General features: G+C 52.8%; 1 protein-coding gene across 1 annotated transcript; it reads right to left on the bottom strand.

Annotated features, from left to right (window-relative positions):
- Positions 1-41,494: 41,494 nt before the first annotated feature.
- On the bottom strand, positions 41,495-42,424 carry LOC135305570 (olfactory receptor 14J1-like). Its single transcript, XM_064429305.1, has one exon. It carries the CDS (start codon positions 42,257-42,259, stop codon positions 41,495-41,497), a length of 765 nt encoding a protein of 254 aa, XP_064285375.1. The 5' UTR covers positions 42,260-42,424.
- Positions 42,425-60,948: the final 18,524 nt, after the last annotated feature.

Below are 60,948 nucleotides of genomic sequence, written 5' to 3' on the forward strand. Positions count from 1 at the left end.
AGAAAACACAGGCTCAGATCTACAGACTCATTTGCAGTGTTGAATTACAGCTTGGGCAGAGATTAGGACTCTGGCAAATAACGTCATTAGTGTCTTGATTTTGCCATTTGCACATTGTATTGTAATGGCACCTCACTCACAGACAAGTGTCAGATATTCGACCTACCAGTAAATACAGCTACATGTGCACACAGATCCTACAGATAGCTGACAGACATGGGAAATAGAAGGTCTCAAACCAGAAAAGGAGCCACACCCTGAGCACACATGGAGATGAACAAGCACATACCTACTCTGCACATCCTGTATGAAGTATGGGGAGCAATTCAAAACAATGTTCTCACCTCGCTGGTAACTGCCAAGCAAATGTCATGAAGTCTGGACAGCAGGACTTCTGAATGGGACTCAGCCAGGTGCTTGATGTTGAAGAGTCCCTTCTCCTTCAGCTCCCTGAAAGGCATGTAACAAAAAGATTGATTTTTCTCTCTGCTCAAGAAGTAGGCAGCACCCTCCGAAATGACCAGGCTGGCAGCTCAAGTCATGGGAGGTGCTTTTCAAGGAGTATTTAATGAAATTGTGGAATGTGTTGCCACAGGATGCTGTAGCTGTCAAAAGCATGCACAAATCCAAGAGGCAAAGAGAGGGCTTTCAGAGACTTCATTCGTGGCTGTTTAAGAAGACAGCCTTCCTGAAATCTCTGGCACATGAAGTCCCTCTGTCACTGTTTCCTAGAAGCTGTGAGGCTGGGCCATGCTGCTGTTTCTTCTCAGTTCCCTGTACCTGTCCCTGAGACACAGTCCCATTGGGCTGTTACTGGGGCATTTTCCTTCTTTGTCTGCCCCAGCAGGCAGTTCAGCACTGAGAGTCTGCACTGGCACTCTGGAGCTGAGTTTCCACTCTTCAGTCTAGGCCTGTGTGTCTCACCCACTCCACCCCACCTCACAAATTCCCAAAAAAATCAGCAGGATGCCCCAGAAGATTCCAGCCCTGGGCAAGAACTGTTGAAACTCTGGCTTACTCAAAACCCCCCTACCTAAAACAACTTGCACAACAGCCACATGTTATTTCAAAGCTGAAAACAACTCCATCTCTCAGCACTTGCTTTGTGCAGGCCCTCAGCTCCAGGAAGGAGTGTGAGGCATCAGGGCTGCAGCACAGGGCTGGCGACTGATCCCACGGGCACCCCTGAGCGTCATCAGGACACTCACAGCTGCAGAAGCTCTCTGCACCTCACAGGGCACCAAAGAGAAATGGGGAAGAGAAAGCAGAAGAGAAAGGGCAAAGCAAAGGCCACTGCAGAAGGAGATGAACTGTTGGAGGTTTCTTATGGTTCTCCCAATATGAATGGAGGCCTTACCCCTGTGTGAATGAAGCATCCAACAGGGAGTGATCAAAAAGCCATCAGAAAGACAACCAATATTACCTCACATTTGTAGGCTTGTAACTTCTGGGCCTATTTGTACCTGTGTATAATTTTGGGACACACTGGGAGTACTGACAAAATATCTCAGGCCCATAGGAAGCAGTGAGAAGGAAAAAGTTAACTTCCAAAAGTGCAAGATTCCTAGAGGATTTTATTTCTTTTTCCTTCTCTTCTGCCATGAGCCCCTCAGGAGTAATGACAGGCTGAGGGACTTGAAAGCACAACTCAGTCCATTGCTCAGAAAGAGGAACTCCCTGGAGCTGCTTCTGGGACTCACATGCAGGAGATGACAGGGAGAGCCTGTCACCTGCCCTTGCTGTCAGCAGTGGGAGCAGAGAGAAATCTTACTCAGTCCCACTGGGCCAGTGGCCCAAGGCACCCAAATCTGTACACTCAAAACTGCTGCCATCCTGCTTCTGCCTTCAGCCAGCAAATCATCTCTTTGCACAGCTTTCTCTCTTCCCTCAGCATTTCCTTTGCAGCTCCATGGAGCAGCTGCCAAAGCCAGGAAACAGCATGGACCTGCTGCAGCTGGAGCGGTGCTGCAGAGCAAGGCCAAGAAAAGGCTGCTCTCCAGTCTTTATCCTCTCACTGCTCTGCAGAGGTTTCAGCAGTGCCCTTTGGCCCTCTGGGCTCTCGGGGCTCAGAGGCACCAACGAGACACGCTTCTGACCGACCCGAATGCTGTGAGGGACACAGAGTGATGGGGCCTTTCTTACCAGTCATCGCTGCCCAGCAAGGAGAGTGCCTCCTGCAAGGCCTGCTGTGGGTCTGGAGAGGCTCTGTCCTTCTGCCCATGCCCACGGAGTGGCTCCTCTCGGCGCTGGGCACCAGTGGCTGTCTGCGAGGTCACTGCAAGGAGAGGGTCGGCCATGGGCGCTGCAGGCCCGGGCAAGGCACCCGCCATGGAGCGGCCTGCAGCCCCATCTCCCAGCCAGGGTTCCCTGTGGCACACACTGCCACTGGGGCAGAGACTTCCCTGCTCTCTGCCTCCTGGGGCTCCTTGCTTGCTCCCAGCCTTCCCCAGCTGGGCACAGCTCCAGGCTAAACCTGACAATTGCCCCCGCAGCCCCAGCTCCCCAGGGCCACAGGTGCCACGGCCAGCGGCAGGTTCCTGCAGCCGCAGAGCTCCCGCTCCCTGCCAGACAGCGCTGACCAGCAGCACTCGCTACCCAGGAGGGAACCCCTCAGTGCCCCTCTTGTCTCAGCACCCTGATTTTCCCAGCCCTGAGGACAGGGGCACTCTGCAGCTACCTCAGGAAAGACCTGCAGCTGCCTGGAGACAGCACCAAACCAAGCCTGAACAGGTCAGCCCTGCTGGGCCCGGCTCAATCCCCACGGAGCAACGACCAGGGAACAGCCATACCTGACCCTTCACACCTGACAGTGCCTCTGTTTCCATTAACTTCACATATTCTAGACAGAAGCAGCTGACTGCACATACATTTAGCCTATTGTTGGGAAGGCAGTGATTTATGGATTTTGTTCTTTCCAAGCATTGTGAAACTTTGCTCTTTCAGAGGTACACACTGGCTGTATTTCAAAGATGCTATGGGGAAATGTATTTGTCATCTAATGGCTGTATTTGCAAACTCAGACATTTCTAAACTTTCTCCTGTGGAAAAATGCAATTTCCAGACTCAACAGTTGATAAAAAAAGCCTTCCAAATGCATCCTGGGGATAAAAATAGGCAAATACAGATGCACATTGTTGGCACATGCACTCTGTTGTTAATCAATTGGCCTGGGTTTGCCTTAATTGAATTTCTTGGTAAAGAAAGGAATTAACAAGGTATGAAAAAATCAGATGGTAAATGCATTTCTTATGAAACCCATCTGTCATCAAAAGTACTGTCAATCAAAAATTTCACATCATGTACTCAAAAGCTCATTTCCTCTTGTGTAGATGAAAACATTTGAGCTGTCTAAAAGGATGGAGTATAAATATTACACAGAATCTAGACAAACTGCTCTAGACTTTGTAGGGCTTTTGTGCTACCTTGCATGTTCTCACAAAGTATGGAGGAACCCAAACATCAGAACTATTCAGGCAGGAGCTAATCTGGGTGTCACTGATATACCTCAGCCACTGACACCAGTGATGGCACTGCAGAAGTATGTAGACATACACACATCTAGATTCACTGTGAATGGAGAGCCACATCAGGCTAGTTCTGGTCAATTCTGAACATGGAAGTAGCAAAGAGCATTGAAGTATCATTCCTAGCTGCCTTCTTCTTATCTCGCCCTGCTTGGCATCACAGCACAGGCAGGCTGCCCACAAAGGAGAGACAAGAGCCACTGGGGACTGTCTGCTGTGCATTTCCTGCAGGCAGCAAACAGCCTGGGAGCAGCAGGCAGCCCCTCCTGGCTGTCACCTGCTGCACACAGCCACTGTCTTTGCTGGGTGACACAGGAGGCACTGCTTGTTCCCTCTTGGCAATGCAGGCCCTGGATGGCGGCAGCCAGGAGCCATCGGGCACTGCTGGGAGCAGAGGCACAACTGCACCAAGCTGCTGACTGCCCTGCAGAGACAGCCCTTGCTGGACAGCAGAAAAGCTGGCTGCAGAGCCGGACTGCAGACAGGCCGAGGGCCCAGATGGTGAGTGGAGAGCAGATCATGGTGGCACTTGTAGGTGCACGGTGAGCACACCCTGGCATGCTGCCCCATAGCTCATCCCTGCAGTCACAGCTGCCTCCTGGCACCAGTGCTGTAGTTTGGAGTATTAGGATGGGCAAAAGCCAGAGCTTAGGCCTTTAGCACAGACTTTATTCAGCCCCACTTTCCAATGGATCTCTAAGAACCAACTCTCTAGTGCTACCAAACTGGAGTAACTGAAAAGTAGATTTGCTGCTCATTCTCAGGACAGTCTATAGCCCCAAGATCCCAGCTGTGCTGGCTGAGGCAGGAGACACTTTGTGCTCCTTGTGCAGGGAAAAAGCCATGCAGGGAAAAGCTTCCATGGAGCAGGCTTACCTGAGGAGTTGCGTGGGAAGCTGCCATCTCCAAGGATGGTGGGCTTATTGGGCAGTAAGGGCACGTTGTCCTGCTTTCTCAAGACCTTCTTCTTCAAGGCAGTACCAGGGTCTTTTCTCTGCACCCTAGGAGCTGTGCCATCAACAGGTGGTAAGCTAAAGGCTGCAGGAAGCAAAGAAGAGCTTGTAAGTGGAGGGTGCTGGACAGGTTGACAACAAAAGTTGCTGGAGCTGGGCAACATCTCTTTGTTATCCCAAAGAACTTCAAGTATAACAATGGTATACCACTTTATACCAAGATAACACTAACAAGGGACAGTGATCACAGAATCCTAGAAGAGTTTGGGTTGGAAGGCACCTTTAACCACCGTCTAGTCCAAGCCCTGTGAGCAGGGATATCTTCGTCTAGATCAGGTTCCACAGAGCCCCATGTAAACTGGCCTTGAACACCTTCAAGGATGGAGCAACAACAGCTTCTCTGGGCAAACCTTCCAACTTTTCATCCCCTTCATTATAGAAAAAATTCTCCCTGATATCTAGTCAAAATCTACCCTCTTCTAGTATAAAACCAACCTGCAGTGATGCTTCCTCGAAGAAACAAGGAAAAGCCAGTATTGCCTTGCTTTTGTTCTCCTGTTCCAGACACTGGCAGGGGAAGTTACCCAAGAAAGTGCAGCTAATCTTGTGTGCTGCCCTGGGGCTGAGTGCTGCCTCCTGAGGGCCCCGCTGCCGCCCTCGGGCAGCGCTCACAGCACTGCAGGCAGAGCCCCTCAGCCGGGATTGAGTCGGGAACGCTGCTTGCTCCTGGGGCTGCAGCAGAAGCACTGCCTGGGGCTTCAGCACAGCTCTACAGCATCAGCTCCTCAGCAGGGAGCAGCAGGAGAAGGATCTCTGGTGTTTTCATGAGAAGGAATGGAGCTTTGTTTCGTCCAGGTGGAATCCCAGTTGAAAAGCAGTCTTTTGGCCTTGCCTTCCCTGGAGGCTGCTCTCCAGGAGAGAGTCTGAAGCCCCAGTGTACTTTGCAAGACAGAATTTTTTACTCTGAAAGACTTTAGAGGTGAAGGTGGGAAGCTGATATTCTGTTACTGACTCAGGGAGGCCATGGGCAAGACTCTTCATGCCTCTGCATTTTATTTTGGGAAACAGAAACAAATAAGCAAGCTTCTACTCAGATGCAAGCAGACCAGCCCCCCAGTCTGACTGCAGCCATGTGCAGGGGGCAAGCAAGTGGTCAAAAAGGACCACAAGTGTAGCCACCACTTACTTGCTTCAGCTGCGTCCCTGGTCTCAACTGTCTCAGGAAGAAGCTGCAAGAATCTTTTCTTTTGTCTCCTTTTCTTCATCTCTTCCACAAAATGCTTTGTGTCCATTGGCTCCAAGTTCTCTTGAGCCAACTCCCACAGTGCAGCACGGATCTAGGTGCAATGGAAATACATCACAGACTGTAAGCAGAGACACACAAACCAGACACAACATCTCATCAGGAGCACAGAGTCCACAGGGTGCCATAGGCTTCAATGCAGCTCCATATCCCTTCCAATAGTTTCAGAGGAATCTCTCCTGTCCTCACCTTGGCAATTACACACAGTGAGGTGGAACAGTTCAGTGCCATGACCTTCCACTGCTGCAACTGCAACCTATGTCAGGAAGCCCTGCTTGAAGCATGAATTCATAGGAGTGCTCCAAGACAGACGAAGAGCTCACATGACAGTGAGCAGGCAGTTCAGTTCCTACAGGCCATGGCAGCAGAATAAAAACCATGTGCAATGCCCAGCAAGGAGTGGTAATGAGCTGTTGCTTAACACTCATGGCCAGGAGTTGCAGCTATTTCTCACTTCCAGGCTTCTGAAGGACTTAGCTCTGAAGGACTCTGAAGGACTTGGTCTGTGAGAACACGAGACCAAAAGGAGGACTCGTGTGAAAACAAGTTGCAGAAACGCTGAAGTTAATGAGCAGAAACCTTGAGAATGAGAGGGCTGTGAGATACAGCCACAAAGGTAACCAGGAAAAGTCAAACTCTCCCATTTTACTTTCCAGCCTTGCTTACACTCAACATTAGAGTCTTTGCTTCTCTGCTTCTGAGGGTGCACTTTGCCCACATTCACTGATGTGTAGCTTGCTCTGTCATTCAGAACTTCTCTAAAACAGCTTTTGCACATAAAGATTGCTTCTGGCGTGACCTTAGCACCATGTCCAAGCTAGTGACCTTGGCACCACTGGAAATAGCCAAGCAATTGCTCTGGAGCTGTCAAATATATTCCCAAGAGAATCCCCATCTCCCAGGGTGGGGGGAAGAACATGATTTTCAGTGACATTTTGTGCCAAGTACTAAACAGCCACTGGAAAGGAAGTCTGCTCATCCCTGTCCTTGTCCCTTACCTTTCCAAAGCCGTCCTTCAGCTCTCTGTCCCTCGTAAGACCAGGACTGCTGGGATGATCTGTCTCCTTGGCCTGGCTCAGGGGGAGGCCTGGGAATGGAAGCAAAGGTTCCTGTAAATCTCTGGCAGAGTTCAAGCCCCCAAAAATGCCGTGCTGGGCAACAGGCAAGACAGGTTCCAGGTTGCAGAGCTCTCATAAAACACAGAGATTGGGACTGAGAGCAGCAAGGTCCACATGCCTAGACCCTCTCCCAGGGGATGGGCTACTGGCAGCAGACATGACATTACTCTGCTGGCCAGCAGACTGAAACCTGCTGCATGGTGAAGGCCAGAGCCCTTGGATGCTGGAGAGCCTCTGTGCCTGATAGAGAAGGGCAGAGATGGAGATTGCTCTTGACAGAGATTCTTATCTGCCCTTATTCATGCTGATTTTAGTAAACATCTTCTTTCCAGCTCCTGGAAGAAGTCACAGGTACTAATGCATGTATGCACTTGGATTTACATTTTCTTCTCTTTGTTGGACTGTTTTGGAGGACATTCAAAAAAAAGCTCAGCATTGCAGGAGTGTTACCCAAACGTGAACTGTGTCCTTGAGACTAGATATTTCATTTTCCCCAAGGATGTTCATCCTAAACTGTATGAGATTGGGCTACTTTCAAGCTAGTCTGACCAAAGGCTGATTTTCTAATTTCAAGTAGAACAATGGAGCTCATTCTGAAATACTCTCCAACAGAGCTGTTAAAATTCAGAGAACTAATCATTCTATACAACAGCTTCATAGAGGACAAAATCAAGTGGCAGCACAGTAGGAAAAAAGGAATTCTTAAATCAGAAATTTTTGATCCTGCAGAATGGTCAGCTTAACAATAAAAAAGGAGAGTTAGAAATGGGCTTTGAGGAAGGTAGGGAATTCAGGGTGGAAGGCAATGCCTTGGAAGGTAAAAGCATTTGGGAAGTTGGCAGGGAAACTTCTGATCCCAGGGTAACCTCCTTGGAACCACTGCAGTCATTCAGGTCAGAAAAATGGACACACAAAAGGTAACAGAGGCCACAATGCAAACCTACAACATCTGAAGCTCCATATTTCATGGGACACATTTCCTGGAAACTTCTAAAGAGCTGGACAGGGAAGCATGGTCCTACGGGCAGACACTGGAGACAGCCCAGGGGAAAACCCTGCCCCATTTCCACAGAGGCACCCCAGGAACAGCCTGGCCTCTGGGCTGCCCTGGGACAGCAGGGAGCCCCGAGCCCTGTGCTCTCCAGCAATGGCTCAGCTGCACATGCACCCTCCTGCTCCTCTTCCTGCCCCACAGCTGAGCAGCCCTCCAGCTGCACGGGGCACTGGCAGCAGCACAGCTCATTGCAGGGCCACATGCAGGGCACAGCTGTTCCCTGGCAATGTGCACAGCCTGGCTGGGCTGCCACAAGACCCTTCCTCCCAGCAGAGAGTGGCCCAGCTCCCCCCTCACCTCTGTGTGAGCCTGAGCCATGCTCCTGGGGCTCCTGGGCCGAGGCCCCCTGAGCCGGCCGGGAGCCCAGACCTCCATTCCCAAGGTCGGGCTTCGGCACATAGGTCTCCAAGCCAAACAGGTCAGCCAGTTTCCTTGGGAACAGAGGCATCCCAGGTCCTATCTTGCAGCAAGAGCTCTTTCCCTTCTTCCTCTGGGTGTTTGCAGCAGGCTCAGAAGAAGCTGTAATTCAGGTACAAGAGAAGAAGTGAGTTAATTGAACTCATGCCTTTACAATCAACCCATCTAATGGGTGAGGCATTCAAAGCACATTTTAGTTACTGAAAAGATTGGTTGGTTTCTTATTTTACATGAAACCAGCATCAGTTTAATTTCTCTGAACAATATGGAGCTGGCAAGCCAGGAGAGAAGGGTTCTACTATTTATGTGTTGCCTGTTGCCTCCCCACTACTACAGGATCCCTTTCCTTCCAAACAGTTGGAAATTCACAGTGGTCTCTAGAAACGGACACTGTCAAGGAAATCATTGTTTTCAAAAGTAGTTTTCTAGGCCTTTGTTTCTGTAGGTCCCACTCAATTTGAGGTTGGGTTTTGCACATTTGGGATTTTTATATTACTCTTTACAACAAAGGAAGTGCTGGGACACAAACAATGGCACCACGTGTTACACATAAAAGAAGCTTTGCTTTCTCCATTAGATGCGCCCAGTATTCTGCGAGCCTGTATTTGTAGGGAACAAAGTGGTCATCCAAAAGTGCCAATTCTGCTCTACTTGCCTCTTCCTGGGGTTCATTCCCCGCTTTTTTTTCAGCAGAGTCACCCAAACCCAACATAAACATGGCCTGCCTCAAAACATTTCTGATCTTGGCTGATATGGTCAATTCAAAATTTTCCTAATGGAAATAGCAGAGGGCAGATCATTCTAAAATACTCTCCATCAGACCTGGAGGATCATTCTAAAATACTTTCCATCAACATGTAATTCTTTACATGGCTTCACGGAGGATAAAATCATATGGCATCCAAGCAGAATGAGTGTCTTAAAACTGGATTCTTTCACCCTGTAGAATGCTGGGGTCAGTAATAAAAGTAAAACAGGCAGGGTTTAATAAGATAGGTAATTTCTAGTCCAGAACTGATCCAGCAAAAATGTCACCTAACTTACTGAGCAGTACTACTCCTGAGCTGCATTTAGCACTCCAGCTGCATATCAGGAAATAAAGAGTCATTCCAAAGGGGCCACACCCAGGATTTGGCAGACCTAGCTCTGATCCCCAAATGGACCAGGGGATCTGATCCCTTTTTCTGCATCAGCAGAATTATTTCTCCAAGTCTCATCTCTCCTAGCATGACACGCCCAGAGATGGCAAAGGAACAACAACAGTGTCACTGGGGCTTTCAACTTGAAAGCATTGGCTGAGCCAGATGCACCAGAGACTGCATTTTGTCTGGCACATTCCACTTGTCAGGGATCAGGCAAGGCAGGGACAGGGACAAGGCAGAAGGCATCTCCTCCCCCAGCCTCAGCCTGCAGCACTGACACAGGCAGAGACAGCCAGGGAAGAGATTTGTCATTGTGAACCTGCCACGGGTGGCTTTGTTCTTGTGCTCTCAGAGGATGACAAACTCACACCCTGCCTAAGCTGCATCCACCTGGAAGCCTCCTTCTCCTTCACTGGAAAATTCAAAAGGACTTTCTGTCATAGGAGCTTTCCCTATTTCTGCCAGTGCAAAACCAGGCAGTGCCCATGAATCTCCTCCAGATCTCAAAGGGTTCAGCTCAGAAACTGCCCCAAGGAAAGGTATTCTCCTTCAAAAGCAGGAGAAAGGAGTGGTAACATTTCTCATTTCATGCTAAATGACTTCATTTTCCCTACTAAGTGTGATACTAGGAAGGCTTCAGGAAGATAAAAGGCATTTGCAGGAAAAAGAGGAATGTTTCCTTTTCCTGCACTGCATTTCCAGGGCCCCAAGCCACCACTCCAGCTCTTGCCACCCAACACTTCCCACTGGAGGAATTTTCACTGCACCACCAGAGCACACTCGCAGGGACTGGACTCTGGGAGACTCCACTGAACCCATCAAGGAATTGAAATTAATTTAATGAAATTTTCAAAAGAATGGGTTTTAACCAAGCTCTCCAAATGTCACCTCTGAGGCAAGACTACAATGGTCATTTTAGGACAGGCATGCCCTCTACCTACCTGCATCTTCAGAGCTGTTCTCTTTGCTTCTGCTGCTGGGTCTTGGCCTGGAGAAAATAGAGGACAAAAGAACATATGAGGAGGGAGAAAGAGAAGGGAGGGAAAGGGCGTACCATGAAAGGAGGCAAAGTTATTAGCATGGTCACTGTGATGAAGGGGGAAATGCAACACATAAACCCAACAAGATGCCAAGCTGATTAATTGTCCTTGGGCTTTCTGTTTCTGGAGTCACACAGAGCTGGCCAAGCTCTGGCTGAAACACAGCAGTCATTCTTCAACTTGCATCAAAACTCCCCAAGTCTGCTGCCTCTCCTTTTGGAGCCAAGTGGTTCCTAGAGCCTCTCTGAAGCAGCAAGAGCTGCTGAGCTGAGACACGAGTCTGTATGGAGGGCAGCTACTTTTGTACTGCTGCCAAAGCTTGACTTTGCCTGCTCCTGCATTACCCTGGTGACAGCCTTGTTCTATATGTGGTCAGAGCACCGCTGTCTCCTGAGAATGACATTACACCATCTGGCTCTTTCCAGAACAAAAAGGCTTTTTCCAATTCAGCTCTTGGGGAAGGATATTCAGATCACACTTTCAAAGCCCTACCGAAGATTTTCAATTGGAAAGATACTTCTGTGACTCCTTCTTTATTGTTATCACTTGGATCAGCTTGACAGCTTCATTTTCTCATACATATCCAAGCCAGTACCTTTCCATCAGGTACAGTCCTATGCCTCTTCTCAAGCAATTTGCCCTGTTTGATCTTAAGCTCAGATCAAAATACTAAACATCAATCAGATTATACATCTATATCCCAAAATTTCTCTGGGATCTCATTTCACAGTGGAGGCCCAGGCACCTTGAATTTACACTTGAAGATTACAGGAGCAGCACCTGAAGTTGCAGACACCTCTCCAGGAGCCAATATTTGCCCAAACATATTCTCCTGTTTGCAGAAGTTGACAGTCAAGGATCACAGCATTCAAGGATCTTCAGGATCCAGACCCATGCAGTACAACTACCAAATGACATCACAACTGTGGGAGCTCAGTACATCACTCCGGATGTCCAGAGCTACCGAGACAACCCTTGGGGGGCTCGGAGGCCCTGGAATGTTGCCAAAAGTACCTGGTGGCTTGACTTTGATCCTTTTAAAGAAATGACACCTGAAGGTGAGGAGATGAGAGAATTTCATGTCTAAATGGTGAGGGGATGTTATTCACTTGTTAGAACTTAAGTTAGAATGCACTGTACAGGGGGGTTTTTATGTATTGTACAGGGGGGTCTAGAATTCTGTACATGGATCAGGAGTCCCAAGATGGAGGAATTTGGGCGTGCCCTGTCCTTCTTCTTTCTTCTCCTTGGCATCCATGTTCAGGATGGTGTTGGCATGTGTGGATTGGTTCATAGAAAGAGGACACTTGCCAACAAGGGCAGAAAGTATTGGGAAGTAAAGGTAAATATCAAATACGTAATTTTCATTATAAAAGAGACAACCGCCTCGTGGGCGGGGGAGAGTGCCTTTGGCTGTCCTTCTGAACAGACCTCGGCTGGACAGACAGAAAGTCTTTGTAGATAAGAAATAATAAACTCGACTGAAGACCGAAAGCAAGAGTCCAGACTCCTTCTTCGAGAGCGCGGCCTACCCAGAACCACTTTTTCCCGTGCTGGGGCAGAGACAAGCAACAGCCGACCCCGGCACACAACCACTGCAGAGGCAATCAATAGCCAAGTCCAGCCCTGGACGCACCTTGAGGAGCTTTTAAGCCCTTCCTCCTCTTCCCCACCACAGCCCCTGCTCTTGGGACATTGGTGTTGGGATTGACATTGTGCTGGATCATCACAGATGGGCAAGATGGTGAAAATACAGATGTTTGCATACATACACGGGACAGCTGACTGTGCAAAATAATCACACGAGATGGGAGGAGTGAGGTGAACAGCACACTGGAGCAGCAGACACCTTGGCTTACCTCATCTCCCTGGAATCCTGGGAATCCAGCTGGGGAGAGCTTGGCAGGGACCCCGCAGCACTGCCCACAGGGGGACTTCCTGCCTTGCCTATTGGGGGGACCAAAGGCAGTCCCAGTGACCCCTTCTTCATATCCCCACCAATGGAATGCAGCAAGGCAGCCTGGAAAGAGTAGAACACAGGGCTCAGATCAAGCATCCAGCCTTGCCCCCCTTCATGCCTCAAGACATCTAGATATGCCCTCAGCTGGGACCTGGCAGGAATAGTCAAACTGATGGTGCGGTTGGCCGAGGATGGGGAATGGAAAGGGAGGTGGTGAGGGAGAGACCATGCCCCAGATTTGCCACCCCTTCCCTTGTGGTGACTTCTCTGCAAGTGTGGCTACATTCCCAGCTGGCATCCACAGGTTTGACATCAAGGTGTTCTGGGCTGCCACTGCCTCCACTGGCCTTGTGGATGGTATTGGAGTGTGCTTAGATCACGGTTCTCTCTCTGACCCTAAGGCACCTTACAGCCGCTCTTGATCTCCAGCACATCCCCACAAAGCCATTCTGCAGGATGGCAAAACCTGCTTTTCTCAAGCCCCTCTCTTCTGCTGCTGCTGCCCTTCCCTCCTACACTTCCCCAGCAGCCTTTGAGCCCAGGTGCTGCTGCTGAGCTCTCGGGATGCTCGCTGCTCTCCAGCTCCCACACATCCATCATCTCAGGCTCACTGGCATTTAGGAAGTCCAGCAGAGCTCCTTGCCCTGCTGCTCTCTGGAAATTATCTGCCTGCCCAAGTTCTTCCTGAGCCCCCATGCCATGGCCAGGAAGGGGGGTGGAGGCAGCAGGGGCAGATGCACACTCTTCCTTCTTAACCCATCATTTCTGGCCCAGCTAAGGAGCCAACTCAGGACCTGTTCAAACTTCAGTGAGAGGGTCAGGTCCTGTCAGGGATACATGGGGCCCTTTCTCAGCCAGGCTGAAATCAATACCCAAGCCTTGGATTGGATATTTTGTCTACCAAAGCTGTTGTTCATCTGCCTCCTCCTGCACCCCACAGCAAACCCAGAACAACTGCAGCTCCTGGCCCTGCTGCCAAGGCAATTGTGTGCCTGGGCTCGGGGCTGCTCTCCCCATGGCCACCTCCCATCCCTTCCCTCTGGACAAAGCCGTGCCAGAGCACACAGCCGCCCAGAAGCTGATAAGTCTGGAAACAGCAGCAGAGGGTGTCTGGCTCTCACCACCTCTGAAGCTGAGATAACCTGGAACTGACTTTGCAGGACTGCCTGCTCCAACAAACACCTTTTTGCTTCCCAACCAGACAGAGCAGGCAGAAAACATCACCAAGACATAGAGATGGTTCACAGATACCTATAGTTTACTAAATCTAGAAGGATAGCTTTTCCAGATTAGACAGCTTTAGCTGCTCTGACTGCTTGTTGGTGTTTTCTCAGCCATAAGACAGAGGAGGAACCACAACAGAGCCCAGAAACCATTCAAAGACCTCTCCTGCTATTGATCCACACTGAGGATGTGAAGTCTCCACCACAAACCCAATGCCAACCTGAAGTGCAGTGTCCAGCTGAGCTCTTCCTCGACTCAGCTGCTTCCCTGGGCTCACACCACAAGAAAAGGTCTCCAAGCTCAGCCTACAGCAAATAAACTGGAAATCTTCCGCACAGGTCTTAGCTTGGTCTCCTTACCTTATAACTTTTTCCTTCTGAACTCAGCTCCTGGTTTTTTCTACTCCCATCATCACAGCCAGTGCCATTTTTCTTGTTCTCTTTCTCCATCCTGTACATTTCATTTGTGTTAGGAGAAGGAGAGCTCTTCCGGATGGGAGGCAATGGCTTGGAGGGAAGCAGTGAAGAGGGACATGGCCGGAAAGACTTGGAAGAATTGAACCTATTCTTGCCTGCAAAATGGAGGAATTTTCACGGCACCACCAGAGCACACTCGCAGGGACTGGACTCTGGGAGACTCCACTGAACCCATCAAGGAATTGAAATTAATTTAATGAAATTTTCAAAAGAATGGGTTTTAACCAAGCTCTCCAAATGTCACCTCTGAGGCAAGACTACAATGGTCATTTTAGGACAGGCATGCCCTCTACCTACCTGCATCTTCAGAGCTGTTCTCTTTGCTTCTGCTGCTGGGTCTTGGCCTGGAGAAAATAGAGGACAAAAGAACATATGAGGAGGGAGAAAGAGAAGGGAGGGAAAGGGCGTACCATGAAAGGAGGCAAAGTTATTAGCATGGTCACTGTGATGAAGGGGGAAATGCAACACATAAACCCAACAAGATGCCAAGCTGATTAACTGTCCTTGGGCTTTCTGTTTCTGGAGTCACACAGAGCTGGCCAAGCTCTGGCTGAAACACAGCAGTCATTCTTCAACTTGCATCAAAACTCCCCAAGTCTGCTGCCTCTCCTTTTGGAGCCAAGTGGTTCCTAGAGCCTCTCTGAAGCAGCAAGAGCTGCTGAGCTGAGACACGAGTCTGTATGGAGGGCAGCTACTTTTGTACTGCTGCCAAAGCTTGACTTTGCCTGCTCCTGCATTACCCTGGTGACAGCCTTGTTCTACATGTGGTCAGAGCACTGCTGTCTCCTTAGAATATTACAACTGCTTGTTTTTTCAAGAAGAAGGATCAGATTGAACGCCCTTGGGTATGACATTGTGCTACGTCATTATAGGTGTGCAAAATGATGAAAACACAGATGTTTGCATAAACACTGGGGACAGCTGACTGTACAAAATAATCACGCGAGATGGGAGGAGTGAGGTGAACAGCACACTGGAGCAGCAGACACCTTGGCTTACCTCATCTCCCTGGAATCCTGGGAATCCAGCTGGGGAGAGCTTGGCAGGGACCCCGCAGCACTGCCCACAGGGGGACTTCCTGCCTTGCCTATTGGGGGGACCAAAGGCAGTCCCAGTGACCCCTTCTTCATATCCCCACCAATGGAATGCAGCAAGGCAGCCTGGAAAGAGTAGAACACAGGGCTCAGATCAAGCATCCAGCCTTGCCCCCCTTCATGCCTCAAGACATCTAGATATGCCCTCAGCTGGGACCTGGCAGGAATAGTCAAACTGATGGTGCGGTTGGCCGAGGATGGGGAATGGAAAGGGAGGTGGTGAGGGAGAGACCATGCCCCAGATTTGCCACCCCTTCCCTTGTGGTGACTTCTCTGCAAGTGTGGCTACATTCCCAGCTGGCATCCACAGGTTTGACATCAAGGTGTTCTGGGCTGCCACTGCCTCCACTGGCCTTGTGGATGGTATTGGAGTGTGCTTAGATCACGGTTCTCTCTCTGACCCTAAGGCACCTTACAGCCGCTCTTGATCTCCAGCACATCCCCACAAAGCCATTCTGCAGGATGGCAAAACCTGCTTTTCTCAAGCCCCTCTCTTCTGCTGCTGCTGCCCTTCCCTCCTACACTTCCCCAGCAGCCTTTGAGCCCAGGTGCTGCTGCTGAGCTCTCGGGATGCTCGCTGCTCTCCAGCTCCCACACATCCATCATCTCAGGCTCACTGGCATTTAGGAAGTCCAGCAGAGCTCCTTGCCCTGCTGCTCTCTGGAAATTATCTGCCTGCCCAAGTTCTTCCTGAGCCCCCATGCCATGGCCAGGAAGGGGGGTGGAGGCAGCAGGTGCATAGGCACCTTTCCTTCATATCCCATCATTTCTGGCCCAGCTAAGGATCCAAATCGGGACCTGTTCAAACTTCAGTGAAAGGGTCACTTCCTGTCAGCAAAAACATCTCAGAGTTCTACCTACAGCAAAGAAATTGAAAATATATCACACAGGATTAGCTTGGTCTCTTTACCTTATGGCCTTTTCTCTCTGAGCTCAGCTCCTGTATTTTTGCCCGGTGCTCGTCACAGCCACTGCCATTTTTCCCATTCTCCTGCTCTCCACTGCATGTCTGACTTGGTGTGGTAGAAGGAGAGCTCTTCTGGATGGGAGGCAATGGCTTGGAGGGAAGGAGCATAGAGGGATTTGCCAGAGAAAACCTCTTGGCGAGAGGGTAGCCAGTCAGGCCTGCAAAGTGGAGACAAAAATGTAACAGAGGCCACAATGCAAACCTAAAACATCTGAAGCTCCATATTTCATGGGACACATTTCCTGGAAACTTCTAAAGAGCTGGACAGGGAAGCATGGTCCTACGGGCAGACACTGGAGACAGCCCAGGGGAAAACCCTGCCCCACTTCCAGAGAGCTGCCACAGGAACAGCCTGGCCTCTGGGCTGCCCTGGGACAGCAGGGAGCCCCGAGCCCTGTGCTCTCCAGCAATGGCTCAGCTGCACATGCACCCTCCTGCTCCTCTCCCTGCCCCACAGCTGAGCAGCCCTCCAGCTGCACGGGGCACTGGCAGCAGCACAGCTCATTGCAGGGCCACATGCAGGGCACAGCTGTTCCCTGGCAATGTGCACAGCCTGGCTGGGCTGCCACAAGACCCTTCCTCCCAGCAGAGAGCGGCCCAGCTCCCCCCTCACCTCTGTGTGAGGCTGAGCCATGCTCTCAAGGGAAGAAGTGAGTTATGTGAAGGCCCACTTTTATCATCAACACATCTAATAGGTATGGCACTCGATGGGAATAATTTTTAATTATTGGGAAAATTTCTTTGGTTTTCTTTTTCATGAAACTAGTCTGCGTTACATTCCTCTCAACAGTATTGAGTTAGCAAGTGTGAAGGGAAAGGTGGAAGGCTCCAAAGATAAGAGGGGAAAAAAATTCCTTCTTGAGGCTGGCCTTCTGGGAATCCCTAGGAAAGACCCACACAGCTGTGGCTGCTATTTCTGAAAACCACAAAGACCTCTCAGCAAGCAGGCAGGCCTTATTGGTGTTTCTGTACCACCGTAATACCATCCCCTGGGTGGGACCCCATCAGCAAGCAGAGGAAGAACAGGAAATTTTTCTGTACTGAGACCCAACATTGATGGTAAAGAAAGCAACAGGACTTGCATCTCATGGCCAGTTTGTGGGCAGCTGTGGCCACAGTCCCTGTCCTGGCTGACAGTATGACTGTCAAACAGGAGAAAGCAGAGTAAACTAATGACAGAATGTTGTGATTCCATGGGCGCCCTTGCAGGATCCTCTGTAGCTGTCAGCCACCTACTCTGACACAGAGCCAGCACTGACCACCACGGAACAGTTTTCCCTGAAATATGGTGGGATTTGTTTTCCATTTGGCTTCAGCCTTTCAGCTCCTTCCTATCCTCACCTTTTCCTTCAGAGGTTTTTCCTTTTCCACTAAAGTCCATCTTCAAACCCGTGCTTCTGCCTGGCAGAAGGATCTGGGTTTGACTCTGGGAACACTCCCAGTGTAGCCAGCGACAGGAGCTTGGTGCCCAGCCTCAGAACAAGGCCGGGTGACTCCGATCGCCAGCGCTCGGCACAGAGAGGCAGAGCCAGACGCGTCTGCTGCCGCTGCGGCCGTGCCAACCACAACCTGCACAGCCTTCACAGCCCCAGCGTGGGGCTGCCCCTTTGTGACACAATAGCCCATGGGGCTGCCCCTTTGTGATGCAATAGCCCGTGGTTCTCTCATTTCCATGGCTGCAAGACCCCACCCCAACTCCATCCCCTTCCCTTCCCAAGGGCAGCCAGCCCTGAGCCCAGCCTGGCCAGGCCTGAGGCTTTCACACTGTCTAGGAAGTAAACCCTCTCCAAAGCTACTTTTCAAGTCCTTTATTTCTGTAATTTATTTCTGTAATTCCCACTCAGATCTGGGTTGCAGCTTGTTGGTGTGGGAATTGGTTAATTTCTCTTCACATCAAACAAAGTGCTGGGACACAAAGAATGGCACCGGGCCGTGGAAGTAAAAGCAGCTTTGCACTCCCCAGTAGATGACCCCAGAATTCAGCTGGCCGATAGCTTTAGAGAACAAATTGACCATCCAAATATTCCACTTTTGCTCTGCTTCATTGTTCTAGGGGTTTATTCCCTGCTTGCTTTTTTGCATAAACACCCAAACCCAACATAAACACGATCTGCCTCAAAACATTTCTGATCTTGGCAGTTCCTGACAATTCAAACTTTTCATGATGGAAATAGCACAGGGCAGGTTATTCTGAAAAAAGTGGATAAAACTAATCCTGCTTGATTTGGCAAAACTAAGCCTGAGCCATGGGACCAGTGGGTCTGATCCCTTTTTCTGCATCTGCAATATTATTTCTTCAAGTCTCATGTCTCCTGTCTATTCAAAGAAGCTTTGCACTCTGCATCAGATGCCCCCAGTGTTCAGTGGGCCCATATCATCAGTGTATCTCTAGGGTGTAAACTGGCCATGCAAAGTTCTCCCTCATTGTGGCAGGGGTTTATTCCTGCTTGCTTTCCTGCAGACACACCCAAACCCAACATTGCAACACCTGCCTCAAAACAATTCTCATTTGGACTGTCTCTGAAAATTCAAACCTATACTCAGAGCGTTTCCCTGTCCCCAGGGCCAGGCTCCAAGGCTGGCCTCTCTCCTGCACGGAATGAAGAAGAGCTGCTGCCCTTGCCAGCAGCTCCGGGGTCTGGTGATCAGCGCTCTGAAGGCAGCTTTGTACACACCCTGCCCCTGAGCCGAGCAGCATTCCTGGGCATTGGCACCACCTCTGCAGCCAACATCCTCCAGGACAGCTGCAGCAAGGAGATTGCAACAAGTGCTGGCTGAAGGAGTCTCCAGGCTGCGGCAGCCCTTCACCTGCTGGAATCATCTTGTGCTGCCATGGGAGAGCAAAGGGGGTGACGGGCTCTTTGAAAATGAGGGTATCCTCCATGTGCTGCTGCTCGCTGGGCTGATACAGCTGCTGCTGCCTTCCCCCACAGCTGTGTCAGGAGCCTGCCTGGGAAAATAACACTGCCAGTGCCAGTGCCAGCCACTGATCCCTGCCATGGCCCTGCCCACAGGGCATCCTGCCCACCAAACCGCTCCAGTCAGGTGATGTCAGACAACATCAAAATACATTCAAACGATGCATTTCCCACTTTCTGGCAAAATCATGCCCATACAGTCCACGTGTTGGAGGCAGACTGCTGTTGGCAGAAGGGGGAAGCCCCAGCAGCTGCTCTCCCCATGGCAGCAGAGGCAAGCCTCCCACCATGCCCACTGCTGTAGAACCCAGTGCTTTGGAGTTGCTCCCACTCAACTCAGGCTGCTGCTACAGCAGCAGCATCACTTCACACATTTGATAACAGACTTGGAATGGCACACAGGACTTGCCCCAAGAGGTACAAAAAATTTTTTTTAAAGTGGAGTGGGCAGGAGAGTTAGAATAGTTTGCTCCTTTTTAATACAAGCATACCTGATTTAAGCAGGGACACTGGGCTAATCATACTGGGGACCGGTTTGTAATTCTTGTCTCTAGCAATTCCCACCAGTTTGCAAGCATTTTTCACTAAGGGGTAGATAAGATTTTACAGCACATCCATGAGCAAGTCTGAGCCTGAAGTCAATGCACAAGAAAATACTCCCAAATCTGCCACCCATGGGAAAAGGAAGCAGAAAAGCAGATGAAACAAGTGCCATTGCAGCTAAATTGCCTGTATTTATCCCATGGTCCAACCTTCCTGTACAAAAGCACCTCAATTCAAACACACAGCTTAAGATCAAGGAATAAAAGTGCTTTGAGAACATTTAAAGCCTGATTCCTATTACTTTCAAGGAGAGGTCAATGCTAAATTCCTTAAAAACACAAATGCAGGTCTATTTGGGACTGCATCCTTCAAAAGCACAAATGGAGGTTTAGAATTGCAGAACTTTTTCCATTGGAAAAGACCTTTAAGATCATAGAGTCCTTCCCATAATCTGAGACTGCTGACACTGCCAAGGCCACCCCTAAAGCCTATCCCAGGACGGGATGCTATTGGCATTCTTGGCCACCTGGGCACCCTGGCTCTCAGCCACTGCCAACCAGCACCCCCAGGTGCTCTTCTGCTGGGCGGCTTCCCAGCCACTCTGTCCCCAGCCTGTAGCCATCCATGGGGGTGCTGTGGCCCCAGTGGAGGACGGGCACTTCACCTTGTTGAACCTCACGCAAGTGGCCTCAGCCCATGATCCAGCCTGTCCAGATCCCTCTGGCAGATCAGCACTCCCACCCAGCTTGGCATTGTCTGTAAACTGCCTGAGGTGCCCTTGATCCTCTCTTTCCCATCGCTGGCAAAGATAAGAAACACAACTGGTCCCAGTGCTGAGCCCTGGGGAACACCACCTGTGACCAGGCACCAGCTGGATTTAATTCCATTGAATTCCACCCCTCCCTGGGCCTGGCCATCCTGACAGTTTGTACCCAGGGAAGAGTGCACTAAGGTCTTCAGTCTTTTCCTCATCGTTTGTTCTGTGTTTCCACCCACATCCAGGAAAAGACAGAGATTCTCCTTAGCCCTCCTTTTGTTGCTGATGGATTTACAGAAGCATTTTTATCCTCTTTGCAATTTTCTAAGAAGAAATTCTCTACAGTGAGGCTGTTGAGGCACTGGGAACAAGTTGCCCAGAAGAGCTGTGGGTGCCTAAGGAAGGGTTTGCATCTGCCCCTGCTCTCTCCACTTCCCTTCTTAGTCATGACATGGGGGGCCTGAAGCAACTCCAGACTGAGGACAAGGTGAACATGGCTCAGCCTCACACAGAGGTGAGGGGGGAGCTGGGCCGCTCTCTGCTGGAAGGGTCTTGTGGCAGCCCAGCCAGGCTGTGCACATTGCCAGGGAACAGCTGTGCCCTGCATGTGGCCCTGCAATGAGCTGTGCTGCTGCCAGTGCCCTGTGCAGCTGGAGGGCTGCTCAGCTGTGGGGCAGGGAGAGGAGCAGGAGGGTGCATGTGCAGCTGAGCCATTGCTGGAGAGCACAGGGCTCTGGGCTCCCTGCTGTCCCAGGGCAGCCCAGAGGCCAGGCTGTTCCTGTGGCAGCTCTGTGGAAGTGGGGCAGGGTTTTTCCTATGGCCTACTCCAAGTGTCTGCCAGCAAGAGCATGTTTCCATATGCAGCTATTTAGAAGATTCCAGGAAGTCTGTCCCATGAAATATGGAGCTTCAGATGATTTTCTTTTGTATTGCTGGCTCTGTTGCATTTTGTGTCTCCCCTTTGCAGATCTGACTGCCTACAGCCTTACCAAGCAGTTTTCTCTGGACACTTCCAATGTTCTCTTACCCACAAAGTCTTTGTCTCCCATCCAGAAGAGCTCTAATTCCTCCAAGCTCAGGAAGAACCTGCTGCCTGTCTGAAGAGTGTACAAGAATAGGATTTATGTGTTAGGCTTCATAGTTAGATATGGATATATATTCTGATATTTAGATGTCGTTTTGAATAAAGGTTTTGATTGTATCTTTCAATTTTGATGACATATTTTTAATTCTATATATTTTATTTTCGTTATTTTAAAAAAAATAATTAAATAAACCAAAAGGAGAATGTGAGACCAGGACCTGCCAGCCTAGAGATTATGGGAGTGCAGCTTGCTTGATGTGCCAGTGTCTCACCACATCCTTTCCTCACTGCACATCTCCTCTTCCTCTTTTGCCACGTTTTATTTCTGTCATTAGTGCTGCTCTTTGTTACTTGGCATTACAACAGGGCCACACATTGACATGTTTGGGGGACAATGGAACCAAAAGATCCTGTATAGTCAAAAGATTTCTACCTGGATATGTTGTGTGCTCTCAGAAGGCCTGAGCAAAGAAACCAAGAGAAGTGTGCCCAAATGCCAAAGCTTTGCTCCTTTGCAATCTCACAGAGGTCTGGCTCACAGGTGACTTCAGGCACAATTTCATAGGTAAGAGGAGGATGTGTATTTCACTGGGAAAAGATGCCCTGCTTTGGAATAGTCATCTGTATGTAGATTTACCCAGGACAGCAGTCCAACAGTGTTTTTTGCAACTTGCTTGCCAAGGGATGAGTGGGCTGTGAGGCCAATAACAAGTGACAAGGATTCCTCAAATCTATTGCCACTGCAGCCTGGGTGCCCTTCTGCCCAGGGCTATGGGATCATTTGTTCCCATGGACCAGTGCTTGCCAGGGTAATGAATTCCTGCATAGCTAGAAAAAGCAATTCTGGATTCCACTCCAGCTCTTGGTGGGCTGCATGATCATTGACAATGCTGCCTTTCCAGAAATTATTCTACAGTTTCCTTTCATAGTCATTTGAAGATTTAAACTTCACATTTCAATTTGTTTTGCCTTCTGGGCCCAGTGCAAACTGTAACCTTTTGACAGCAAAGTCCTCATGGTTGCCAGCTTCTGATGTTCTAGAAGAAACTGCATGTGAATGTGTTAATTGAGTTTTCTGAAGGAAAACTCTGTCTGACTCTGTGTCACGTGGCTGCATGTGTTGGCATAGCTATGGGTCTAGTCCTGGCCTAGTAAAGCTCAGGCAGGGTGGCATGTTGCAGGGAAAACAAGTCCACGAGCTTATGGGGTTGCCATCACCAGCAGAGCCGATGTGTCCTTTGGGGATTTCTCTGCAGACAAAATTAGGGACCTGCTCCATGCCACAGTATGGATCTCTTAGATCCTTAGATCTTTCTAAAATATCCTAAAAAAGGCAGTGAAACTTCACATCTCCTTGCACAGCCACTGTTTGAATAGGGGCATTTTTGTCCCTCCTCAAAGCCATTGCTCTTGCACACCAGCAACATGAACATCCACCAACAGGAATGATGCATGGCCCTCCTGCTGCTGCTTCAGAGCTCTGGGCAGTGCAGACCTGGGTATTACCAATGGGAACACTTAATGAGCATTTCATGCTCCTTCAAGATGCCCAGATCTCAGGGCTTTTAGTTTCAAAGCAGCCACTGTACTTGCTCTAGGGAAGAACAGTAAATGGGAAACAGGGATTGCCAGCCTTGCAGGGGTGTGGGGGAAACCTGGAGTGTCTGTGTCAAAAGATGAATGGGAAGAGTGCAATTGCCAAAGCCAAAGCTTTGTTAGGATAGCAGGGTCAGTTCATTACTGCCTGATTGCATGGAAATCATTTCAGAACCTCCTTTTTGTATCTCGTGCAGAAAAGGAGATCTTAATAATACCATGCTACTTAAAAACACATTGTGATGCAGATCTGTAGTGATTCCCAATGAAGCAGACTGCCTGCTTTGTCACTGACAGCCCTGGGGACCCTGCAAGAGACCGTAGGGTATGCCGTGCCTGTTTTATATCCAAGCAAAGCTTGAGTTTGCTTATTAGTGTGGAATAAATACAAGGGTAATAAAATGGTCAATTAAACTGGTGACTTTGGAGGATATGCTCATGCTTTCACACGTCAGACCTGTACCTCATGCTCCCAAGGCTTGTTACTCATCATGAAATATTTCAATAAAAAAACACAGCTCTTGTGTTACATCTGAATACAATTGTATCAGATCATCAAGAATTCTGCGGTCAGGAACAAGACAAAAGCCGTCTGACACTCACTTGCAGCTATCCTGGATTTCTGCAGCCCTTTGTGAAACGCTGCTGTAGGCAGAGTGTTTGGAGTTGGTTTGGGCCTTTATGAGAGATCTGTGTAACAGCATGCTGGGCTCTCCTGGCAGAAAACTGTCCAAGCCCAGGGACATGGTGCCGGCAGGAGTGGAGCAGCCCCGCTCCCAGCCCGAGAGCGTGAGCTGAGCCACGCCGGAGAGAAAAGACACCGAGGGGCTCCAGCCCAGCTGCTTCACCTGCCGTGACCGCTCCACAGAGCTCTGCCTCTGGGAGAAAGTCGACGCTGGACAAGCATGGAGCTTTCATCTGCTGCTGGAGCTGCTCCGTGACAGCTCCTGTTCTTCCTGAGGGAGAACCCAGCACCACCTTGTAACACGTGTCCTGGGGGGATTTTCCTCTGGCATTCTGGGTCTTTGTCCCAGCAGGGGGACGGTGAGGTCTGGCAGTTTGATATCTAGAACTCACTGGCCTTTTTGCTTGCTTTTCAGCTATTCCGCTTGTTAATAAACCGTTGCAATTTTTTTCCACTTTCATCTATTAGTATTCATTTCCTGTTACTGGAAGGGGATTGTTGGAACACTTTAGAGGAGACGACTCATTGCAGAGTGTCCTGTATTAAGTTCTCCCAAACTGTGTGAGACACATGGCTTCACACAGGAGCAGCCCCAAGGCTGCTGAGGGGAAGGCACAGAGGAAGACAAACCCAGTATTTCTGAGGGGAATTCCTTGACACCAAACCAACCTGAGTCGTCCAACAGCTGACCTGACATTTTGAGACATGGGCCAAAGGGGAAACCTTGCAGTGTGTTTGGTCCAGGCCAGGTCATGCTCGAGGCAAAGGTGTGTCAGTGCACTTGGCTTCTTCTCTCCTCATTGTGTCCAGCACACACAGGAGCCCAGAGCTCTTGCAGAAACCATCACAGCACTCAGTGGGAGCAACTTGTGTCCAGTGCTCACATAGAGCCGTGTCCAACCCTGCACCTCATTGGAATGAGGAACTGTTCCAGCTCTTTTAGGAGCTAAATTTGGCCTTCAGATCAGCTCCTTCCCAGCTCTTGATTTGCTGCCCTGGCTGAGCTGCTGCTTGTGGCAACACTTGTTGCACAGCTGCCAGCCCTGCTCTGCTGGCCAGCAGCCACTGCAGGAGCTTGTGCCAGTGACATCGAACCTTTCAGATCTTCCTGGGGAAAGCTCAGGGCAGAACTTGTCAAAAGAGCATTGCCTGGGCCATGCCTTTGACATTAAATCTCTCCTCTGTGCTTGGTGCCACACACAGTAAATATCTGAGGAAGCAAGTTTTCTGCTCCAGAAATTTCTTAAATCAATCAGTTAAACTGTAACAGAACACGATTTGGGATGTGTAATCTCACTTTAATTCATTGTGCAGAAAGCTTCAGAGAGCTGTGTGACCTAAATGACCTTGCCACCAAGAACTCAGAAAAGCGGGAGAGATGGAATCAGCAGCACAAGGATCTGCATTGTGATTCTCCCACAGGCCTGAGGACACAGCCCACTTCCACTGGGCCATGCCTTTTTACCCTACATCAAAACCTCGTGCTTCAGATTGTGGTGGTGAATGGCCCCGGCCTTGTCTGGCCACACGGTGACCTGAGAAACGCTTGTCAGGCCTGGGCCTTGCTGAGCAGCCCCTGGGCCCAGCTCCTCTTGAGCTTCCCAGAGACACCGAGCGCTGCCAGGCACTTGTGCTGTCTGACGAGCTCCTGGGGTGTCCTGTGAACTGCCTTGGAAACCGCTTTTCCTGCCTCAATGGCATGACATCCTCCTTCTCCCACTCTCAGAGCCAGGCTGCTGACCCACGGTGCGGCCACGATGAAGCGTTGATGGCTGAGGCCCCTCGCCTGTGGCCCATGAACAGCGCTCCCAAAGGAGGCCCTTGGGGCTCTCCTGGAGCCCAGAGGTGCCAGCAGCAACCTCCCTCTGAGTGGGGCCTCGCAGAGCCAGCGCGCTCTCAAGCTTGCTGCACTGGCAGCATGACTGAGCAGCCATGGATCCTGGGCCAAGAGCCCCACTCCTGGAGGCTCCAGTTTAACCACTGCTCAGCTCGAGTGCTGTTAAGCTTTTAGGCCGTATTCCTTCTGATCCTTGTCCTTTCTGTCCCTTTCTCAAATGCACCTAAACACACACACACACACACACACACACACACACACACACACACACACACACACACATAATTCTCAGAATGTTTCTCATTTGATTGACTGAATTTTGTTTCTTGCTTTTTTTCCCCATGTTGTTCCTTAACCAAGCAGTAAGTAATAATGTGAATGTTGCCAATTGTGAGAATCTGTCTGAAACTTCCCTCATTTTTTGCCTCTCGATCGTCATGAAAGCCAAGACCACCGGGGAAAGGAAAAGATCCTGTTCTGAAAATCCAGGTCTGTCTGGTCCATCAAGCCAGATTATTGCCTACGGGTGTGTTTGCTCAACTCATGGAACACTGCACCCGAGAAGGGGCAGTGTGCTCTCCTTCGCCTGCATCACCTAGCAACGCTAGTGCTGGAATTTCTCCACCCTTCTGACTTGGCTGGACTTTCTCTCTGGAATGACCTTCCCGGGGGTCACCACAAAAGGACCCTCCATTCACCGTACATCAACCACCGTGACAGATGGACTGAGATGGGAGAAGGTTCTCCCTCAAGGACTGAGACGTGTGACCCCTACATGGAAAAGTTCCCCTTTCCTTCCCAAAAGAACTAAGACTGAAATCCCCACCGTACGGTGAGGGAAGGCGTACGTGGGGACCGGAGCAAGTTTTGCAAGCGACCACTGGACCGAGAAGACAATGGTTCTTGCCTACGACATCTGCTGTTGACAACACCTGTTCCTGATGGACTACTGATGGACTCTTTGTACCCTTTATCAATAGACTATTTTGAAATCGGTCCCCTTCCCCCATTTCAAAAGGACTATAAAAAAGGTTAGACCTGACTGAAACCTTTCGAGATCTCCCCTGACGTGAAGACGACAGGCTCTTCGTCGACCGGACTTCGAGGGACTTTGTCATCCGCACGTCTGGTAGCTATATACCTCCTTGCCCTCCCTCTCTTCTTTTTCTTTTCCTTATTCTTTCCCCTTTTCTTCATTCCCCTTCTCTCTAACGCATCTTTTCTATGGCTATTTAATAAAAGTACATGTATTTTGATTTTACTGCAAATCCCCTTGTCGTGTCAGTTTTTGCACCCTGAGATCAGTGAAAAAGAACCTCCATGAATCACGTCCTTAGGACAGATCGTGTCAAAGGGAAACAGCCCTTAAAACACAGGGTTCCAGGAAGGATGGACACACTTCAGCAAATAAACCTTGATGGAGCAAGAGTAGGCTGTTGCTTTGTGCAGAAATATGACCCAGAGGGGGAAATGACTGGCCTGGCTGGGCATGGAGCTTTTGCAGGAATTTAGGGGTTAAAAAGAGGGTGCAGCACCTTTGGACATAGAGGGAGGTAAATCAAGAAATGTTTAAGAATGTTGTTAGGTTGTGCAGATAGAAAAACTAGAGAGGTGAAAGATCAATTAGGACTTAACTTGGATACTTCTGTGAAGGATAATTATTATGTATTTATAAGCACATTATTGGCAAAATGAGGGGTAATGATAACCTGCATTTCTTATTGTGAGGGATATGGTTACCAAAGATGAAGAATGGGCTGGGGTACTTCACCCCTTCTTTGCCTCAGTTTTCAACAATAAGACAGGCCATCCTCAGGACAAGTGTTCTCCTGAGCTGGTAGATGGGCACAGGGAGCAGAACAGCCCCCTGGAATCCAGGAGGAAGCAGCTGGGAAGCTGCTGAGCCACTCAGGTGCTCACAGGTGTCTCTGGGAGCAGATGGGATCCTTCCCAGGGGGATGAGGGAGCTGGTGGATGAGCTCCCCAGGCTGCTCTCCATCATTTACCATCAGTCCTGGCTCAGCAGGGAGGTCCCAGAGGAGTGGAGGTGCCAATGTGAGCCCATCCCCAAGAAGGGCTGGAAGGAGGATCTGGGGAACTCCAGGCCTGTCAGCCTGACCTGGGTGCCTGGCAAGGTTATGGAACAGATCACCTTGAGAGCCATCACAGGGCACCTACAGGATGGCTGAGGGATCAGAGCCAGCCAGCGTGGATTTCAATATCTGCACTGATGATCTGCATGAGGGCACTGAGTCCAGCATCAGCAAATTTGCAGATGACACCAAGCTCGGTGTGTGTGGATTTGCTGGAGTGTAGGAGGGCTCTGCACAGGGCCCTGGACAGGCTGGATCCAGGGCCCAAATCCAACAAGGCGAGGTTGAACAAGACTAAGTACCAGCTCCTGATCTTTGGCCACAACAACCCCTGCAGCACTACAGGCTGGGGACAGAGTGGCTGGACAGCAGCCAGGCAGAAAGGGACCTGCAGGGCTTGATGGACAGCAGGCTGGACATGAGGCAGCAGTGTGGCCAGGTGGCCAAGAAGGCCAATGGCTCCTGGCCTGGATCAGGAATGGTGTGGTCAGCAGGAGCAGGGCAGTGATTCTTCTCCTGTGCTCAGCACTGGTTGGGCAGCACCTCGAGTGCTGTGTCCAGTTCTGGGCCCCCCAATTTAGGAAGGACATGGAGGGGCTGGAGCGTGTCCAGAGAAGGGCGACAAGGCTGGTCAGGGGTCTGGAAGAGAAGTTTGGTTGAAAGCACATGAGGGAGCGGTGGTTAAGTTAACTGGATGATGCTCTGGGTAGACAAGGTAGTGTTAGGGTGCAGGTTGGACTTGGTGATCTCAAATGTTTGTCACAATAAAGCGGAGTGGTTTCCCTGGTGTCCCCCAGCCCTTGCTGGCCCCAGGGGCTGATGGCATTTGTGCTCCCTCAGGTTCATGTCCCCACAAGCAACAGCATGGGGGTGCTCCTGCCTGCTCTGTGCAATGCAAACAGGGGCTCCTGAGCCAGTGCTGCCGTGGCTGTGCCTGCAAGGATGCGGCACCTGTGTGAGCTGGGGGAGAGGCCAGGGCTGCAGAGGGGGGATGTTGTTGGCAGCTCCATCAGGACGCTCTGGGACGCTGCCCTGGGCTGTGCAGCACACTGGGGATGGATCAGCCCCTGCTCTGCTGCTCCTTCCCGTCTCCCCCAGGGCCCTTGCAGAGCCCCAGCCATGCTGTTTGCCCCCAGCCTGCCCACGGCCAGCCTGGGGCTGCTCACCCTGGGGCTTTTCTGTGCTGAGCATTGGCCTGGCCGTGTTCTTGAGAGAGCCTGGGCAAGGAGCCTGGAGCCCCCAGGGCCTGGCCTGAGGCGTCAGCGCTGCCCCAGCAGTGCCCATGGCCTGTCCCTGCTGCAGCCCCGGCACTGCCACCCCCAGGACTGTGCCCGGCCCCGAGAGCACTCAGGCCCTGCAGCAACACCAGGGCCACCAGGGCAGCGGGGCAGGGCCACGGCAGCAGCACTGGCAACACCAAGTGCTGATGCTGCTGCTGGGCACAGCTGCTGGGCCAGCACTGATCTGCCCCAGCTCTGCACACAGACATTGCTGCTGCAGCTCCAGAGAAGGCAAGAATAGAGGGATCTCTGCAGAAAACTCTGCTGGGAGATTCTTAATTTGTCTAAAGCCACTGAGTGCACAGCTCCTCATTGTCACAGTCTGTGGCCACGGTGAATGTGGAGAGAAACAAAGTCAGAAATAGCAGAAACAATGATCTAGATTTAGGAAGAATATTAAAAAAAAAAAAAAGACAGGGAAATCAAAGAACCAAACCAACAGAACTATCAAAAATTAATTTTGTTACAAGTGATTTGCAGAAATTGGCAATCAGTTTAATGCTTCCTAAGATGTCCAGTCATCAGTCTCCACACTGCAGCCTTGAGCTCCTGGTTCCTCAGGCTGTAGATGAGAGGATTCAGGGCTGGAGGCACCACCGAATACAGAACTGACACTGCCAGATCCAGGCATGGGGAGGAAATGGAGGAGGGTTTCAGGTAGGCAAATACTGCAGTGCTGAGAAATGCATTTCTCCTGCATTTTTCCTTTTCAGATTCTTTCAGTCATCTCCTGAGAGGTGTAGATTGTTCTGGGGCTTTTCATGAACTGATTGTACTCTTGATTTAGATGGAGACTGTAGAATTGATTTCAGATGTAGCAGAATCTGAAGTGAGCACAGAAACAAACTCCCTCTGTCAGCCCATTTTCATCTTCTAGATCACTTTCAAGATGTCCTTGGGGGTGTTGGAATGATGATCACACAGCTCTCCACTTCTGGCTGCAGGCTCTGGAGATTCTTTCTTTGCATTCAGTCAGGCTTGCATTCCCCAGGAGTTCTTGGTAGCCTGTCATGTTTTCTTAGGGTAGAACAGTAACAATGAAAACCTTACCAATGGCACAACTGCCCAGCCCACAAGGAAAAGAAAAGAACAAGCTGCAAAATTCTTCAATTATTTGTCCTGCTTTGCTGCAAGAGTTGTGCTGCACACAGAGTGTGGAAAGCTGCAGTTGGTGGCAAGCTTGTGACAGAAGCTGCACCTCATTCTTCAGGCAAGGTTCATGGAAAAAGCAAACAGGACTGAGGAGAAGATTCTGGAAAAACTGAAAGAGCTTTTAAGAAATTAAATGAAAATTGAAACAATTCAAGACATTTTTCTCAATTTATTTTTATGCTCCCCTTTTCCATCTTGCACTAGTTGTCCATCCCATTAATTCCAAACAGATCTCACCTCTAAGATCCATGAGTTGGCAAGTTTTAGACATTTTAAGATACCATGACCTACACACAGTTTGGCTTCCCCTGTTTTTCTTGGAAAGCAATGTTGGAGAGGTAAGTGCAGTGCTTGGGTCAGGTACAAATTCTGCATTCAGGGAATGTGCTCTGAGAGTGTTTGACCCTCAGCAGGGACAATGCACAGCAGGGACCGAGGGGATTCCTGAGCCACTGTGCAGGAGTCCAGACTCTGGCTCTTGGCTGAACTCGGCAAAGTTCCCGTGTTTGGACAGGCTCAGGGGCTGCCCTCGGGGAACGTGGGGCTCGGGGCGGGGGCGAGCAGGCAACGGACAAACGGACACGGGGACAAACGGCCCCGGAGCTTCAGTTGCAGCAGCGGCGGCAGCGGCAGCAGCAGCAGCGGCAGCGGCAGCAGCGAGAGAAGAAACTTTAGATTCTCTTCTCCTCTCCCTCTCCCGCTTCCCCGTACCTCTCCCGCTCTCCCTTTCCGGGTCTCCCCTCCTCTCCCCGCCTCCCTCTCCCCGTGCCGGGCCGGGCCATGCCCCCGGCCCGCCCCCGGCCCCGGGCGGGGCTGCCCCGTGCCCGCCCCCGGCCGTCCCACCGAGGTCTGGTCCCAGCCGGGCTCTGGCCGTGCTGGCGGTGGCGCTGCTGGGCGGGGATCAGTGCCTGGGGTTGGGGCGGCATCGCCGGCTTTTGGCTCCGCCTGGCCCGACCCCGGCCCCGGCCCCGGTCCCGGCCCCGGCCCCGGCCCCGGCCCCGACCCCGACCCCGGCCCCGGCCCCGGCCCCGGCCCCGGCTCCTCCCGGGGCCCGCGGAGGACACACGCGGCCCCGCCGCTCCCGCCGCCTCCGCTGCGGCTTGCCCGGCCCCTGCTCCGCCGCTCGGCAGCGCGGCCCCCAGCCCCGAGCCGCCGCTGTCCCGTTGCAGGGAGCGAACGCCGGGGCATGGCCGGGCCGGGGCGGGTGAGGGGCGCTCGGGGGCCGTTGCTGGCCCCGGGCCGAGCGCTGACAGCCGCGTCCCGCCCGCAGGGAAGGCGCAGGAGGCCCTGCAGGAGCGGTACCGGCTGGGCTCGCTGCTGGGCCGGGGCGGATTCGGCAGCGTCTTCGCAGCAACGCGGCTCTCGGACAGCGCCCCGGTGAGCGGCGGGGCCGGCGGCGGGCGCAGGAGGAGGGGGTGGAGGAGGAGGAGCAGGGCGGAGGAGGCGGGAGGAGGATGGCACTGGGCGGGGTGGACAGTGAGCTGAGCCCTGTTCTGCACTTGGCTTGCAGGTAGCCATCAAAAGGGTGCCACAGAACCGCGTCCATCACTGGGGTGAGCTGGTGAGTGAGCGAGGTGCCGTGCTGGGCAGGGATGAGCCGAGGCCCGGCAGGTTGGGAGCCGCCAGGACGCCTCGAGGGAGAGCGGGCATGGGGCCAGAGCAGGGTGCAGAGCATCCCGGGCTGGCTGAGGGCTTCCTGACCCCCGGCACGGCATCAGCCCCACTGACGGCATCGTGCTCCTCCCGCAGCCCGACGGCACCAGCGCGCCCCTGGAGATCGTGCTGCTGGACAAGGTGTCCAGTGGGTTCTCCGGCGTGGTCCAGCTGCTGGAGTGGGTTGAGCTCCCCAACGACATCTTGATGGTGCTGGAGCGCCCGGAGCACTGTCAGGACCTGCACCATTTCATTCGGGCACGGGGCTTCCTGTCCGAGGGGGTGGCGCGGCAGCTGTTCCACCAGGTGCTGGAGGCCGTCTGGCACTGCACCAGCTGCGGGGTCCTCCACAGGGATATCAAGCCAGAAAACATCCTGGTTGACCTGGCCACCGGGCAGGCCAAATTGCTTGATTTCGGCTGTGGCACCTACCTGCAAGAGGCAGCCTACACTCACTTTGCAGGTGAGCCTACACAGGGGTGTGCTCCCGGTTCTGGTATCTCATGGCCCAGCATCTCAGGGCCCAAGCTGGGTGTGGCAGCGGGGATTCTCCCTTTTGCTGCCCTTCATGGCCCTGAGATTTCAGCTGAGTTGGGTTTGAGCAGGGCTGGGTGGGGAGCCATCTTCCAGCCCTGCTGGCAGCCTTTGCCCACCACTCTGCCCAGGGCTGGGGCTGGGGCAGCCAGCCCAACAAAAACACCTGTGGGTGAGGGTAGCAGAGATGGAGGGGCCTGGAACCTGTGCCCCAGCCAGTTTGGTGTGCAGGTGAGAAGGGCTTGGGCTGCTCCACTCACCTGGTTTGTTCTGGGTTTGTTTTTTGGGGCAATACAGGCAGGGAGGATGAAGGCATGGTTTTCCCTCAGCACTAAGTGTGTTTCTGTCATGGTTGGGCCTTGCCAGGGCTTCTGCTGCCCTTTTCCAACAACGATGGCTTCTTTTCCAACCCCATGTGTTGGAAAGAGGGGCAGTGGGTTACCCTGTGTGCCACTGGGACAGCCCCTGCATGCCCAGGGATGCTGGGGCCAGCTTCTGGGAGCAGCAGCATCCCCCTGATGAACTCCATCTGTATTCCATAGGAACACCATCATACAGCCCCCCGGAATGGACCCGCTTTGGCTGGTACCATGGCGAGCCAGCTACCATCTGGTCCCTGGGTATCGTGCTGCACCAGATGGTCTGCGGGGAGCACCCTTTCAGGAGGGACCAGAACATCAGCTGGGACCATCAGCTCTCGCTGCCACAACGGCTCTCTCCAGGTGGATCCTCATCTCTGGGCACGGGGGGAATGCCAGTGCTGGGAGACAGCAGCGGGCTCGGGAGCATCCCGCTCTGGCAGCTGCTGAGGAGGTGGCACATGTCCTGCTCTCCTGCTCGCCTCCAAAACAGGGAACTGATGGGAAAGTTTAGGCCCAGCTCTGAGCACATCCAGCATGGAGTGGGCAGGGAATGGTTGGGCAAAGCCAACAGGAGCCTTCTCCAACTGACCAGTGGTTTCTGGTTTCTCTGCCCAGAATGCCAAGATCTGATCAGGCGGTGTTTATCCATGCTGGACTGGGACAGACCCTCATTAGAAGAGGTGTTCTGTCATCCTTGGATGCAGGATATTCATCTGCCATAGAAGAAGGGAGAGAGCCACAGGCACACTGTGCTGCAGGGCCCCGGTAAGTTACAGCTGCACTCATGCCTTGGCCATCAGAAGCAAAGGAACCCCAGACTTTTTTGTCCTGCCTGTGTCACTGGCCAGGGCTCATCAGATGGGAGCACACAGCCCTTGTGCTGGAGCTGAGCTGCTCTGCCCAGCACTGGTGGCCACCATCCAAGCTGGTTTTGCTTGTACTGGTTCCCTGACAGCTGGGGCCCTGGACAGAACCCTGACAGCCTGGTCTGAGCACAGGGAAGTAGAAGGAGCCCCCAGAGAAGCTGTACCAGGTGGGGCTGCTGCTGCAGGAGACAGCGAGGATCACATCAAGGATGACAGCCTCTCCCTGGACCTGGCCACTGGTAAGCTTAAGTTGATGGACTTCAATTCTGGCACCTTCTTCAAAGCCTGGCTGCACAGCAAATTTACAGATGAGTCCACATGCAGGGGGATGCTCCCAGATTTGGGCATTGCACAGCCTGGCCTCAACCCAAAAGTTCCCACCCCACTCATTGCTGGGATGGATGCAACTAATTCTTCAGTCAGCTGCCCAGCTGCTTTTGGCAGGCCTGGGGGCATGGGCTGGGGGGGGTACGAAATGGGAGTGGGCTCCTGGCCCTGCCAACAGCCCCCAGCACCCACCGTGCCCCAGGCTGGGGATGGGGCTGGGGCAGCCAGCCCAACACAAACAAACCCCTGTGGTGGGAGCAGAGGTGGGACTCCAGAACCTGTGCAGGGGCTGCTTTGCTGTGCAGGCAAGGAAGGGCTTGGGCTGCTCCACTGCCCTTGTTTGCTTGGGGATCATGGTTATTGTGGGGAACAGTGCAGGGGGAAAGGAGGAAGCCTGGGCTTTGCTCACACATGGCTGGGTTTTTCCCTGGCATGCAGGGCTTGGGCCTTCCTCAATCCCCTCACAGAGATATGATTTTTACCTTTGTTCTTTTTTTCCCTTTTTGTCTGTAATCTATTTTCAACAATTTGTTGTTTGTTTTTCTAGAGGAAGCATTCTGGTTGGTCCAGTCTGGATCGGGAAGTTCTTGAGAGCAGCTGCGGCGTGGATGGGCCATGCCCTTGGAGCAGGCTGAGGACATCGTTTGGGACCAGCTTTTCTTCCAGCCATGGATGGCATGAGGTGGGTCCCCGTCTGCTTGGCAGGGTGGGATCAGAGCTTTTGGGAGATGGCAGCGAGCACAGGAGCATCCTGCTCTGGGCAGCTGCTGAGCAGGTGCATGTGCCAAGGCTGGCTGCAGGCTGGGCACATGTCCTGCCCTCCTGCCCTGCTCCCAAAGGCAGCACTGATGGGCAGCTCTGGGCACAGCTCTGGGCACAGCCAGCATGGCCTGGGCACCATGGGCAGCTGGGACAAGGGGACAGGAGCCCTCAGCTGACGGGCAGTTTCTGCTTTCTCTCCTTGCAGCCGGGCTCTGCGGATGCTGAGGCTGCTCTGGGCTCTGCCAGGGCTCTGCTGGAGCTCAGCACGGGGCCGGAATCAGCCAAAGAAGAAATGGTGTCACCTGCAGCACAGACTTGCTTGAGCATTTTGGCAACACAGCTCAAGTTTGCGGAGTGTACACCTCCAAGGGAAAACATGACACCTCCCAAAAATTAAAATTGTTCAATATCTTCTGAAATCAAATCAATCTGGGATGACTCCAAATGACATTTTTCAGCTTGCTCAAGCTGTAGCTCAGCCCTTCTCTGAACAGTTCTCTCCCCCACCTGCCTTTTACTTCTCAACTGCTCCCTTTTTTTCCCCCCAGTGAATTCCCAGCCCATTGCTGTCTCCATCACTCTGTTGCCTGTCTTGATGCCCCTGACCAAAAGGAAGGCCAAGCCCCAGGTTTAGGGACTCATGCTGTCACTGGCTGAGGAGCAGCAATGTCTCAGAGGTCCAGTGGGATTTTAGTGTCATTCAGAGCCACTCTCCAGCCCTCAGCTCTCCTCACTGCTGAGTTCCCACTCCCTTCATCCTTGCAGCAGGATGAGCTCTGTGAATCCCCTTGAGCCTCCCCACTCTTCCCAGCCAATGCACCCACCTCAGTGAGGCTGAAGCTGAAGCTTCTCTGTCTCCTCTGGCACACCAGTCCAGTCCCCTGTGTGGGGAGCCCCAGCCCCAGAGCACAGCACACAGCAGTGCAGTCCGGGCTGGAGCAGCTGCCCTGCAGCCCTGGCTTGGCTGTTTGTGGCAGCTGAATGCTCCCTGTTTCCAGCTGTCCCTGCAGGATGGCCCCAGGGCAGAGCCCAGCCGGGCTCCCACTGCAGCCCCTGGAGCTTGGGGCAGACAGTGCTCCCAGAGCTGAGGTTCATGGGGAGCACCCGGAGCTGTGCCTCGCACTCAGTGCTGGCAAGTGTTGTGTTCTCATCTCCTGCAGCCTGAGGGGAAAACAACCTGTGCTGCCAGGCCAGCACTGCCCCTCTGGGCAGGGAGAAGGCTGAATGGCTTTCCCATTCCAGAGGATCCTGCACTGAGCCTTGGCAGGGCCTGGCAGGGCTGGAGCCGGGTCTGGCCTGCTGTCCAGGACTCGCTGCCCACCAACCACCCCCACCCACCACGCTCCATCCTCTAGAGACAGAAGGGTCTGTGTGTGCCAGGGGCTCTTGGGTGTCTCTGTATCCATGCACAGAAGGGTCTGTGTGTGCCAGGGCTCTTGGATGTCTCTGTACCCAGGGACAGAAGGGTCTGTGTGTGCCAGGGGCTCTTGGGTGTCTGTATCCATGGACAGAAGGATCTGTGTGTGTGCCAGGGGCTCTTGGATGTCTCTGTATCCATGGGCAGAAGTGTCTGTGTGTGCCAGGGCTCTTGGATGTCTCTGTATCCAGGGACAGAAGGGTCTGTGTGTGCCAGGGGCTCTTGGATGTCTCTGTATCCATGGGCAGAAGGGTCTGTATGTGCCAGGGGCTCTTGGATGTCTCTGTATCCAGGGACAGAAGACTCTGTTTGTGCCAGGGTTTCCATAACGTCTCTGTACCCATGGGTATGGGATGAACACGGACAGTGAAAGTGTCAATCACGTTGCTTGCACACTCCTTCCTTTGTACACAAGACAAATCCATGCACACCCCCATGTATGGATATATTAATAGGATAGGGATGGATAGAGATTTCCCACAGAGCTCTAACTTTGGCATAACTCGCCATTTAACTGGTGGCCAGGAGATTTTTTTCCCAGCTCTGTGGGAGAAGCTGTCCAAGAGCTGAAGGAGCAGCATTCAGAATCAGTTTCAGGATTTCTAGGTAGGAAGTGGAGCTCACAACCATCCATATAACTCACCATATTCATTGGGATGGGCTGCTGCTTCTCTAGGAATATGGCCCAATGCAGACATGAGACTTGGAAAAATCCCAGCTCTCTGTGGGTTTGTGCAAAAGGGGGAGCAGCACAAACACTTTGTGCCTGCCTGGGGGCACAAGGTCCAAGGAGCTTTGGTGGCAGAGGGTGACCTGGGCTGGTGGCAGGTGAAGTTCCATTCCATGACATCTCAGAGTGGCACAGGACAAAGGTCCAAGTACCCCCAACCCCACTGATGAAGTCCTTGGAGTGCTGCACATCCTCTAGGAAAAGCTGCTGTCACACAATCCATTGGGATTTATAACTTTCATTTCCAACACTTTAAATCCAAATTCCAAACTGCAATATTTTTACACTCAAGACACAGTCATGCACAATCCATCTTTCAATTTCTTATTGATTTAACCACAATTTAAAATAACTTAATATTGCAAACAAAACCCAGAATCTTTTAAAAAAGTGATGTTGATGTCAGTAAGATAGATCCATGCCAAAGTAACTGAGTTCTCTTTTTAAAAATACCAGTTACCTCTTAATCCAAAGTTAGAGAAGATTTTCACTACACGTTTGTTTTTTGTTTTTATATTTCATATTTTTTTCTTTTTTCCTTTTTTTTAACAGAAAAATCACCCTAAAAAGGAATGTACAGCAAAAAGAGTAACATTTCTGATAAACAATGAAAATGTAGGCTCCTCCTCTGTTTACTTTTCTCTGGATACCCTGAAGAAAAAAATCTAGCAGATATGAGCAGAGGTGTGAAGTGTTTCCTTTGGACTAAGCTGGAGTTCAGCACTGCTGACATCCTGATCCAGTCAAGAGCTGCAGAATTCTTTTGCACTTTTTGAACTCTGTGTTTGTAGGCACAGCACCTGCAGTGCTGATGCAGCAATGCACATGAATAACTCTGTTATTCCCTCTCAGAATTCAGGCTCTGCCCCAGCACGAGGTGCTGCAGCCCTTTGCTCCTGGTTCCCATGTGGAGCAGCTCCATTCCTGCTGGCTGAGCTGCTCAGGCAGAGCCCGGCAGCTCCTGGCCCTGCAGGGCTGAGGCTTTTCCCCATTGCTGGGCACAGACTGATGGAGCAGCACTGCTGAACATGGGGGCACACAGAGGGACCCGGAGCAGCTGCCTTTGGCCACCTGAGGCTCCAAGGCCCAAACTCTGAGTAGCCAGGGCTGGCAGAGACTCGCAGGCTCCCTGGTGGCTGTGCTGCCCCACTTGTGCCTGGCCCAGCTTTGCTTGGGGCAGAGGGAGAACAAGGGGCAGCTCCCTCCCAGCCCAGGGACCCCTCCAGCCCTGGGGCTTGGGGCACTGTCAGCACCTGCTGCTCCAGCCACCGCTCCTGCTGGCCCTGACAGCAACACCCAAACTGGGGCTGATCCCGAGGGAGCAGCAGCGGGGCCTGGATCTGATCCCTGACTCTGGGCCAGGGCTGGACAAATGACCCCACAGCAGCAGCAGCAGCAGCAGCAGCAGCACATGGAGCTGACTTTCAGCACAGCCCCTGCCACTCTTCCCTCCCGTGTGCAGCAGTGTCACAGCAGCCTGAGGCACCTGGGAGCCCCCAGTGCCAGCAGGGACTTGAGATGGTAGCCCTGGGCTCCTGGAGATTGTGCAAGGAACAGAGCTGGGGACTCCCTGTCCATGGGGAGCTTCCAGATGGAAAAGGCTGCTGTGCCCAGGCAGCTCCAAGGCCACAGCAAGGAGGGTCTCGACCACTGGATCTGTGCCAGTCCCACAGTCCTGGGCAGCAGCCACTGAGCCCTGGGGGAACAGAGGGCACAGCAAGAGGGACAAAACCAGGCAAGGTCAGAGACTGGAGAGAGCCAGACCTGGGACAAGGAGCAGCTGCTCCATTGCACTCTTGGAGAAAGCTCCTGGCTGGTTCAAAGCACTGAAAGGCATGAAGGGCAAAGAGGAGGCCACAGCCAACAATGCTCCTGTTTCCACACCCTCTCCTCTCTCTGTCCCAGAAGGAATTGCATGGACTGTATTCATCTCTCTGAGTCGCCTCGTTCAGCATGAGCAGCTTAGCACCAGGAGCTGAAGGAGCTGCAGCCATAGGCCATAGGAGTTGAGCAAGAGGGAACTTTTGGAGCAAAGTAATGCTGCTCAAATAGACCTAGCTGAATGCAGTGGATATAATAATGGAATCACAGCATCCTTTCTGTTGGTAAAGACCTCTGAGCTCACCCAGTCGAGCTGGTCACACAGCAGTGCCAAGCCCAGCACTAAACCACGTCCCTGAAGTGCCAAGGCCTGGACAACAGCCCTGAGTGAGGCCTGAACAGCAGGCCCTGAGCCAAAGGTGGCCTCTGGATGAACCTTCCAACCAAAGGTTATCTTTGTATTTGCTCATCAATAAAATATGCATGGTCATTAGCACTGTGATAGATGTAGCCACTCATTAGTGAAACATGTATTGACCTTTCTGTATTTAGAAGCCAGACAGGGCCATGAAATCTGACATCTGGCCTTGTTTGGGGCTGAAGGATCAAAGTCACCTCCCTTGGTTCCTCCTTGAGCCCTGGCCAAACTTTGGGAGGGACCCAAGAGGAGGATGAAACCAGATGTTCCTGCACTAGAAGTGCTGTCAGTTTGTTCATTCAGCACTGTCAGAGCTGGGCCCTCTCACAGCGAGGTTGGAGCCTCAGCTGTGGCTGGAGGCACCTGCAGGAATTCCCAGTGTCCAGGAGTGGCTCTGCATCCCTTGGCTGTGACAGCTTCCCCCAGCTGCTGTGTGGATCTGGGGGATGGTGAAGCGTGAGGGGAACTGGTGCTGGATCTTTCTTAATCACTTCAGGCAATCTTTGGTGCTGATGATTGGGTGCATTGCTGAGCTGCTCCTTTTGTGATTCTTTGCAGTTTGCATTACAATAAATCACACAATTCCTGAACTTGGTGTCTGTGTCTTTGGTTCTGACCCTGCCCACCAGCAAAACAGACACTGCAGGCCCACAGAACCAAAGGTGCCTTGTGACACTGCAGGCCTCCTGTGACCAACGGGACCAGAGTGACACTTTGGGCCTCATGGAACCATGGAGATCATTCTGACACTGCAGGGCCCACTGTTTTCTTCTCCCTTCCCCAGCCTAGCCCTGTCTGGCCCTGCAGCAGGAACTGCAGGCACTGGAGGTCAGGGACAGCCACTCTGGGTCTGGAATGCTCAGCAGATGCTCAGCTCGGGCAGCTCCTGCAGCCCCAGGCCCAGCCCCGCTGCCCAGCCCAGCAGCAGAGTTGGCCCCGGGGCTCCTCAGGCAGCTCCTGCTGGCCCAGGGACAGGCCAGCCTCTTGCCAGGGCTCCTCTGCACATCCACGGGCTCCTGCTCTGCTCCTGGCCCATGCCAGCTGCCCCCAGAGCCTTTGCCAGGGGAACACGTCTGTGCTGGCCCCAGCAGCCATTGCTGCAGCCCCTGCCCTGCTGCCCAGAGCCCCGAGCTGGGGCTGCTGCTCTGCAGAGCACGGGGGCTGTGCTGCCCGGGGCCCTGGGCTGCCTCTGCTGGGCTCTGCTGCTCAGCCTGGCACACAGAGGCAGCTGATGGTGCTCCCTGCACTCACCCCCTCCCACACAGGCTCTGCGGGGCATGGAGGGGGCTCAGAGGTGCCTGCCTTGTGCCAGGGCTGCCAGAGGGGCTTGGGGCTACCCTTGATCCTCCTGGGGGAGTTCCCTGAGGATCAGAGGAGGCAGTGCCCAGACTCCTTTCCCTGGGCCTGCTGTGTCCCTGGGCTGCAGAGCTCTCCTGGCTCACAGCAGACATTCAGTCCTTGATCTCGGGGTGAGCCCAGCCTGGCCAGGCCTGTGCCCAGTGAGCTCCACTCCCTGCTGGTCCCTGGCACACACTGTCCCTGCAGGTCCCCTGTGTTCTCCTGGCAGCTCCCAAGGCCCTCCAGACAAACCTTGCCCTGCCATCAGCCCTGGCACAAGCTGCAGGGCCCCAGGAAGGTTCAGCACAGACCATTCAGCATCTGATGGGCACTGGCCATCAACAAGCAAACCTGACCCAGACCTGAGTCCCCTGAAGGCCCCAGTGAGACCCTGATCTCATCCCACTGAGCCCTGGGAGAACAAGGAACACAAGGAGCCTCTTGAGAGTCCTGAGAGTGACTCTGGAGGGGAGCAAAGCCTTCCTGCCCTGCCCTCAGGAGATGCCCTTTGCTGGTGGAGCTGCTGTGCTGGAGCCCAGCTGTGTCCCAGCAGTGCCCATGGCCTGTCCCTGCCTGAGGGCACAGCACGGACACGCAGCAGGACAGTGACCAAGCTGCCAGAGCACTCCGGCCTTGCCCCCACAGCAGGGCTGGGAAGGGGAGTGTGGAGCTGGGAGGAGCAGATGTGGGGAGAGGCAAGGCCATTGTCCCTGGCCGTGCTGCTGTGCTGGGAGCCCCTTCCCTCCACCTCTGCTCACAGGCACTGCCCCTGCAGAGCCAGAGAAGGGCTGAGGAAATGCCTTGGACACACAGCTCAGGATAGCCACTTCTTTTTATTCACATGCACAAGGAACAAGCCACCTAAAAGCCTTTGTGTTAAAAAAGAGAATATCATGTAGAAATACTCAGAGTAGTACTGCAGTATCTTATAAAAACATTATAACACCAGAAAAATAATAGGAAAAATTCCTAGTGACAAAATGGACAAATAGGAAAAAAAGGCCAAGATTGTCAAGAATTACATTCTGAAGGTTCTGGAGAAGAAAAGTTTAATGTTTCTGAAAAGATACAGTCATCATTTTCCTCAGGGCATCCTTGATCTCCTGGTTCCTCAGGCTGTAGATGAGGGGGTTGAGGGCTGGAGACACCACCAAGTACAGAACAGAGACTGAGAGATCCAGGGATGGGGACGAGATGGAGAGGGGCTTCAGGTGAGCAAAGATAACAGTGCTGACAAACAGAGAGACCACAGCCAGGTGAGGGAGGCAGGTGGAAAAGGCTTTGTGCCGTCCCTGCTCAGAGGGGATCCTCAGCACAGCCCTGAAGATCTGCACATAGGAGAAAACAATGAACACAAAACAGCCAAATACCAAACAGGCACTAATTGCAATGAGCCCAAGTTCCCTGAGGTAGGATTTGGAGCAGGAGAGCTTGAGGATCTGGGGGATTTCACAGAAGAACTGGCCCAGAGCATTGCCATGGCACAGGGGCAGGGAAAATGTATTGGCTGTGTGCAGCAGTGAATAGAGAAAGGCACTGGCCCAGGCAGCTGCTGCCATGTGGGCACAAGCTCTGCTGCCCAGGAGGGTCCCGTAGTGCAGGGGTTTGCAGATGGACACGTAGCGGTCGTAGCACATGATGGTCAGGAGGAAATACTCTGCTGACAGGAAGAAATACAAAAAAAAGAGCTGAGCAGCACATCCTGTGTAGGAGATGGTGCTGGTGTCCCAGAGGGAATTGTGCATGGCTTTGGGGACAGTGGTGCAGATGGAGCCCAGGTCGCTGAGGGCCAGGTTGAGCAGGAAGAAGAACATGGGCGTGTGCAGGTGGTGGCCGCAGGCTACGGCGCTGATGATGAGGCCATTGCCCAGGAGGGCAGCCAGGGAGATGCCCAGCAAGAGGCAGAAGTGCAGGAGCTGCGGCTGCCGCGTGTCTGCCAATGCCAGCAGGAGGAAGTGGCTGATGGAGCTGCTGTTGGAAATTTGCAGGGGCTGCACATGGGAACCTGTTCATGGAGAAAGGACAGTGACAAGTCAGGAGAGGCTGCTTTGAGCCAAACCTGGGCCATTCCCTGCAGACTGTTCCAGTGGTACTCGCTCACCCTTGTTCCTGCTCTGGGAAAACCTTCACCCAGGTCCCTGCCTGAGCTCCAGTTGTGCTGGCTGAGTGTGCCAGGAGCAGCCAGGCCTGTGCATGGGGGCTCTTGAGGAGCCATCCCTGCCCTGCTGCCCTGGGTTTGTGGCAATGGGGCAGAGGGACAAGGCTGGATATTCAGGATTTGTCAGGGGAATCACTCTTAATGGAGAAAGAATTGGTACCATCTGCACTCACACTTCTAAAGAATGTCAGGAGTTGTTTTTTGGAATTGTTTTAGAACTTCATTGCTGGCTCTCTGAGGTCAGAAATCCCCAGCATTCCTTCTGCACTCAGAGTTTGCCACTGAGAGATGGGAGAGGCAAAGGATTCCCTGTGGCAGATGGAAGGTGAGGAGCTGGATGGGTTTGTTCCCAACTGCCCTGGCTTTGCACCTTTGGCTGCAATGAGAGCACAGTCACACTCCTGAGTCACCCTGGCATAAACCAAAGCCTGCCCAGAGCAGAGGGATCCCTGAATGTCTCACCCTCTCTAAAGGGCTCTGGGCAAGGTCTCAGCACTCCCTTGTGCCAAGGACACTCACGGCTCCCTTGGCAAACCCAGCAGCATTTCCTCAGCTGTGGCAGCTCTGCCCTTCCCCATGGGACATTCAGGGAACTGCCAGAGGCTCTGGCACAGATTTGCACCCAGGAGGGCAGCTCAGAGCTTGGAAGGGCACAGCAAGGAGATCCCCGGCTGTGCCCATGATGGGATCTCAGGGAGGGGGCTCAGCTCATTCCCCTTTTCCATGGACTGCTTTGCCCACAGCCCCACAGGTCCCAGGGAAGCTTGGACACCCCATTCCCATGGACACCCCTGCCTGGCAGGAATGCCAAGGGCAGTGCCTGACTCAGCTGCTGCAAATGCCAGAGCCTCCCTGAGAGCAGCAGATAACAGTGACAATATCAGGGCAGGGCAGAAACAATAGAAGATGTTGTGGTGCTGTGCCTGAGAGGGCAGGGCTGAGACAGGCGGGCACTCAGGACAGTGCTCCCTGTGCCCAGCTGTGCCCGGCACTTCCCACACACCAACAGTGCCCTCCTGCCCCAGCACTGCTCTCTTCAGCCCCCTCTCCTTGCCTGAGCATCTCCCTGGGCCTGGACATTCCCTCCTGAGAGGAGCCTTGTCCCTGCCAGCGCTCACAGAGCCCATCCCACCCTGTGTGCCCTGGCCCCGGCCCTACAGAAACCTGCCTGTGTGCAGGGCACTGGCTGGGGCAGGCTGTGTGTGCAGGTGGGCAAGGGCAGCTCAGGAGAGCCCTGCTGGGCCCTGCAGAGGTGATGCTGCTGCTGTCCAGGGCTGAGGGCCCTTTGGGAGGCTCCCAGCAGAGAGACTGACCACCCAAAGTTACAGTTCTGGAGTCTCTGTAAATGTTCAAACATTACTTTCATGATTCTGTGTGTCTCTTTCAACTCAGAATGTTTTGTGATTCTGGGATTACAGTTCCTGTTCTGCTTCTCTCATCCGTCTGCTGTCTCTAATAAAAAAAGAATAAAACTCTTGCAAAGGTGTTAGAACAGTAAAGTAAAAAGAAAAGACATTTATTGGAAGATTCCAGGTGTCCAAGTGGGAATTGGGCACAACTGATTTCAACAATTCATTAAGGTGGATTAATTAGGATATTTAACAGAAACATCCAATAGGAGATTCTGTTTCCCCAGTTACACATAGCTGCTCAACTCATAGGAGTAGGTCCAAGGGCTTCTTTGCCATCACTTTTTGTTGTGACTGCTCACATTCTGGTCAAAAAACAAAATATTCTTCTAGTAGGGCCTCTTCCTGATAATAAGACTATACAGTATCAGGAATGTATTTATACATTCATCCTATTGTTCTAAATTCAAGGAGAAAGGTAAGGAAATGTACTAGAGATAATTATGGATTATAGTTAAAGAAGTATGTAATAATTGTTTAATTGACTTAATAAAGAGTTCAATAGAGTGATGTAAGGATTATAATTTTAAAACTATATAATAGTAATTTTCAGAGCTATGAATATATGAAAATGTATCAAAATAAAAAATCTTTTTGTCCTTACCCCAACTTTCCCATCCTTCTCCAAGCAGGAAAAGGAAAGCTCCTGATCTTTCCAGCAATGCCAGGCTTACCTTCTTTGGGAAGTGTCCTCCAGAGCTGTGCCCAGGCTGGTCTGGGGCTGGGAGCAGCCCTGCCCCACCCAGCCCTCTCAGCAGCAGCACCTGCCCTGCTCAGGGTGGCTCCTTCCCCACACAGCTTCTCCCCAGTGCTGGGAGCAGCTCCCCGGGCCGGCTGGGAGCTGTCCCTGGCAGGCAGCAGAGTCCCTGCCCCAGCACAGTGCCCTGGGCTGCAGGAGCCTGCTCTGCAGGACAGCCCTGGGCACCCCTGGCTGGTCTGCACAAGAGACAATCAGAGAATTTACTCACAGGGTCCGTAGGCATTGGGATGTTCCAGCTTGAGGAGATCACTCCAGGAGCTGCAGCTGCATTGTCCTGCAGCCAGAGGTTCCTGTGCCAAGGGCTGGCAGTGATTCTGCCCCAGGCACTTCTCAGCACCTTCCCAGCCCTGACTGATTGAAGCTCTCTGTGCCTCTGGGCTGTGCCCGGGCTGGCTGCAAGCAGTGCCCCAGCCCTGCTGGGCTGGCAGAAGAGCTGCTCATCAAGAGAAATGTGCTTTTGAAGCTCTGCTTGCTTACCAGGAGCTGCCTCTGTGCCAGGAGCCCAGCCCAGCTCAGCAGCACAGACACAGCAGCAGGACTTTAATGACCCTCTGGGGCTTTGTGCTCAGGCCCTGAACATCAGTCCCTGAGAGACAGCTGAAGAAACCTCTCCAGAACTCCAAGTCACAATCCAACTCCAAAGTTTCTTGGACTTTTAATGGGTCCCACTGAGGGACACGACTGAGAAAGTGTCCCCAGGCCCCAGGCAGAGCAGAGAACTGGAGGCAGTGATTACAGGTGGGGACAAAGAGAAGCCAAGTCTTGGTGGCCTGGGGCACAGCAGCAGGGTCTGTGCCAGCAAGGGCTGGGAGGAGACACCTTGTCCTGAGGCCCTGGGGCCTCCTGGCACAGCCCCAGCCAGGCTGGGCACTGTCAGCCCCTTGTCCTGCCCTCAGCATCCCCCCCTAGCCCACATCCCAGTGGCCTCAGGGATCTGCTGGAAGGTGTCCCTGGGGAGCCTTGCTCAGCAATGGCCCTGGGGGCTCCTGAATGTCCCAGGGACTGCAGGTTTTTCAAAGGACTTTGGGTTTGGCTTTTGCCTTGGACTCTCTGAGAGTTTTGTGCAATCATGGGCTCCAATTATCTGCTGTAATTAGTCCCTGGAGAGGCTTTGTCAGTAACAACACTCAGTGGGGGTCATTAATACTTCAAGGTACTTCAGTTATTTTAAGGTACTTGGTGTTTCCCTTTTGATACAGACTCTGTGAGAGGTTTGTGCAATCATGGCCCCAATTATCTGCTTTAACGAGTCCCTTGAGAGCTTTGTACTGACACTCAGTGGGGCTCATTAATACTTTGAGGTACTCAAGGTTTTTAAAGTACTTTGGATTTTCCTTTTCACACTGAGTCTTTGAGAAGTTTTTGTGCCATCCTTGCTCCCAATTCTCTCCTCCAAGGAGTCCATGAGGAGCTGTGTTGGGATGGACCTCAGTGGGACCCATTCATGCCTTGACACACTTTGGGGTTTTCTTCTGACTTGGACTCCTGGACAGGTTTGTACAATCTCCTCTCAGGTCCTGAGGTTCCAGGGCTCAGCTCCAAATGCACCATGGGGCTTGTTAGCATCAAGCAAGTCCTGCCAAACCATGGCTCTGCCTTGATGTACCTCTGCTCTAGTGCAGTTCATTAGGAGGGTTTCCTTTTTCAGTTATGGAGAAATATTTCAAAGAGCTTCTAGCAAGTATGTATTCCTATTTTAAAGGGTGTCTTTTATTGCTGTTCTTATTACACAAGAGGTGATTGCAGCATTCAGTGACTGATACTGATCCAGCAGGGACTCTCCTAAGGAGCTCTGGCCTGCTCAGAGAAGCTGTGCCATGAGCTCTGATGCAGCGTGGACAACATTGCTCCACATTCCCCATGCCCATTTTGTCTCTCCTCACTCACCTGGGACCTGCTTTGCTCAGAGAACTGGCTGTACACAGCCAAAGAGGGTACAGTTTCTTTTATATTTTGAACCAATCTAAAACTCCTGAGTTTCCCCATTGAAAACAGACATCCTCCTCAAGTGTGTGCCAAGCCCAAGCTGCCACCAAGGAGGTTCCCCTTCCCTAAGGCAGAACCCTGCAAGGAATGTTTTAGACACACAGGAAGTTCTGCAATAAACACAAATCCAGAGTTTGCTCAGGGCAGAATTAGACCAATTCCTGACGGACAGGCCAGCTTTGAACTCCTTGCAGCTGAAAGCTCCGAGTTGGGAGGTGTGGGAGGGACCCAGGAGTGAGGGAAGGGAAATGCAGAGCACCCAGCAAGTGCTTCTGTGCAGACAGGCTGTGGGGAAGGGCACTGCAGAGCTGCCCTGGGCCAGCTGGGAGGGTGGATCATCATCCCAGTCTGCACTGGGCCATTACAAGACACTGTTGGATGGACACTGCACCGACCCCAGCGCGCCAGCCCCTTGCTCAGGGCTGGTGTCACTGCCCAGAGCCAGAGGGGATCCCTGGCTGGGGGCTTGTGCCATGGCCACCTGCCCTGTGCCGCGCTGGCCGCTCAGGCACCAGGAACCAGCAGCAAAGGGCACTGCCAGGGCCAAAGGCCAGCTCAGCCAGACAGAAAGGGGCAGTGCTGGCACTGTTTCCATGGCAGCCCTCACTGGGGGTGACACCTGGGTCACCTGTCCTGGCCCCTGCCATGGAAAGCCCTGGCAGGGACTGAGGGCACAGACACTGGCACTGAGACACTGCTGGGCCGCGTGCTGAGCACAGGGCTGAGCACGCAGAGATGGTTTTGTTCTTGCTGAGCTGCAACAGAGCCAAGGCCTGTCCTGCCCCTCCTCCAGCCACGCTGGGCAGGGGCTGGGGCTGTGGGGAGCTTGGCAGGGGACACAGCCAGGACAGGTGACCCCAACTGACCCTGGGGATACCCCAGACCACAGGACATCATTCTCAGTGTATGAAGTGGGGGGAACAAGGAACATGGGGGGAATGTTGGAGTGAGGGTTTTTGCCTTCCCAGGTAACTCTTAGGCAACAAGGGGCCCTGTTTCACCAGTGGGTAGGGTCAGTACCAAAGACACAGACACCAACTTAAGGAATCCTGTAATTTATATAATGCACAGCTGCAAAGAATTACAAAAGGATAAGCTTAGCAAAGCACATATTCATTAGCAAAGAATTACAAAAGAAGCTCAGCAATCCATCCAGTCATTACTAACAAAGATTGCCTGCAGTGATTAAAGAAAGATCCATCACCAGTTACCCTCAGACTTTACCATCACCCTGATCCACACTTCAGCTGGGGCAGACAAGGACTGCAGAGCCACTCCCAGACACTGGGAATTCCTGCAGGTACCTCCACCTTTGCAGGCAAGGAGCCTCCAAGCCTTCTGTGAAAGGACACAGCTTTTACACTGTCAAACAAACAAGCTGACAGCACTGCTAGGGTGGGAACATCTGGTTTCATTCTCCTGTTTGGTTTCTCCCAAAGCCTGGCCAGGGCTCAAGGAGGAATCAAGGGAGTTGACTTTGATCCTTCACCCCCAAACAAGGACAGATGAGGTCTTGTCTGGTTTCTGAATACAGAAAGATAAATACATGTTTTATCAAGGAACACATCCACTGATCATGTTGTTAATAACGCTTTGTTAGTGAGTGGATACAAATATAACATTTGGTTGGAAGGTTCATCTAGAGATGAACTTTGCCTCCGGGCCTGTTCAGGCCTTGATCCCAGCCTGTTCAGGCCTTGCTACTTGGATGGGCCCTGAGACCTACAATGAAGTACAACCTTCATAACCATTCTTTCAATAACACTGTTTAGATTTAGATATTAGGCATAAAAGCATCTCCCCTTGTGCTTCAAATAAGTGCTGTTACATTTCATTACTCAGAGCTATTCACATTCCTTTTCAAACATGCCTAAAGAGTTGCTACTATTCTCTCTTATTTATCAAATGCCTTTCTTTTGTTGAGACTGTCTCTTTTAAGACAAGTCTCAATACTCCACTTCCCAGCACAAAGCGTCACAACAACTTGCACATGGAATGTTAGAGTGCACACCAAGTGCACATGCTGCAGTGATGACAGACACTACCACAAATGCATTTCACAGCAGCCTCCAGTTTGCAGCCATGAAGCCAATCCCACCAAGAATAATTTTCTTCTTTCTGCCACTCTTCTCCTGCTCTTTCTGTCAAGGTGATTGCTGGCTGTTGGCCTTCAAACCCATCACTGACAGCAGTGCAACATTCCTGTGCCATGACAGCCAGGGCTCCTCCTTGGCCAGCAAGCAGATAATCCAAGGCCATGCGGTTCTGTGGAGTCCCCATTTGTGTTTGTTGGAGCCCATAGGATGTGCTATTGGACATTTAACAGCATTATCTGCTACTTCTAATAATCCATCCAGTCAACTCCACAGGACGGGGCAGCACACATGGGGCACAGGATGAACCAGAACCTTTTGCTTTCTGAAACCCAAGGCACTCCTTGGGAGGAAAATGTTCTCTGGGCTCCAGGTCTTCCTTGTGATTGTTGCTGAAGGACCCTAAATGGTGGCCCTGCAGCCAGGAGTGGGGTAACACTGACACTGCACCAGCTCCAGCAGCCCAAGCTCTACTGACATGGGGTGTGATGGTAAAGCACAGAAATCCTCTCACACTGTGGCCTCTGTAACTAGAACAGGCTTGGGTTTCTCCTGAAGGGAAATCTTAGTGAATCCTGTTAAATGGATCATTGTATTCCTGTGTTTTCTTGAACTGTCCCTTCATTGACAGTTACGAGTCAGAGCCCATGGACTGAGTTCTGGCCAGCCCACAGGGTGGGCCCTCCAAGGGAACCCCATTCCTCCCAACTTCAGCTGAGAACAAACACAGCAATTAGTGACATGGAGTACTTTGGCTACCCTGATCTTGAAATTGCAAGAACTAATCATTAAATTTTGATGACTAATCCCTTGGTGAAACACTAGAGGTGTTTGTGGCAAACAAAGATTCTGGCTGACTATCAAGGTACAACTTACAGACATCAACAGTACTTTAGTGACACTGTTCTTCGTTCTTTTTGCTCAATCTCATTCAAGTTAGGAATAAAAATTGTGTTGTCCATGGAGGTGGTGCCTTTTTAATTCCAGAACAATGCCTCCAAGGTCCTTTGCTGTTCAGCTGTACCATGTTGTCTGTGGCTAACAAGGCTTGGTGGGGCCCTTTCCCCTTGGGCTGGAAGGGGGCTGGGTCCCAGTCCCTGAGGGCACCCAGAATCCTGGATGGAATTTCTGTGCAAGTCCCTCAGTGTCACAGCAGCCTTCACAGGGAACTCCGTGGATTAGAGCATTTTCCAAAGGGGCCATTGGGGCAAACAGGGAGATTTGGTCTGGCAGGATGTGTAAAACAGTATCCTGTAATATCTCCTTGTTCTCACACAGAATACTTGGTTGCAGGGACATATTCCCATTGTTCCTATCCAGTTTTCAGGATTCAATGTTGTCTTTCCTAGAAGCTGCTCCTTCAGCTGCCTCAGGAGGGCCTTTTGGCCTCCAGGCCCACACTCTGGCTCCATTATTAGGACTGCTGGATCCAATCCCTTTATTTCCACAAATGGTAATGACTGGAGATGGATCTCCATTTTTCACAATTGTGCTTAAAATTGCAATATCAATAATTGTGCTACCCTGTCATGGGGTTGAATAACACAATCTTATTGACAATTGTTTAACAGAATTACTGTAATTTCTCCTTTATATTCTACATCAATTCCTCCTTTCCTCCTCCCATGACATGAACTATTTGTAAGGCCAAGCTCTAAGCGAGCAGTTACCAAACCAAAGTGTCCTGGAGGAATCTGAATTCCTGTCTCAGTATTGACAGCTCTCATTTGCTTCTGATTTATCCTAATTAATTCCAATGCATGAAGGTCCAGCCGTGCAGCCTCTGGGCTGTCCCTGCCAGGGGCCATCACACCCAGAACAGTTTCCCAGGCAGTCCAAGTCTCACTGCCCATGGTTGTAGGTGCAAATTGGGTGCAGCTGTGCACAGCGACAGGGTTTCCATTTCCCCAGTGGGCCATTGTTAAGGGCATGGAGCACATTTGGGAAATGGGTTCTCCATGGGGACAGGTTCCCATCTCTTCATTTTTTCAACTGCTCTTTTAACAACCCCTTCACCCGTTCAACAAATCCTGCAGTTTGAGGATAGTCTGGTTCATGAAAAACCCTGCAGTCTTAATCACGGTATTTTTCACAGTAACAGACAAAGCACTCTGCATCACAGTATCAGAAAACCCTGTAAAAATAGACAATTTCATCCCCTCCTCCTTTTTTCATTGTATACAATCTCACAAAGTTTACCTCTAACATTAGGGTCCTGGCAAATCATTTTCTGTAGAGTGTTTAATGTTACATCCCTGAGCAGCCAAAGCTGCCAAATTAGTATTGTCAGCACTATTTCACATTATTACTATTTTATACATAGATATAGATATTGATATAGAAATATAGATATAGCTAGATAGGTATAGACATACATATAAAATATATATATATAAATATATATATATTAAGGTCTTATTACACTATAAAAATGTACATAGTTATTTATCATATTAATATTTCACTTGCGCAAATGCATCGGAGCTCAAGATTAAAACCTTCTGTTGCTCCATGTGGGAGCATTCCAACAATAACTGTTCCTCCTGAAGGTGCTGTTTCCAAGGTACTGTTAACAAATTCATCTTTGTCTGCCCAAACCCACAAGTTCTTTTCCTTTTCTGTATGCAATTTTAAGACATCCAGGAGTTCAGCTTCTTTTAAGCAACTGCCCCACTGCTCACACGGTGCTGCGACCTCAGCCCACTCCAGAGCCAGCCAACTCCAGGGAAGGGCTTCCCATCTCAGAATTTCTGATGGCACTGATTCCTCACATTTACATTTAACAAGAGACATTTTGCTGTGATCTGGCCAGACTCTGCCAGTTTTGTTTTACCAGTGGGCAGGATCAGCACCAAAGACAGAGACTCCAACTGAAGGAATCAGTGTCATTTACTGCAGGTCAAAGCAGCAAAGAATCACAAAAGGAGCAGCTCAGCAATGCACCCAATCATCACCACCAAAGATTGCAGCAGTGATTAAGAAAGATCCAGCACCAGTTACCCTCAGACTTCACCATCCCCCAGATCCACACAGCAGCTGGGGGAAGCTGTCACAGCCAAGGGCTGCAGAGCCACTCCTGGACACTGGGAATTCCTGCAGGTGCCTCCAGCCACAGGTGAGGCTCCAACCTCGCTGTGAGAGGGCCCAGCTCTGACAGTGCTGAATGAACAAACTGACAGCACTTCTAGTGTGGGAACATCTGGTTTCATCCTCCTCTTGGGTTCCTCCCAAAGCCTGGCCAGGGCCCCAGGAGGAGCCAAGGGAGGTGACTTTGATCCTTCAGCCCAAACAAGGCCAGATGTCAGATTTCATGGCCTTGTCTGGCTTCTAAATACAGAAAGGTCAATACATGTTTCACTAATGAGTGGCTACATCTATCACAGTGCTAATGACCATGCATATTTCATCAGTGAGCAGATACAAAGATAACCTTTGGTTGGAAGGTTCATCCAAAGGTCACCTTTGGCTCAGGGCCTGCTGTTCAGGCCTCACTCAGGGCTGTTGTCCAGGCCTTGGCACCTCAGGGACGTGGTTTAGTGCTGGGTTTGGCACTGCTGTGTGACCAGCTCGACTGGGTGAGCTCAGAGGTCTTTTCCAACAGAAAGGATTCTGTGATTCCATGATTCTATCTGCTGAATTCAGCTAGGTCCATGTTAGCAGCACTCATTTGCTCAGAAAGTCCCCTCTTGCTCAGCTCTTGTGGCCTGAGGCTTCAGCTCCTTCAGCTGCTGGTGCTAAGCTGCTCATGCTGAACAAGACAACTCGGAGAGAAGAACACAGTCCATCCAATTCCTTCTGGGACACAAAGAGGGGAGGGTGTGGAAACAGGAGCATTGTTTGGAGTGGCCTCCTCTCTGTCCTTCATGCCTTTCAGCACTTTGAACCAGCCAGGAGCTTTCTCCAAGAGTGCAGTGAAGCTGCTGTTCCTGTCCCAGGTCTGGCTCTCTCCAGTCTCTGACCTTGCCTGGTTTTGTCCCTCTTGCTGTGCCCTCTGTTCCCCCAGGGCTCAGTGGCTGCTGCCCAGGACTGTGGGACTGGCACAGATCCAGTGGTCGAGACCCTCCTTGCTGTGGCCTTGGAGCTGCCTGGGCACAGCAGCCTTTTCCATCTGGAAGCTCCTCATGGACAGGGAGTCCCCAGCTCTGTTCCTTGCACAACCTCTAGGAGCCCAGGGCTGCCATCTCAAGTCCCTGCTGGCACTGGGGGCTCCCAGGTGCCTCAGGCTGCTGTGACACCGCTGCACACAGGAGGGAAGAGTGGCAGGGGCTGTGCTGAAAGTCAGCTCCATGTGCTGCTGCTGCTGCTGCTGCTGCTGTGGGGTCATTTGTCCAGGCCTGCCCCAGAGTCAGGGATCAGATCCAGGCCCTGCTGCTGCTCCTTCGGGATCAGCCCCGGTTTGGGTGTTGCTGTCAGGGCCAGCAGGAGTGGTGGCTGGAGCAGCAGGTGCTGACAGTGCCCCAAGCCCCGGGGCTGGAGGGGTCCCTGGGCTGGGCTGGGAGGGAGCTGCCCCTTGTTCTCCCTCTGCCCCAAGCAAAGCTGGGCCTGCCAAGGCTCAGTACCAGCTCCTCTGGAATGGGAATGCTCTTCAGCCTTGTCCCTGTCCAGAGGGGCAGTGCTGGCCTGGCAGCACAGGTTGTTTTCCCCTCAGGCTGCAGGAGATGAGAACACAACACTTGCCAGCACTGAGTGCGAGGCACAGCTCCGGGTGCTCCCCATCAACCTCAGCTCTGGGAGCACTGCCTGCCCCAAGCTCCAGGGGCTGCAGTGGGAGCCCGGCTGGGCTCTGCCCTGGGGACATCCTGCAGGGACAGCTGGAAACAGGGAGCATTCAGCTGCCACAAACAGCCAAGCCAGGGCTGCAGGGCAGCTGCTCCAGCCCGGACTGCGCTGCTGTGTGCTGTGCTCTGGGGCTGGGGCTCCCCACACAGGGGACTGGACTGGAGTGCCAGAGGAGACAGAGAAGCTTCAGCTTCAGCCTCACTGAGGTGGGTGCATCGGCTGGGAAGAGTGGGGAGGCTCAAGGGGATTCACAGAGCTCATCCTGCTGCAAGGATGAAGGGAGTGGGAACTCAGCAGTGAGGAGAGCTGAGGGCTGGAGAGTGGCTCTGAATGACACTAAAATGCCACTGGACCTCTGAAACATTGCTGCTCCTCAGCCAGTGACAGCATGAGTCCCTAAACCTGGGGCTCGGCCTTCCTTGTGGTCAGGGGCAGCAAGATAGGCAACAGAGTGATGGAGACAGCAATGGGCTGGGAATTCACTGGGGGGAAAAAAAGGGAGCATTTGGGAAGTAAAAGGCAGGTGGGGGAGAGAACTGTTCAGAGAAGGGCTGAGCTACAGCTTGAGCAAGCTGAAAAATGTCATTTGGAGTCATCCCAGATTGATTTGATTTCGGAAGGTATTGAACAAGTTTAATTTTTGGGAGGTGTCATGTTTTCCCTTGGAGGTGTCCACGCTGCAAACTTGAGCTGCGTTGCCAAAATGCTCAAGCAAGTCTGTGCTGCAGGTGACACCATTTCTTCTTTGGCTGATTCCGGCCCCGTGCTGAGCTCCAGCAGAGCCCTGGCAGAGCCCAGAGCAGCCTCAGCATCTGCAGAGCCCGGCTGCAAGGAGAGAAAGCAGAAACTGCCCGTCAGCTGAAGGCTCCTGTCCCCTTGTCCCAGCTGCCCGTGGTGCCCAGGCCATGCTGGCCATGCCCAGAGCTGTGCCCAGAGCTGCCCATCAGTGCTGCCTTTGGGAGCAGGGCAGGAGGGCAGGACATGTGCCCAGCCTGCAGCCAGCCATGGCACATCCACCTAGTCAGCAGCTGCCCAGAGCAGGATGCTCCTGTGCTCGCTGCCATCTCCCAAAAGATCTGAGCCCACCCTGCCAAGCACACGGGGACCCACCTCATGCCATCCATGGCTGGAAAAAAAGCTGGTCCCAAACTATGTCCTCAGCCTGCTCCAAGGGCATGGCCCATCCATGCCACAACTGCTCCCAAGAACTTCCTGATCCAGACTGGACCAACCAGAATGCTTCCTCTAGAAAAACAAACAATAAATTGTTGAAAATAGATTACAGAGAAAAAGGGGAAAAAAGAACAAAGGTAAAAATCATATCTCTGTGAGGGGACTGAGGAAGGCCCAAGCCCTGCATGCCAGGGAAAAACCCAGCCATGTGTGAGCAAAGCCCAGGTTTTCTCCCTTCCCCCTGCACTGTCCCCCAAAATAACCGTGATCCCAAAGCAAACAAGGGCAGTGGAGCTGCCCAAGCCCTTCCTTGCCTGCACAGCAAAGCACCTGTGCACAGATTTGGGAGTCCCACCTCTGCTCCCACCACAGGGGTTTGTTTGTGTTGGGCTGGCTGCCCCAGCCCCAGCCCCAGCCCGGGGCACGGTGGGTGCTGGGGGCTGTTGGCAGGGCCAGGAGCCCACTCCCATTTCATACCCATCCCAGCCCATGCCCCCAGCCCTGCCAAAAGCAGCTGGGCAGCCGACTGAAGGATCAGTTGCATCCATCCCAGCAATGAGTGGGGTGGGAACTTTTATTTTGAGGCCAGGCTGTGCAATGCCCAAATCTGGGAGCATCCCCCTGCATGTGGACTCATCTGTAAATTTGCTGTGCAGCCAGGCTTTGAAGAAGGTGCCAGAATTGAAGTCCATCAACTTAAGCTTACCAGTGGCCAGGTCCAGGAAGAGGCTGTCATCCTTGATGTGATCCTTGCTGTCCCCAGCAGCAGCAGCCCCACCTGGTACAGCTTCTCTGGGGGCTCCTTCTCCTTTTCTGGGCTCAGACCAGGCTGTCAGGGTTCTGTCCAGGGCCCCAGCTGTCAGGGAACCAGGACAAGCAAAACCAGCTTGGATGGTGGCCACCAGGACTGAGCAGAGCAGCTCAGCTCCAGCACAAGGGCTGCGTGTTCCCATCCCATGACCCTGGTGCAGTGACACAGGATGGGTTCCTTTGCTTCTCATTGCCAAGGCATGTGTGCAGCTGTAACTTACCAGGGCCCTGGATCAAAGTGTGCCTGTGGCTCACTCCCTTCTTCTAGGGCAGATGAATATCCTGCATCCAAGGATGACAGAACACCTCTTCTAATGAGGGTCTGGCCAAGGGGTGCATGGATAAACACCACCCAATCAGATTTTGGCACTCTGGGGAGAGAAACCAGAAACTGCCCGTCAGCTGGAGAAGGCTCCTGTCTGCTTTGCCCCACTATTCCCATGCCCAGGCCATGCTGGATGCGCTCAGAGCTGGGCCTGAACTGTCCCATCAATTCTTGGTTTTGGGGGAGAGCAGGACATGTGCCACCTCCTCAGCAGCTGCCAGAGCGGGATGCTCCCGAGCCCGCTGCTGTCTCCCAGCACTGGTATTGCACCCATGCCCAGAGAAGAGGATTCACCTGGAGAGAGCCGTTGTGGCAGCGAGAGCTGGCCCCAGCTGAAGTTCCAGCCCCTCCTGAAAGGCATCTTCCCGCAGACCATCTCGTGCAGCAGGATGCCAAGGGACCAGATGGTAGCTGGCTCGCCATGGTACCAGCCAAAGCGGGTCCATTCCGGGGGGCTGTAGGATGGTGTTCCTGTGGAATACAGATGGAGTTCATCAGGGGGATGCTGCTGCTCCCAGAGCCTGGCCCCAGCATCCCTGGGCGTGTGGGGGCTGCATCAGTGGCACAGAGGGTGACCACTGTCCTCTCACCAGCATCTGGGACTGGTGTACAAACTTGGGATTGCAAAAGAAGCCACTGGTATGGGAAGGGGACAGTGGAAGCCCTGGCTAGGCCTGACCATGACATGCAAAGGAAATACCCACTGTGTGCTGGGGAAAAACCATGCCCTCATTCTCCCTGCCTGCACTGCCCCAAACATATTATAAAGGCAAGACAAACAGGGCAAGTGGAGCAGTCCAAGCCCTTCCTCTTGCCTGCACACAAACCGGCTGGGACACAGGTTCTGACCTCCCTCTCTGCTACCCCCATCCATGGCTGTTTTTGTCAGGCTGGCTGCACCAGCCCAGCCCCAGTCCTGGGCACAGTGGTGGGCAAAGGCTGCCAGCAGAGCTGGAAGATGGCTCCCCACCCAGCCCTGCTCTAAAGCAACTCAGCTGCAGATTCAGTCCCTTGAGTGGCAGCAAAAGGGAGAATCCCCGCTGCCACACCCAGCTTGGGCTGTGAGATGCTGGGCCGTGAGATGCCAGGAGCGGGAGCACAGCCCTGTGTAGGCTCACCTGCAAAGTGAGTGTAGGCTGTCTCTTGCAGGTAGGTGCCACAGCCAAAGTCAATCAATTTGGCCTGCCCGGTGGCCAGGTCAACCAGGATGTTCTCTGGTTTGATGTCGCGGTGCAGGACCCCGCAGCTGGTGCAGTGCCGCACGGCCTCCAGCACCTGCCGGAACAGCTGCCGCGCCTCCTCCTCTGGCAGGAACCCCCGTGCTTGAATGAAATGCAGGAGGTCCTGAGAGTGCTCTGGCCGCTCCAGCACCATCACAATGTCGCTGGGGAGCTCAAGCCACTCCAGCAGCTGGACGACACCGGGAAAGCCTGTGGACACCTTGTCCTGCAGCACAACCTCCAGGGGAGCGCTGGTGCCGTCGGGCTGCAGGAGGAGCACGATGCCATCAGTGTGGGCCGATGCTGGGCCAGGGCTGGGCAACCCCTCAGCCAGCCCGGGATGCTCTGCGCCCTGCGATGGCCCCACGCCCGCTCCTCCTCGGGACGTCCTGGCAGCTCCCACCCTGCCGGGGCTCGGCTCATCCCCGCCCGGCACGGCCCGGCTTCTCCCGCTGTCCTGGCTCACTCACCAGCTCGCTCCAATGCCAGATGCGGTTCCGTGGCACCCTTTTGATGGCCACCTGCAAGCCAAGGGGAGCAGCGGGCTCAGCTCAACGCCCACCCTGCCCAGCCCCATCCTCCTCCTCCTGCGCCCCCTCCTCCTGCGCCCGCTGCCGGCCCCGCCGCTCACCGGGGCGCCGTCCGAGAGCCGCGTTGCTGCGAAGACGCTGCCGAATCCACCGCACCCCAGCAGCGAGCCCAGCCGGTACCGCTCCTTCAGGCGCTGCTGCGCCTTCCCTGCGGGCGGGACGCGGCTGTCAGCGCTCGGCCCGGGGCCAGCAACGGCCCCCGAGCGCCCCTCACCCGCCCCGGCCCGGCCATCCCCCGGCGTTCGCTCTTTGCAACGCGACCCGGGAGCCACGGGGCCGGGGGCCGCGCTGCCGAGCGGTGGAGCTCGGGCCGGGCAAGCCGCAGCGGAGGCGGCGGGAGCGGCGGGGCCGCCTGTGTCCTCCGCGGGCCCCGGGAGGAGCCGGGGCCGGGGTCGGGGCCGGGGCCGGGGCCGGGGTCGGGCCAGGCGGAGCCAAAAGCCGGCGATGCCGCCCCAGGCACTGAACCCCGCCCAGCAGCGCCAGCGCCAGCACGGCCAGAGCCGGGCGGGGACCAGACCTCGGTGGGACGGCCGGGGGCGGGCACGGGGCAGCCCCGCCCGGGGCCGGGGGCGGGCCGGGGGCATGGCCCGGCCCGGCACGGGGAGAGGGAGGCGGGGGGAGGAGGGGAGACCAGGAAAGGGAGAGCGGGAGAGGTACGGGGAAGCGGGAGAGGGAGAGGGAGAGGGAGAGGGAGAGGGAGAGGGAGAGGGAGAGGGAGAGGGAGAGGGAGAGGAGAACGGAATCTAAAGTTTTTTCTCTTGCTGCTGCTGCTGCCGCTGCTGCTGCTGCCGCTGCCGCTGCTGCCGCTGCCGCTGCTGCCGCTGCTGCTGCTGCCGCTGCTGCAACTGAAGCTCCGGGGCCGTTTGTCCCCGTGTCCGTTTGTCCGTTGCCCGCTCCCCCCGCCCCGAGCCCCACGTTCCCCGAGGGCAGCCCCTGAGCCTGTCCAAATACGGGAACTTTGCCGAGTTCAGCCAAGAGCCAGAGTCTGGACTCCTGCACAGTGGCTCAGGAATCCCTGCTGTGCATTGTCCCTGCTGAGGGTCAAACACTCTCAGAGCGTGTTCCCTGATTGCAGAATTTGTACCTGACACAAACACTGCACTTACCTCTCCAACATTGCTTTCCAAGAAAAACAGGGGAAGTCAAACTGTGTGCAGGTCATGGTATTTTAAAATGTCTAAAACTTGCCAACTCGTGGATCTTAGCGGTGAGATCTGTTTGGAATTAATGGGATGGACAACTAGTGCAAGATGGAAAAGGGGAGCATAAAAATAAATCGAGAAAAACGTCTTGAATTGTTTCAATTTTCATTTAATTTCTTAAAAGCTCTTTCAGTTTTTCCAGAATCTTCTCCTCAGTCCTGTTTGCTTTTTCCAAGAACCTTTCCTGGTGAACGAGGTGCAGCTTCTGTCACAAGGTGTGCCACCAACTGCAGCTTTCCACACTGTGTGTGCAGCACAACACTTGCAGCAAAGCAGGAAAAATATTTGAAGAATTTGACAGCTTGTTCTTTTCTTTTCCTTGTGGGCTGGGCAGTTGTGCCATAGGTAAGGTTTTCATTGTTACTGTTCTACCCTAAGAAAACATGACAGGCTACCAAGAACTCTTAGGGAATGCAAGCCTGACTGAATGCAGAGAAACAATCTGCAGAGCCTGCAGCCAGAAGTGGAGAGCTGTGTGATAATCATTCCAACACCCCCAAGGACATCTTGAAAATGATCTAGAAGATGAAAATGGGCTGACAGGGAGTTTGTTTCTGTCTTCAGTTCAGATACTTCTACATCTGAAAACAATTCCACAGTCTCCATCTAAATCAAGAGTACAATCAGTTCATTAAAAGCACCAGAATAAACTGTACCTCTCAGGCGATGAATGAAAGAATCTGTAAAGGGAAAATGCAGGAGAAATGCATTTCTCAGCACTGCAGTACTTGCCTACCTGAAACCCTCCTCCATTTCCTCCCCATGCCTGGATCTGTTGGTGTCAGTTCTGTATTCAGTGGTGCCTCCAGCCCTGAATCCCCTCATCTACAGCCTGAGGAACCAGGAGCTCAAGGCTGCAGTGAGGAGACTGATGACTGGACATCTTAGGAAGCATTAAACTGATTGCCAATTTCGGCAAATCACTTGTAATAAAAGTCATCACTTATAGCTCTGTTGGTTTGGTTCTTTGATTTCCCTGTCGTTTTCCTTTTTAAATATTCTTCCTAAAGCTAGACGATTGTTTCTGCCATCTCTGACTTGTTTCTCTCCACCTTCCCTGTGGCCACAGACTGTGACAATGATGGGCTGCAGTCTCAAAGGTTTTAAAGGAACTAAAGGATCACCCAGCAAAGTTTTCTGCAGAGATCCCTCTATTCTTGCCTTCTCTGGAGCTGCAGCAGCAATGTCTGTGTGCAGAGCTGGGGCAGATCAGTGCTGGCCCAGCAGCTGTGCCCAGCAGCAGCAGCAGCACTTGGTGTTGCCAGTGCTGCTGCCGTGGCCCTGCCCCGCTGCCCTGGTGGCCCTGGTGTTGCTGCAGGGCCTGAGTGCTCTCGGGGCTGGGCACAGTCCTGGGGGTGGCAGTGCCGGGGCTGCAGCAGGGACAGGCCATGGGCACTGCTGGGGCAGCGCTGACGGCTCAGGCCAGGCCCTGGGGGCTCCAGGCTCCTTGCCCAGGCTCTCTCAAGAACACGGCCAGGCCAATGCTCAGCACAGAAAAGCCCCAGGTTGAGCAACCCCAGGCTGGCCGTGGGCAGGCTGGGGGCAAACAGCATGGCTGGGGCTCTGCAAGGGCCCTGGGGGAGACGGGAAGGAGCAGCAGAGCAGGGGCTGATCCATCCCCAGTGTGCTGCACAGCCCAGGGCAGCGTCCCAGAGCGTCCTGATGGAGCTGCCAACAACATCCCCCCTCTGCAGCCCTGGCCTCTCCCCCAGCTCACAGAGGTGCCGCATCCTTGCAGGCACAGCCACGGCAGCACTGGCTCAGGAGCCCCTGTTTGCATTGCACAGAGCAGGCAGGAGCACCCCCATGCTGCTGCTGTGGGGACATGAACCTGAGGGAGCACAAATGCCATCAGCCCTTGGGGCCAGCAAGGGCTGGGGGACACCAGGGAAACCACTCAGCTTTGTCCTGGCCCCTGCAGTCAGCCAGAAAGTTTGTTCCCATTAGCTGGGAGATTCCTCTTCCACTGCAGATGCTATTACTCAGAGCCAGGGCTGC

This window comes from Passer domesticus, chromosome 8 (assembly GCF_036417665.1).
Source record: "Passer domesticus isolate bPasDom1 chromosome 8, bPasDom1.hap1, whole genome shotgun sequence".
Taxonomy (NCBI): domain Eukaryota; kingdom Metazoa; phylum Chordata; class Aves; order Passeriformes; family Passeridae; genus Passer; species Passer domesticus.

Excerpts from the sequence above, each read along its gene's own strand:
- LOC135305570 (XM_064429305.1), bottom strand. The coding sequence starts at position 42,259 with ATGTTCTTCTTCCTGCTCAACCTGGCCCTCAGCGACCTGGGCTCCATC.